Raw genomic sequence first — 72,089 nt, 5'->3', positions numbered from 1 at the left:
TTTCGGAGCCGGCCGGTCTCGACCCATACGCCGAAGCCACACGAGTCGCCGGCGCACGTCTGTCCGTCCGCATGGCACCGCGTAGAGCGCTTTACTGCCTTCCGTGCGGTTTGTGCAGTGTGGTGCGCTGCACCCTGTCATACTGGAATACAAGTGCCAGTACGATGTGTTTCGTATCACTTCACCAAGGTCGTTGACTTCACATCGTCGAATACCGTACCTGAAACCCGCAGCTGCTCCTATCAACGCACCAACGACGGGCCGCTGATTGCAATGGCGATGGCACTGACGGAAACGACGAGTTCGTATGAGTAAGCGATGCGCCCGTAAAGTTGGCTTCGCAGCGGCACGGATCATTTGACATCATTTCTCGCGCTCGGCCAATAGCGGCGCGAGCGGCGCCGGAAAAGGTATGCGCAACTCTGCTCCCTGCGGGAGCATATACTGGAACACTGCCTCAGTGCGCTGACGACGAGAGTGCCCCGAGTGACGCCAGACTTCGCCCTCACCCTCACGCCGGCCTCATCAAGCTTGACGAATTTCTAGTGCAACATTCGGTTGCTCTGCTGCTGACGGTCGCGACGAAGGGGACCATGCATCGCCGGCAGTCCGGCACATGGTGCTGTTATGCAGTAAGCGGGCGGTCGCAGCGCATCAAACCGCGACACAGAGACACCGCGACACCCGCGACAAGAAACCGCGACACCCATTCCGATTGTTTTCTTTACATTCACCTTATCTTTCCCATTAGTGCATGTTGACAGCGTGCACCACTGCTCGATTTTAGGCAACATCACGCAAGTAGCCGCAACGACGGCTGCGTTGACGCGTGCTCTTTCACGTCGGCGGTATGGGCCTCGAGCTCCACCAATCGAAAAGCTGGCGCCACAGTCGGCGTGACGCGCTATTAGGGGTCACGTGGACATAGCGGCCGCGTCGGCTGCTTCGGGAGCGCCGAAGCGAGCTGAAAACGAGAGTTTAAATTCCCTCGTTCGCTGCGGTCCTCATTTAGTGGCGAGATTTTCCCGCTTCGAGTGTCTCCTTTACAACGCTTGAAAGCACTACAATAGGTAGAAGCTGCCTTTGAAGGCGCGCAACATGGTAGGCTACTGCTCGGTGCCGCAGTGCCGTAATGCCTTATTCACACGTAGCCGCAGCACAAGGTGCTGCGTGAAGCTTGGCTCGCAAAACATAAAACCGGCAAACAGTCATCGGCCGCAACTCGGGTATGCAACAAGCACAGACGCGAGGAAGATGACTGCTACGGCGCCGGGTCTGCGATGTTCGGAAAATGCGCACCGAGACGCTCGCCGAGTCCGCTGCCCGACTAAGATCATGACGGTTTGCTCTATGAACTTGTCGATGTGTTGTTGGGCTGCTGAGCACGAGGTCGCGGGATCAAATCCCGGCCACGGCGGCCGCATTTCGATGGGGACGAAATGCGAAAACACTGGTGTGCTTAGATTTAGGTGCACGTTAAAGAACCCCAGGTGGTCAGAATTTCCGGAGTCTTCCACTACGGCGTGCCTCTTAATAAGAAAGTGGCTTTGGCTCGCAAACCCCATAATTTAATTTAATTTTTAACTTGTTGATGCTATAGATACTGCCAAGTTCACTGGAGTGGAAAGGGAGCGGAAGAAGCACATTAAAAAAGAAGCATGGCATATGGTCATGTTTGTGGTCTGAATTAATGCACTGGATTAAAAAAAAGAAGAGCGGGAAATCGCACATTGAGAACACCGATTAACATACAGTGCGACGCAACTCGAGAAATAATATTGAAACGTCCACGAATTTAGAAGAAAAAAGAAGATTGAATCGTCGCGACGGCACATCCCAGTCGGCGCATCACAGTCCCCGTAGGCGTCGAAGTCTCTACAATGAAATTATTTTTGAACAGCTCTGATAGCGCCCACGCAACAATGGTTGCTTGTATACTGTCAAATGCTCATATTTTGCGGCCTAAAGCTAATGGCGCGGTGCGAAAACGCGCACGCGGCGAAAGCGAAACAGTGCGCGGACAAGTATGCAGCCGCACAGTCGGTCACTGCGAATCTGCGATGGCTGCATTGAGGCTTCATTCTATTACGCTCCATTTAGTTATACAAACACTCTAAGGACATATTTCACATAGTTTCCTCCCAGCGTTTACCTATCTTTCACGCAAGAAGCTGGTTCGGGAGACTCCATCGCGGCGAGCGCGCGCAGTGGCGTTCACTGTACGTATTCGGTAAAGAGATAGCGTCTGTAAACGATTCTGTGCTTTCAGTTTGCCCAAGATTATTATTTAGACGTTAATAAACTTCACTCGTTTCGAAAGTACTTAAATAAATATCCGGGAGAGCTCGCGCGTGGTGTTTTCAGGGAGCGCTGACGGCAAAACCTATGAGGAGCGCGCCGCGTGATCACTCTTACTACGTCAGCGAGGCGCTTCCGATAGATGGCGACTCCGAAACTCCTCGCCGCCAATACGTTAGTGAGCGCGAAGCGCTGCGCGGACGTCCGAAGCTATAAACGTCAGACTCTGGAGTTTTGAAAGACGCGTAGCGCCACCTGCCGGTACGAAGAGGCAGTAATTGAGTAGTGCGAAGCCCGACTCCCTTGCTAAGTTGCCTATGGAGCTAGCGAGTGCGAAACAACGATTTAACTACATTTTGAGACATATTGCGAGTGTTTTGCGCATTTAGCCCACACACAGACAGCTATGAATGTCTCCGCTCGTTAGACGTGCCGCCGAACTGCCACAAAGAGCTTGTTGGCTCACTCGTCGGACCGATGTCAGAAGCGACGGCTTCGTCGATAGCTCCGCGGGCTACGAAGAAATGCCGGAATCGACGCTACTGTTGTGTTGTGAATTGCCATGAACGTGCAGGACTGAATAACAACGTTCAGTTTTACCGATTTCCATCGCGATCGTATAAAAGGGAAAGGCGAGAGCGCTGGATACGGGCCGTGCAACGTGCGGGGTAATCGAATTACTTGCATTCCCCACAACACAGCGCCTCGCATGAGAAAGTGTGATGATGTCGTTCTGCTGAAATTGTGTTGCGTAGCCCTGACGGAGGACTGTGGCAACCAAGCGAAAACTCAAAAATATGCAGCCGCCACTTCGTTGGCAACAGAAAAAAACAACATTGCGGACCATCCTGCGTATGTGCCATCGGTATTTCCACCTGTTTCCAGACGTCCGCAATTCAGCAAGTGGAGCGGAGAGATTTGGCAGGTGAGTTTAACCAAACATTTTGATTCGTTTATGAATTCAAAATCTTGTCCTAGAGCATCGTTGTATGACGAGCTCATTTGTAGTTTCGGTATTTGTACGTCCTGCGCCAATACAACAAGCACGCTTCGCAGTGTGCTGAGCCTGCTCGACTGCGTTTTTTCAAATGTGAGCAATAATGTTGCCGTAGGTGCACTCGATGAGTAATTGCGAAGTAACGCACGTGTGCAAAAAAATGTCGCGTTTATTGACATTTATTGTGCGCGTGTTGCTTGAAGCGTCTGCTGTAGCTCCTGCGAGACAGAAAGATGCGGTGCCCAGGCGCTGTAGGAAGCGCACTTTAGTTATGTTCGCACGCTGTTTGCTGCCTTAGAAAACGTTTTCTGTTTGCTGCCCTGAAAACGTCCATGGAAGGATTTACTCTTTGTAAATAATTGCGTGAAATCACATTACAATAAAATGCATAAAAAATGTAGGAGACAATTAAGTCTTGTGTTCAGAACATTTTCAATATGAACCAATTTGAAATGCTTTGGTTTTTATGTTTATTGCACATAAAGATACCTGTTGAAGAAATGAAAAAAAGGAAAGACATGTGTATTCTAATTTTCTCAACAATTTTGTGTTTCAGTGCTATATTCCTTGAAAAATCATGGTGTCCCTTGTTCACTATCTACATGCATTGCAGACATGCCTCAGCATTCTACTTTTCGGATGACAGAAAAGGCACCAGGTAGATGCTGCAGCTACAACTGGGCAAAGTACAGATATTTCAACTTCTGCCGAGTGTGCAAGAGGCACTATACCAAGCTGCACAACCCAAGAAATGCTGCAGCTGAAATGCAAAATATAAGTGTGCCAGACTTAAGGTATGCGTTGTGTGAATTCTTGGGGTTTCAAATGCGTCTAACTCCAATTCTTTTCTTTGTGGTTCCTTACTTGCAGATCCACAGCATCGAAACAGAAGTTCTCCTTGTCACTGAAGGAGGTATTCCTGATCCTGGGCGTTCCCCTCAAAGTCTTAACATGTTCCTGCGGAATGTACTAGTGGAACTGTTGTCACTCAGCAGCATATTTTACGGAGTGTTGCTGTTGGCCCTAGCACTAGAAAATGCTTTTTTGGTGGCTTCCACATCATAATTGGCAGCCCAGATGCCCTAAGAAGTCTCTGTGGTGTTGACAACAATGTGTTTGCATTATTACTCAGTTTGTTACCAACGGTGTTGGCCTGCTGAGCACGAGGTCGCGGGATCGAATCCCGGCTACGGCGGCCGCATCTCGATGGGGGCGAAATGCGAAAACACCCGTGTACTTAGATTTAGGTGCACGTTAAAGAACCCCAGGTGGTCGAAATTTCCGGAGTCCCCCACTACGGCGTGCCTCATAATCAGAAAGTGGTTTTGGCACGTAAAACCCCATAATTTAAAGTTTGTTACCAACAGTTAGGGAGAGGAGTAGTGCTGTTACAGTCGAAAATATGTTGCTCATGTTTTTTAATGAAAACGAAGCTGTGAATATCATTCTCTGCAGTTGCTATTCTTTTTGGAGTGCATGAGAAAACTGCGCCCCGTGTATTCTACACTGCGTTGCACACACTGACTGAAATAACAAAGGACTGGATTTACACGCTCCCAATAACTGACGTAATGTTGTCGTAGCCATTTTGTTTTAAAGTAAATTAGCCACAGTGCACACTCATCATTGATTGCACAGAAATGAAAACTGAAACCCTATACGAGGTAAGGCAGCAACACGTGCTCCACTCGAAGTACAAAGGAACCTACTAATTCAAATTTCTTGTTGCTATCATTCCAAATGGAATGGTGGTATTCAAGTCCAAACCATATGGTGGCAGATGTTCAGATACTTATATTTCATTAGATTCAAAGTTTTGGAACCTTATTGAAGCTCAAGACACAATTTTGTCTGACAGGCGCTTTCCAGGCATCAGAACTTCCCTTGCTGATAGAGAAGTAGTCTTCATAATGCCACCTTTTTCAGTAGGAAGCAATGTTCCTTTCACACCTGAGGAAATGGAACAGACTTACTCTGTTTCTTCTGTCCGCATACATGTGGAGAGGGCAATTAAGAGAATTAAGCATTACAATATCTTAAATCACCGCATACTAATTTCGCCGATCCCTGCAACGGATCACATATTTCACATGTGCTGCGTTTTAGCAAACCTTCAACCACACATGCTTTTGTCATAACGAATACTGCATAATTGAAAGCCCCTACAATGGCTACATACAGAGAAATATTTTCTTGTTCATACTTTTGGTTATATTGCTCTAGTCCTTGGCAAACCTTGCAAACAGATAGTGCATCTGGAGATTGTTTAAATGCTGTTCTTCCATTACCATTTTTTGTATCCTTTATTGTTTACAAACTTGTTACGAAGTGCAGTAGCAGTGCCGGGAGGACAAACAAAATCATCCCACTTCGTAGGGCCTGCACATTTCTTATTTAAGTTCACTGCTGCAATAATGTGAGCACTACCTATATTTTTGTGCTTTAAGTACACTGCTGTAATAATGCGAGTATTAAGTTGGAAACAATGCCGCACGTACGTTAAGTCATTTATTATTGTTCTTGTACTTTATAATTTTAGACCACTGTATCTTGCAGCAATGTTTATTGAGCGCATTTGTCGTAATAAATATTTTATTCTTTGTAGACAAGTGTCACTGAAAACGAGCCCAACAGTAGTGCACAGTAGGCATAAGCAGATGCCATACACAGTGTGCATTAGCACGATATGTTTGTGCACTTATCGTGCGAACTGCCTTAACGCATGCACTATGAAATTTGTTTCAGCTAGTTGATACAACTTCATTGTGACAGGCAAGGTGAACTTGGCAGACACATAGATGTTTTGTTGTTTTTGTTTTGCTGTCCTATTTCCTCTGCATGATACCACATATGACCCAGATTAAACAGGAATTCTGTGCATTAGGATGTTTATGTGAATGTAGACAACTAGGGCTGAGTTACAAATACAAAAAATTTATTTACAAATCCGTGGGTAAAATTTGACAAGCGACAGCAACAATCCAGCGTTTAATATAAAGCACCATGCTAAGAGAACAAACATAACAGAAAAACTTCATAAATTGTGAGCGTTCTCTATGGTGATATAAACAAGATGGCAGGCAAAAACACCATAGTTAAATTACAAACCATCCATGCTGTGCATTGTGTACACCCCACATAAAGAGATAACCATCCAGTCATTGCGACTTGCAGTAATTGAATGACAAACACCTTTAGGTAAACAAATCACAAGTTATATAGTTAAAGGCATAGTTAGGTCACTGTAAAAAGTCACTGCAACTTATATCCGGAAACAAGTGCTCTACACAGTCCTTCCGAGTAGTATTGCTGTCTCGTATAATGTGAGAATATTTCAGTAGGGACTTATGTAGTAGAAACAATACATATAAAGAAACAGGATCTACCAATGCCACCTGCGATTCCTGATAAAGCATTTAATAATAAAGCACACCTTAACTACCTTTCAGTTCTGTCTTGCTGCATATTTTTACAAGGCTATCTATAGCTGCACTGGCGTAGTAAACAATCTTTATTCATGAAGAAGTTCTTTAATGTAAAAGCTGTAATATAAGTGTTCAAGAACAGGTACAGACTGTGCAAGAAATGCATCATCTCGCTGTACAATAATAACAATGCTCTGCAGAGACGTGTACACAAAATGAAACATCTGCTCGTATTCGTCACATCAATTGCAATTTGCACTTGCGTGTAATACTGGTGGCGCTTCTTCAGCGTTAGTTTGCCACCTTCATAAAAGATCTAGCTGATGACGCTAATTTAATTGTCAGCATCAATCAGCACACTGTCTTTTCTTGAAAAGGGGCACTTTATTTCGAGGAGCACTCTCCTCACTATCCTTGAACAGTCCATCAGGGCTGGCACACAGCCATGGCTGACTCAATTTAACTATTAGTCCAACCAGCAGTTAGATGTCACGTGGTAACGCAACATTCCATGCATACTGGCATTTCATTCTCAGTGCAGAGGCAATAAGTACAAATCAGTTCAAATAAATTCATGCATTTGTAGCACAGCTATTGCTACTTTGTCTTTAATAAGGTGCAATGAGAAAATAAGGTTATAAAAAGTAAAGGAACACTGTAGCATATATTTTCGCAAGGCAGATACTCATTTATTCTGATATTTAACTGCATCTACACAAGCAATTCACTTACTGTTAGCACTGACCCCCGAAAAATGAGAGGTTACTTTCTGTTATAATGCCCTGATCGGAAATATGTCCTTGTTTATATCGCAATCTGATGAACACTGCTAGGAGAATCATTGCTGAGGCTTAAGGTTATCGCAATTCAGCTTATACAGTAAAAAATACACCAATGTTTTGAACACGTTTAAATGTACGTACATCATTTTTACTAGGAACGTTTTACAGAGGCACCAAAATGATTGCATAGGATTTTTCAGCATGTTGCTGAACATTTCAACAGAATTATCTGTCTGTTTGGGGAATTGATTATGTCTTTAAGACTGACTCCAACCAATTAAAATAATTTTATTAGCCTGACATTTGGGTGCGTATTCGGCTACTTCAGGGGGTATCCTTGGGGGGTGGTGTACAGCTTTTAAAGCGTCTTTCATAAACAGGAGAGGAGAGTAGGGAAGGCGAGGAGACACCTGACAATAGGGGATAAAAGGGGGATGGCTGCAGCGGCGCTGGTCGGCTAGGATGACTGATGCTGGGGGAGCTTGACCCGCGAGAGTGCCGTTTACGGGAGGCGGAGGGGACGGACACGGGAGAGCGCAGATGTTTTGGTCTTGGTGACCTCGAGCGGGGATTTAGCTGGCTGGGCGTCCTTTTCATCTTTTCACCATGTCGCCAAGGCCATGGATATACACCGAGCGTTGCACTTCACGCGGTTTGCCTTAACCTCCCCCCCCCCCCACCTCCCCGTATTCTCAATGCGCCATGACTCCAGCAGTAGTCATTTTCGCGAGTTCGTCTCTGTTTGAAGGATTTGGGTTTCTTGGAAAGCAATTTTGTGGTAGGCGTCTTCAGAATGTTCAGCGACGGCGCTGTGTATTGTGTTGTATGTTTGGACGTCATTCTCGTGTTGTCTGATTCTGTTAGATTTTCGGTTTCCCTGATGTACACGCCGGACAGTCGGCACAGCTGATTTTGTAGATGTCTTGAGCTTTTTCTTTTGGTGGACTATCTTCTGGTTTAGGGAGATGATATTGAAAGTGTTCATCGGTTTGTGCGCAGCTTTGAGGCTTTCTTTTTTCAATATTCGGCAGAGAGCTTCGCTGGTGTGTTCGACGTACGGGATGCTCACTCGTTCCCGGGCTAGGTGGGGGAGACGTCAACGGTTGAGGGTCCCGTAGCTTGTTTCTTCTTTTTTGTTGTCGGATTGTATTTCCAATGAAGTCCTCTGTGTAGCCATTCCTTTTAAGTTCATTGAGAACCATTCTCTTTTCTTTCTTTTGATCAGAGTCTGATGGGGAATGAGGTTCGGCTCTTTTGAATGAATAAGTTACAACAGCTGCCTTGGGTTTGCTGGATGGTTGGATTCGAAGTGAACGTAGCAGCCCATGTGGCTTGGTTTTCGGTAGATTGAAATTTTTAGTATGTCGTCTGCTCGTGTAGCTTGTACATGTAAGAATGAGAGCGATCCGGTCTGTTCGCGCTCATATGTGAACTGTATATCCGGGTCTATGGAGTTTCAAGTGTCTGAGCAGGTTTTTGACTTGCCCCGTCTTCACGACGCAGTAGCAATCATCCTCGCACCTGACGCTCCAAAATGTCGGCTAATAAAATTCACCTATTTGATTGGAGTCAGTCTGAAAGTTCTTATTTATTAGCATGCAGGCTACAAAAATTGACTTCAATCATTGTGTTCTACCCCACTGCACTACTGAACTGAGGAAAAAAGAACGAGATCGGAAAAAAAGGAGTATATACTGTGATGTCAGGCCTTCTCCTAAAGTACCTATGTGGAAGCACACAGTGACTGGTAAAGCCAAGTCTTGTCTGGTGAAAAATGACACAGCCACTGATGTTAACTTGTCAAGAACTCATGTCTGCTGATGTAACCCATACTGAAAAACTACCCGGCATACTAACACGACAATAAGTCATCTACTATAACCTATGTCATTTGAAATGCCAGGTCTTCACAACCATAACTACATGTAAAGCTCACTTGATCTATAAAGGAAGGGGGGGATGGCTGCAGCGGCGCTGGTCGGCTGGGATGAGTGATGCTGGGGCAGCTTGACCCCCCAGCCAAGTCTTGTCTGGTGAAAAATGACACAGCCACTGATGTTAACTTGTCAAGAACTCATGTCTGCTGATGTAACCCATACTGAATAACTACCCGGCATACTAACACGACAATAAGTCATCTACTATAACCTATGTCATTTGAAATGCCAGGTCTTCACAACCATAACTACGTGTAAAGCTCACTTGATCTATAAAGGAAGGGGGAGGGATGGCTGCAGCGGCGCTGGTCGGCTGGGATGAGTGATGCTGGGGCAGCTTGACCCCCCAGCCAAGTCTTGTCTGGTGAAAAATGACACATACACTGATGTTAACTTGTCAAGAACTCATGTCTGCTGATGTAACCCATACTGAATAACTATCCGGCATACAAACACGACAATAAGTCCACCACTATAACCTATGCCATTTGAAATGCCAGGTTTTCACAAATATAACTACATGTAAAGCTCACTTGATCGATAAAGCCCAATTCTCGTTCAGTATTCCTGTTATATAAAGCATTTGGGGATACAGGAAATATTTGGGGATACAGAAAAAAGTTATTCCTTAATTTCTGGTTGGCTAGAATATATTTGTCAAATATTTTAACATGTATTGTCAGGAGGAAGCCTCCACATGCATAACTCACCTCGACAACTGACTGATCAGCTTTATTGCTCAAGATCCTTCCTTGTCTCAGCCTTTGTGCTTGTCCCTGAAGTATGAAAAGCATTCAGGAGCAATAATATTGTTAAGAAAAACTGCGTAAACGTAAGCTTGTGCAAACAATTTTGAACATGCCGACTGTTTCTGTTGCCGTCCATTACTGCCTTTCCACTGAATGGCTTCCTGCGCAGCAGCTCTTGCCCAAGGGTCTTGAGTGGCAGCCTGCGAGCCACAACCCAATGAGCGATAGAGCTCGACAAACGCATTCTTCGCTCCTTGTGCCACCTACATAAAAGCACAGGCCTTGAAATTCTAGAATTGTTTTGTGCATGCTGATATGTGCCACAATTACCCATAGGCAAGACATACACAAAAATATTGTTTGCTAAAATTTGCCAACATAAGAACATGAGGAGGTACACCCACATCCAGCCTGTTTCACCGTGCTGAGAGCAATTTCTTCAGCATCTTTCTGGGTGCACACCACATTAGAAAAGAAGAAGTCTCTCTCAGCGACAGACATATGATGATGAATTTGTTGTTTTATGGCGCAAGGGCCAATTATGGCCAAAGAGCGCCAGGTCAGTGTTGATGAGTTTGCAGTGGATAGATGAGTTCTGTGAGTTATTGTGACGTAGCTGTAAAGGGGCCCGAAAGCGATCTCTGTAAAGTGCATAAAAGCTATATGTAATAAAATTATGGCAACGACTAATGAGTACTACTAAGAACACAAAAGATACATTGTCATGGATTGATCATATCTTAAAATACATGTAGGCAAACGTTTGCAGGACGCACAACTGCCTTAGAGAGCCCTTGAAACGGAAGGGCCTGAAGGCGCGTGCTGTACAAAAATTAATTATCGCAGCGGCATCCTCTGGAGAGGGGATGTGCTACAAATTCGTAGGGCTAAGAACATGTAATACAACATCGTTTAAGAAGCTTAGGACTGCTCTGGTGTCAAACAACGGTTCTGTACCAAGAAACATCACAGGATGAAAGGGGATGTGCTGCCGGTATGCTAGCGGAAAGTGTTCTCTCTGTTTCGGCTTCCCGACACTCCAGGAGGGCGTGGAGGACGGTGAGCCTTTCACCGCATCTACCGCAGGATGGTGGCTCATCTCAAGTTAGCAGGAAACTGTGTGTGCCATATGTGTGTCCTATTCTGAGACGACAGAATAGGACTTGTGTTTGTCGTCTTTTTGTTGCGGGGGCCAATAACCCAGTTTTGGTTTAATCAAGTGAAGCTTATTATTTGTTTCAGCATCCCATAAGCGCTGCCAGAGGCTTCTGAGTTTCTTTCGGATGAAAGGCTTTAGGTCTAAGGCAGGTAGTGCAGTGGTAGAATGTATATCTTGTGAAGCTATTCATGTGGGAATTTGGTCAGCCAGCATATTACCTTCAATGCCCCTGTGTCCAGGTACCCAACATATTATGACTTGCTGCTGAGACATGTACGGTCTGCAAATAACGGAATAAAGCTCAGTAAGTACAGGGTTTCGATGATTGCGGAGGAACACTAGGGCTTTTACGACGCTTAGAGAGTCGGTGTATATGATGGCTTTGTGCAACTTTCTTTTCTTGATTTGTTTACCAGCAGATAGCATTGCATGAGCTTCCGCGGTGAATATGCTTCTTTCCGGATGAGTCCATCGGACTCGGAGAAGGATGGTCCGATTGCAGCATAAAACACTCCGGCATATGACTTAGAAGCGTTAGTGTAAAACTCTATGCACGAGTACTTCGATTGAAGTTCCAAGAAGTGCATTCGAATACGTGCCTGTGGGGCGTGTTCCGTCACCTATACGAATGATGTATCGCATTCTATGGGTTTCCACTGCCATGGCGGCAATGGCTTAGCTGGGACCATCAGGTTTTGCTGAAGAATCGGAACTTGCGTTTCATCGGCAAGCTTTCGAATCCGCAAAGAGAATGGTTCTCTTGCTGCAGGTCGATTATTAAAGAGGAGTGCAGATGCCACGTCGTTTATGCTTACATAAGAGGGATGGTCGTGGTTTGCGTTCACTTTTAGAAAGTACATGAAACTGGAGTATGACCTCTCAAGATGAAGCGACTACTCATTAGCTTCAACGTAGATACTTTCTACAGGACTTGTCCTGAAGGCACCGGTCGCCAAGCGGATACCTAAATGGTGAACAGGATCAAGCATCTTCAAGGCGCTTGGACAGGCAGATTGATATACTATGGCGCCATAGTCTAAGCGTGTGCGTATAAGACTTGTAAACGTTCATCAGACACTTCCTGTCGCTGCCCCACGTTTTATGTGATAAGAGTTTAAAAAGGTTCATTGTTTTTAGACATTTCTGTTTTAGGTGCTTTAAGTGTGGAATGAAGGTCAGTTTTGAATCTAATATGGTTCCTAAAAATTTGTCTTGTGTGACAACTGGTATGTGCTGTCCATGTAGTTCTAGGCTGGGCTCTGCAAATGAGCCTCTTTTTCGCGTGAAAAGGACACATGAGCTTTTAAGAGTATTCATTTCAAAGCCATTTTCCTCTGCCCATTTACACACTTTGTTCAAGCAAAGCTGGACATGTCGCTCACATATAGAAAGGTTACATGACTTGAAACCCAATTGTACGTCATCTACGTACACCGAATAAAACATGCTCTGCGGTATATATAAGCACAAGGGATTCATTTCGATTCTAAAAAGGGTACAGCTTAATACTCCACCTTGCGGCACCAAGGTTTCTTGTGTAAATGGCCTGGATAGAGCATTGCCCAACCTAAGTCGAAATGCACGGTTTGATAGGTAACTTTCAATTACATTAAGCATATTCCCTCGAATACCCATTTCTGAGAGGTCTCGCAATATCCCATATCTCCAAGTCGTGTCATATGCCTTTTCCATGTCTAGAAAAACAGAAAGAAAGAACTGCTTATGGATAAAGGCGTCGCGAATGCCTGCCTCGATGCGCCCGAGCTGGTCAGTAGTCGACCTACCCTCTCTGAAGCCGCACTGATAAGGGTCGAGCATTTTATTCGATTCAAACAAATGTAAAAGACGACGATTCATCATTTTCTCGAACAGTTTGCATAAGCAACTTGTCAGTGCTATTGGTCGGTAACATGAAACGTCGGATGGGTCCTTGCCCTGTTTCAAGACCGGCACTACTAAAGCTTCTTTCCATGAGGATGGGAGGTATCCAGCAGCCCAAACAGAGTTAAAAAGTGCCAGAAGTGTCATCTGTGTATCAGTGTGTAGGTTTTTAATCATGGCATGCATGATTTTGTCAACTCCAGGTGCAGAGCTCATGCACGAGCTCCACGCAGCTCTAAGCTCGGCAATATTAAAAGGACAGTTGTACGGTAGATTTGGTCTGCATTTACGGTTTACTGACGGAAGTTCTGCTATTTGCTTATATTGAACGAATGCTTGTGAATAGCTTATGGAACTTGATACACAAGCAAAATGTAATCCAAGGGCATCGGCCTGCTTTTCCAAGGTATTCCCTCGCTCATCAATCAAAGGTAATGGGTTGATCTGCTGCCATTTTAGCCTTCTCAGACCATCCCATACTTTAGCCTCCTGGGTATAGGAATTGATACCAGAGAGAAACCTCTCCCAGCTTGCTCTTCTAGCCTGCCGTATTGTGCGCCGTCCTTGTGACTTGATGTGTTTAAATGCGATGTAATTTTCCGCCGTAGGATATTGGCGCAATCTGCCCCACGCCTTATTTTGTCTTTTTCGTGCATCCCTACAGTCTACATTGCACCAAGGAACACGTTTCTTAGATGAGTGACCATTTGTTTGTGGAATGAACTTTTCAGCTGCATCAATAATAAAAGCGGTAAAATATGCTACAGCGTAATCCATGCTAAAATCGCGCATAAAATCTTCTGATAAGTAAGTAGATTCCTTAAAACGCTTCCAATCATCAGAGTCAAGTTTCCAGCGACGTACCTGTGAACGAGTGTCGTGAGCGACTGACATATAGTCCACTTGTCGGCGACGTGCAAGGCTGATTATGGTTGGTGCCTTAAGCTTGGATGCCATTACACTGTAAATGGGCATACTTTTGTCCCAGGTGCACACTTCTTGTAGGCGTGACAGTTCTGCTGCCTTGGACGCATCGTCAAGTAAACTCTCAAGCACACACCTCACCTTTTTATCAACACTATTGAGAGCATGCGAGCTCTTGCATCTTGGTGTGTGGTGATTCCATTGCGGAAAAGTGCTCCCATGCATGTGAAGGTGCCACACTGGCTGGCCTTACTCCACCTACGAACACCTCTTTGTCACCTGGATCAAACAGGTTAAACATAAATCCACTAGAAAAGTAGGTACGGACTGCTTAATGAACGAAGAAAAAAAGTGTCTTCTCAAGCATAACAAGAGACAGATTGAACTTACTGCCAAATAGTTCCTCAGTGGACTCCTTGGCACCAATGTTTGGCCTTGTTGCATGGCCCCATGTCTGTGGCTGCTCTGTGCATGAAGGCAGCTGTTGTTCATTTATGCACAGAGCTACAGCTGCAGCGTGCTTACATGCACCCTGACACCCAGCCTTGTAGGTGCACTTTGCAGTAGCAATGCAACGGTCAGAGTTAAGCTGAAATGCAGCGTTCGCAGACTAGTAAAAGAATGTAACCTGCAAGGCGCAATTAAGTGCATGCACGCACACAATAGTATAGTTAGTGTACAAGCACTCAGACTGTTTGTGCATGCGTTTCATAACGCCAGATGAGCTACATGCGCTAGCTTTAAAGGGGCCCTGCAACACTATCGCAACTAATTATCGAGTGACATTACTAGAACTCATTGACATTACTAAAGGAACTCACGAATCGCTTCCCTGTCGATTGATATTCAATTTCTCGTCGTAGTCGTGCATTCCCCCTGCGCTTGTATGAGCGAACAGACAGACCCGGCGGCGGCATGAGATAGGCGACACCCTTCGCGTTTGCCGCAAGAAAGTTTCAAACCCTTTAGGTAAGAGTCTACACGCACACTGCACTAAGAATCATGCTGTGGCGAGCAGCTACAGGTTCATTCATCGTACTTTGAGCGATATTCGCGAGCCGCTTTCTCCGGATCCTGTATATGTAGCTGATCTGAGGAGCTAGGACTGTCCGGTGTAAATGCGGTTTAATTATCGCACGATGCGCACTCGGCGGGTTCGGAGATACGACGCTCTCAAACCGTGCCCTGAAGTCTCAAAACCCCCGCTTCACGAGCTCTCCTTTAGTTAATTTACAGCTGTCTTGAGCTCGAGAACTCAAGACGCGCGATAAACATCGCACACACCGGGACCTCCCACAATCCACACAGCATCGCGCACGCACGTTTTGAAGGTTAACCGTTCCGGTTTTACCTAGCAAATACTAGCATAAGTTCAAACAAATAAATCACAAAATATTGTTCGTGATCACCTTTAGGTTTGTTTTGCCCTCGGTTGTACCCTGAGAAAGCGGACAACGACGTATCACATTTGCAGAAAAAGGAAACGGAAGACAACTCAAAGGTGCGCGATAACACGATCGAACGCACAGGAAGCGAGAGCTGAAGCGAGAACGCAGCCGAAAAGGCGAGTGTCACCAATGCGAGCTTTGTGCCACTGACCGTCAGCTACGCAGCTTACTGAATTATTCGTGTATGTATTTCATAGCTTTGACATTATGTACGTATCCAAAGTTAAAACATTTAGACGCTGGAGAAGGGACGTCGGAGTGCTTACCTCGAACTCGATGACGTACGATGCTTTCTGTACTTGCGAGTTGCAGCAGGCCGAAATAACACACGAGACTTCTTTTATATTATACACGTACTTCCCCCTGCTGAGCTTCCTCCCTTTCCGAAGGGGGGATGGGCGGAAGAAGCTTTCCAAGTCCTTGATTTTTAGAAAACCCTGCCTCAACACAACCGAAAGCGGTGGGACAATTGTGACCTATGAGCTTTCGCTTGCGGACAGCTCTTTTTGCACTACTCAATTAGCGCCAAGGCTGCGATGGGGACGCTGGTGGCGGCCTTTTCCGCAGCGCCGCCTGGGCAGAGTCTGACGTCTATAGCGGCGGCGCTCTACTACTCGATGTCAGGGCAAGTAAGCCCAGTCATCGCGGTCGACGGCAACTTTTCATCGCACTGAGGACCCCTTCAAGCCATGGAATGCTTCTGTGAATAAACTTTCACTGCTAAATAGTCATTACGATTCATCTTCCCAAATATGTCTCCGTGGCCGTACTTTTGTAAAGTTTTATAACGGCCTATGCTTTGCAGTAGCTAATTAAAACAGTTTTCAGAAGCTTCATTGATGTAAATAATAAACCCACTGCTGGTGACCATGCCGGAAAAGCTTTCTCGACCCAAAAGCCGTTCCGTTAGTAATGCTTGGCGCCTGTGACTTATCGTGCCGGCGTGAAAGAGCGCGCGTCACCGTAGCTGGTGTTGCGGCTACCTGCGTTATGTTGCCTAAAATCGAGCAACGGTGAATGCCGGCGACATGCACTAATATGAAAGATAAGGCGAATATAAGCAAAACAACCATCAGAACGTGTCTTCGTTCCTTCTCAGCGGCGCGGTTTGATGCCCCGCTGCCGTCCGTTATTGTGCGACAGCGCCATGTGCTATACTACCGGCGATGCACGGTCCCCTTGGTCGCGACCGACAGCAGCAAATAACCGAACGGTGCACAAGAAATTTATCAAGCACGATGAGGCCCCGCGTTCATTTGCAGCACACCGGTGTGGCCCCGCAACAGCTACGGCCACCTAAGCCGTGGTCCAATTACTTTCTTGGCCGACAGTACATTTCTTGCTGAGAGAAATACATCCTTGAATGACTTACGACCTACTCCAAATATGGCGCTTTCAGCGTTCTTTCAAATACGAAGTTCTAACCGACCCTTAGCAAGCAAAAGACCAGCATGCAACATGGGGCTATGGAGGTAACAGTGACGTGCTCACGATATGATCAGATGCGGCTCGAAGCAGTGTTGCAGTCCTCTCCAAAGACGCAATATATACTTTGTGATCAACCGGAAAAGTTCACAACCACCCGCAAAGTCGCAACACATTGGCAACCACGAAAACACGGATAGCGTTTTCAGAATAGTCCTTCGAACGAGCGCCGACACTTTCACAAAATACTGAGCGCCTGAACAGTTGAAATAAATGCGTCGCCAAGGATCACAGCCAATCGCAGTCACTATCACGATTAACGCGTACAAGGTTCATGTACACTGTCGTCCTTTATGAAAGGGAACACGCGAGCGCGTGGCCTGCGCTCTGCGCCGGCTGCCCACAGCGCCATCAGCCGACAGCTAAAGAAAGCATGTCCGCTTTTGGCGTCATCTATTGGCAAACAAAATAACCAGTCATGGCCGGTGGGCAAGCGCTGCTAAGATTATGCTCCCTCACCGCTCGCGCAACGGGCGATGCCTGCAGCGCGTCGTCTGCTGGTAACAAATCGAGCGTGGTGCACGAGCACGATCGAAACGTAGAAGCTCTGTCTCTCGCCTTGACGCCTGTTGCGCTTCGCCTAAACTAGAGCTATATAGCATAGGTGAGGGCGATGCACTCAGCGGAAGGTTTGGTTGTTCTTTATCTATAACTGAATGATACTCTGTATCATTCAGTGATACACTATCATGCGAGCTCTATGGATTCGTCGTAGAACTCGCATTTGCTTAAGCCACAACTGAATACATTTCCAAGAACACAGTATGCAGCATTATAGTTCTCCAGCGAATAAAGGTGTGAATTTTCATGGAAATATGCTTAGCTTCAGCTGTATTGTCCCTGCGTCGGGAATGAAAGTATAAATACCAGTTTAGACTCGCTCGAGGATAAATTTGAAACCAACCTTGCATGGCACTAACCACCGAATCCGAGCGTTTCCGTGCGCGCGAATCCGTGCGTGCAGTTAAAAAAGACGACGGTAGTGATTTCCCTCGGCTAAATGGTCACTATGTGTGCGATAATCGGCAGCAGTCCTTCAAAACCCCTGCATGGTTTTCAGCCGAGTGGCAGCGCTATGATCAGTTCGGTCGGTGGACCAAGTTCGAGTCTATGACCATTTAAGAATGCCGGGGTAAAGATAGCAGTGATAATGTACTAGTTCATACGTGTAAATATGGGCTCCAAAATACTACGAGAGGGAAAGGTAGGATGCTGAACGCCTTGCGCACTAGCGTGATAAAAAGGGATAGGGGCATGTGTAGTTTAATTCCTTATTTTTGTGGGCCACGAGGCAGGTCATTGCATCAACTACAAGGAGGCCACTAAAAGCAGCAAACAGGATCGTTCAGGCCTTCAAGACGGAACGCCGTGTGAAGGACGCTCAGCACAGGCGCTGACCTCGGGCAACAACTGAATACGAAGACCGTGTGATTGTGGCTGCAGTAGCACTGAAGCCGCAGACAACAGTCACTGAAGTACTGAAGGAACTTGGCATTAGGGCATGCGAGACGACTGCGACGCGCCGCCTCGACGAAGCTGGTCTCAAAAAGAGGATTGCTTGCAGGAATCCTCTGCTTCGAGGCACCAACAAAGCCAAACGCCTGCAGTTTGGGAAGGACCACGCAGATTGGATTACCTCCGACTGGGAATGTGTTGTATTCACCGACGAAGGTTCATTCACGACCCGGTGGGACCAGAGACAGAGTGTGGCGCCCAGAAAACCGCCGGTAGGTGACGTTTTATCCTTAACGGTAATTATATCACTGTAAGAAATGCTGAAAAAACTCTACCGGGCGGTTACCCTTCTTTATGCATTGTGTGATATTGTAGCCTATCAAGTTCTCTCTGGCGTAGACGCCAGAGAGAACTTGATATTCAAGGCAGGGTGTTAGATTACGTTCACCAGCATTAAAGTGTAGTTGCGTTCTCTAATATTACTAATATTATTACGCTCATCAGTATTAGTTCGCATTGAAAGACACTTTAGCACATGCTGAAAGTGTAGACACGGAAGAGGAGGCAGTAGGCTGGCAACTGCCACAAACAGAGGCACACCACCAGCCCAATTGCTGTTTCGATATGAGAGAGTAGAAAATAGCAAAATATCTTGAAAGAAATAGGAAAGTGAATAAAAACCTAAAACAGTACGAAACGTATACATGAGCAGCCGGCGATAAATGCGCGCGCCATGTAGCACAGCGGAATACCGCATGTTTGGCGTAAAGGAAGGGTATTCGAGATAAGTTGAGTGACTGTTGGTTTGGTGTCAATGCATGATCTAATAATACTTTTCTGCAGTTACAGACCAGGATACCTCCAGCGAGTGGCTGCAAGTGGGCGTTCAGCAGTGTGCGTGTGGGGCCTCGTGTCCAAAAAAGGGCTTGGTCCACTAGTCCGCATAGAGGACAGATGCACGTTTGCCGCCTACTGCTCAATCGTGGACGACGTGATGGTGCCCTGCTTGCTGAATGGGCCCTTCCCGGAAGGTGCTTACATCTTCCAGCAAGGCAAGTCGCCCATACACACATCCGGAAGGGTGACAAGCTTTTTCGAGAATCGTGGAATCGACTCTCTATGGTGGCTGCCCCAGTCTCCATACCTTAACATTATTGAGAACGTGCGAGGCCTTTTGAAAACTGCGCTGGCGGCTCGGTCTGCACGGACTATCGGCCAACGAGCTTTGGGTTGTCACAAAGGAGTGGAAGCGGCTGAGAAGCAACAGATCACTAACGGCCGCCTTGTATAACTCGCTACCCTGAAGAATGGCAGCTGTCGTCGCAGCAAATGGGACGGCACGAGGTACGGAAAAGTGCGTCGACACAACATATTTCAGACTTTTGTTTTGTTTTGGTGCTCAATACAAAAGAAAAATATACGTATATCTTTTATGTCAATAAATGTATTCATATCTGTTTTTGCATTTTGTGCTCGCGTCTTTTACATTACAGATACAAGATTCATTAAAATATTTACAAACATTTCTAACATTTTTTTTTGCTTCTAGTTTCTTACGTAGCAATATACCTTCGCTATCATCACGGTCAGGGTGCTTTGCTTGTGCATGGCGTTATAGCATCAAGTGCAGATATACTAAACGACAGAAAACTTTCTCTGCCGACAGGCAAGTACTTTCCGGGTAAGTGGGAATCTGCCTCGAAGGAAAATTTTCGCGACGTTCAGTGATACACATTCGAAAAAGCAAACCACAACCAAACCTTCCGCTGAGTGCATCGCCCTCACCTATATAGCTCTAGTTTAGGCGAAGCGCAACAGGCGTTAGGCGAGAGACAGAGCTTCTACGTTTCGATCGTGCTCGTGCACCACGCTCTATTTGTTACCAGCAGACGACGCGCTGCAGGCATCGCCCGTTGCGCGAGCGGTGAGGGAGCATAATCTTAGCAGCGCTTGCCCACCGGCCATGACTGGTTATTTTGTTTGCCAATAGATGACGCCAAAAGCGGACGTGCTTTCTTTAGCTGTCGGCTGATGGCGCTGTGGGCAGCCGCCGCAGAGTGCAGGCCACGCGCTCGCGTGTTCCCTTTCATAAAGGACGACAGTGTACATCGAATAGCAAGAACAGTACGAGGGAGCGAGAGATCCAGCACGGCGCAGTGCGCGCGCATACGAGCCCACGATAGACTGCCGCAACCGCTGAGCTTGCAGAAAATGACACAAGCCGCAAACGCACAATGCGAAGCTCACTAGCGCCGACTGTGTGGGAAAAGACGCAACTATCGCCCACTCCGTCTAATCTTTCCTGCGCAGTGCAGCAGATGCTATAAACATAAGAAGCAATGGAGCGCTGAGCAGGTGCAAAGTAGTTGCGTCCTTACTTCACTTACGCTTAAAATGCACCATTTCACTGCGCTTGCGTTGCATATAGACATGTTTTGAGATTGCAGTGAACTTCACGACACATGATTTCATTGCTGCGCATTAAATAAGGAGAAAACCCTTCCCAGCAACCGGCTAAGCAACGGTGAGCCGCGATGGCAGGCTGCTCTGGTTACTTGGTAAGCTACATGAGCACTGTTAGGCAAGCGTTGGCTATTTATGCATGGTCAGAGCGCTTGTGCTGCAGTAGCTTCAGCCACGGTGGAAGAATAGCCAGGTTACAGCTACATAAATATGGAAAAAACTGGCTGACGCTTAACTATCGTAAACTTAGTTGTCACAAGCGAAAGGTCTGTTTGGCTTGATTCTGTAAAGACTATGCACGCAGTGCTTCAGTAAAGTTAGACGTTGCACATGCTGCCGAACGGGTGGTCGTGAAGTCGCGGTGAAACCTGGCTGTCGCAGTCGAGCTTGCCGCCATCCGAAGGGTGCGATTCCTTGTCCCCACGGCTCTGTCTCCTGCTCCTTGTTGTTCGTGTTGCTATACGAAGGCGGCGGTTGCTGTAGCTTCTGCGCTTGCTAAGCTTTTCAATTACGTGCCAATATGGCCTTCCTTTGCTCCAGAGTTTCATCAGGCAACTTTGCTTGAGATTTCGCAGACAGCCGTCTAGCATATCTACTTGATGATTAGAGCCAGCCTGTCGCGCTGAAGCGCACGCACAGACAGCCCAGCCAACGCTCCATACATGGTAAGACTGAGCGCCGGCGAAGCAGCTGTTCAAGGCGCATTTAATAGTCCGACGTTATCGGCGCACGGACGAGCGCCGCTCGACGCCGGGCACGTCGGATCGCGTTGGCCGCTTGCGGTTACGTTGGCTGCCCCAGTGCATCGAACAATCTGTGGAACTGTAGCACTATTTGCACTTTCCAGTGCGTATAGGTGGCGCGGAAAAAGTTTCAATATGGCGGGGATAGAGGTGATAGAGGCGAAGCGAAGGCATGCACGTGTCCAGGTGCCGGTGGCTTACGGACCTCTTGTATCTCTAAGCGCGATCCTTGACGTTGCTAAGGAAACGCAGAGGTGTGTTGTAGAAGGAGTGGCTGCGTTTAACGCTGGTCATATAATATGGTGTGGAATACGAGCGACGACTAGCGCGGCTGTCGGGGTCGAGTCACTCTCCCTGCCGACAAGAGTCGTAAGAGGCCCCCCGTATAATATAAAAATTCAAGTCTGCAATGGAACTGCCGCCGTAAAGGTCAGTATTTCTCCTTACGTTTTTTAAGCTATACGTGATGTACGAGAATTGACACCAAGCAGTTAATTGGTAGTCCTCGGATGTAAACAAAGCGCACTACCCGCTATGCCGCTGCATAAAATAAACGTGTGCATTCATGACGTTATGTGCGTTCGTGGCTCCCAGCAATGGCTTAGTTGTGGAATGCGTGTTAAAAATGCGAAGTAACACGGAAACATTTCAGTAGTGCCGATTTAGAAGATATGAGCGAGACGATGAGGTGTGCTAACGCGCCCGTTTCCAACACGATTAGCGTTTTCGCGTGCTCTACAGCAATTTTGCCAAAGTGCAACGCGGTAAATGCAAATTTTTTTACTAACTTTTCGGGCTTAAACTGCGCCACTTCGTCGTCCTAGTGTAATAAAAGCACCAATGTATTGTTTTCGGCTTCAAGAATTCAATATGCATGTGGAAGCCTACGCATTTACCCTTTACATAATTAGCGCGGTTTTAAGGTGGTTTGCGCGTTAACATTGGGTTGATTGTTTTCAGGGAGAATTCACGTGCAAGGCCGGTCTCTCTGGTCAATAAAAACATGTGTTTGCCACTTTGATATATTTGAACAGGTGAAACTTTTTACATCATGTGTTTATTCATTTTCTTTAGTTGGCTTGCCTGTAATGCACACCAAGTGTCAGTGAATGTGTTTACTTTATGTCGAACTAAGAGCCACATTGTAAAAGGCAAGCATAGAAGGCAATGGCAATGATGCCTTTTTAAGGCCATCTGCAGCTTATTGTTGCACTCAGAACTGAGTTTCAAGCGCATGTTTATAGATAGCAATCAAGTATGTGTTCCTTCAGTCACTTCATATGGACACAGGCTGTATTAATAACCACAGAAGGCCCAGAAATGTTTTAAACATTCTGGGGTTTATTTATTTCTTTACTGTAGGATATTGATTCTGAATGTGCTTTGAAATATTGTTGATGTAACTTACTAGCATGGAAACATAGGATGAGACAAAATGGAACCAACGTTCACAAGCGCAAACGCAAAACTGAAATGGTTCCCGTCTGTCGCATCTTTTGCCCCACTACCAAGTTACATCATAGAATTCCAACTAGCCCCATCTCGACACTGTTAGGAAACATTTTCTTGAATCATATGAAAGATGCACAAAAAAGCCAAAACAGAGTATCTCACCAAGGTCCTGTTTATTTTGCCGTACAGGACAAGTGCCACTTCCCTGGATTCATTGTTATGCATGGATGTGCAACAACAGTGGGGAGATACCAGTGCTGCCAGCATCTACAAACCAAGGCCAATTAGTTTGTTTCGCCACGTCAAGCAGCTTCAAGCAAGTGTCCCTGAAGATGTTCAAGGCCTGATTAAGAAATAACTTATTGATGCCGCACCACATTCTGCTCTGGCAAAACACAAACCTCGTGCGAGAAAGTCACCCCGTTTCACCAGCAATTTGAACGTAGTCCGCGCTATCGACACAATTTTCCCACAAGGTTGCTACTTGAGAGAGTACACAAAATTTTCATTTTTTGAATCGGTGCTAGATGGCGAAAAAAGAAGTCCTGAAAAGGTTTACTCTTGAATATTTAAATGAAAATGAAACGAGTTTCTATCTTCAAAATGTGTGCCTCTGCTATGCAAGAGCTAGGGAAATACGCCGCGAGACAACTGATCCGTCATCCACTCTGTGGCACAGTGAAACAAAAAAAATTGGAAGCATCTGCAGAGCTTTACACGTTTGAAGAAAGGGGTATACTCATTTGGGTAGCAAAGCAGGACATGCTGTGCCGCAAGAAACCTTTCAAGCGAAATGAAGCCACAATGTACGGAAAAGATAACGAGCCTCTTGCACTTGAAGAGTACAAGAAGGCACATAAGGAATGCGTGAGCAACCTAGGACTCGTCGTCATTCCAGATTTTCCTTGGCTTGGCTACAGCCAGGATTGAATAAGTCAGCAGAGGGGAACAAATGTCCTGCTCGAAGTGAAGTGTCCTGTTCAAGACAAGCACCCTAGCATACAAGACCTCGTAATTGCTCAGAAGCTGGCATTTATTCTGTGTGAGGGAGAAAACTATGCACTGTGACGTGCTCACAAGTTTTATTCTCAGGTTCAACTGTGCATGCTCTTCTTTACCTTGAAGGTGTGCCATTTTATAGTACATTCAAGAGTCGAGATCCTAGTCATTCATGTGCCGAGAGACACGGAGCATATGTAGGAGCTTGTAGACAGACTGAGGTATGTCTACTTCAAAAGGGTACTACTTAGGCTTGTGCATATTGGCAAGGCTTGAACGTACGTTGATGTTCATAGGTTTTTCTTTGTTGATCACTTCCATTCAGTGGGAGGGGAAACTTAGAAGAAAAGCTATTCATTACTTTGTAATATTTAAGAATCGCAATATATGTAGCAGGAAATTAAGCGATTCTTAATTTATGTTTACTGTTCACTGTCTGCTAAAGAAAGTATACCAAACTGGGAGAACTGAAATGGCAGCAGTTTTTAAAACATCACAGAAGAAAAATGAGTTCAAGTTTGGTTCTAAGTTTTGCAGCATAAACATACTTGGCCACCTGCTAATTTGGCTTGTATTCTTTCATTTAGTGTTTTTGGATGTCTAGTCATGGAGTTTCATTTTTTACGCTACAACTTATGTCTTCCCTGCAAATGACACATTTACAAACGTCCACAGTGCACATGTTGCAGAAAAGAGAAAAGAAAGCTGTTGATTTTTCTTTGTTTTTCGAGCAACTATTTATTTTACATTCTTCGGAAAGCTAGTCACACAGCAGCTCATAATTCCTAAAGAATGTTAGCGAGGGTTGGCAAGTGATGCTTTCCTTTTTAAAAAAATGAAGAATTTAAAGCGAAGAGGCAAAAGCCATTGGTTCGCAATCTGTAGTAAAACTGTAATGAAAAGTGGAAGGTTATGTGAAGACCGAATTTCTAATGACGACAGCCGAGTGCAGCTTTACGGAAAGATTCTGAAAAAAAAAGCAAACGGCTGCAACTTTGTCATCTCGATTAGTTGGCTTCATTCATAGTGGTCGCAGTTTTCTCAGAATATCCTTGCGCAACAAAACACCGTCCCACACGTAAGCCGTGACACAGCGGGACCATGGCGCTAAAAGGGGAAGTGTCCCGCCATAATCGGGACGTCTGTCCAATTTAAATGCGCAGTTTTACCTCTTAAAAGTACTTGAAAGGCGGGCATTTCGTTCCAACATTCCACAATTTGCGAGAAATGACTCCGTTGTTTGTGCCCTCAAAGAAGGGCTTGAGGTTGAGGCTGTGGTATCTCATAGTTAGAAAAAGGAGTGACAGACGTGAGGTAACCATAAGGGGATGGTCGAAAAGTTCACTGACTAAGTGCAGTATTCTTACATAATGGTTGTATTTAAGTTCATAGAATGGCGGTAATGAATGAAAAAGACTCTGATGCTAATATACGGTATACTGTAGCAACAAATTTCTTTCTATGTTCTGAAAACCGAGTTTCGCAGATTTTTATAGAGCTTCAATACAGCGCTCGTCAATTTGATATCATAATAACAGGAGACAATCTTTTCGTCCCTATGTTGCGTAGTAACACTGCATATCTCTTTGATTTCCGGCTGAGAACATGTTCCATTTCTTCAGCGAGTCAAAGAAGAAGAGGAAGCTGTGCGCAATGGAGGCGGTGTTCGAGTTCGTGGCTCTCAGAAACCAGCCCGGTATTCAAACGATGGCCACCATCTTTTTCGTGAGTATACAGGCGCGTTCTTTCTATACAGCGCGGCACGAATGTGACGAGTTTTTGCAAGAAACCCGGAGTACGCTTATTTTTCAGATGCCGCAGACAATCGGTCACATGAATTGAAACAAGTTTACTGAATGGGTCACGTGCCCATCTACGTATTAACACATTTAGAAAACTTACCTCGTCTTTTCGGCTTGATGAGCTAGTATCGTGTGTTCTCACGTATTATGAAATAAATGACGCGTGCCATGTGGCTCATTACCATGAAGAAGCATGTTAAATCTCCTCAGTGGGCCCAGAATGGCTCGAATGTGTTTGTTCACAAACAGAACTATGCATGTTCAAGGCACCTCTTGACATCTCCGTGAAGCGGTTAATCAGATTATATAAATCTGGCCATTTGATTCTGTGTCTTTGCCGTAAAGGAAGCTGGCGCCCGCGCGCGTGTCCTCGCACACCCGTGCTACGCAGTGTGACACATACGATCATCTATAATTGCTAGTTGGTGTTGTCATGGCAGAAGTATATGTGCGATCGTGGCCTTATGCTAGAACACCAGGCTGCTGTGTTGGGACACCAGTGTTCGATCGGGCGCTTAATTGCATTTTATTTATGTATGAGCTACTCGGGAAGACAGCTGCAGCACCCCGCAGTGACGATCGGAAAAGTTCGAGGTTTCGCAAAGAATGCTTCACTGTGAAAAAAAAAAGGGAACTCAAAGCAAACAGGCAAAATCTAGTGCTTCCAAATGTCTACGAAGCTGCACTGAAAAGTGGGAGGTCTGAATCAAGAACATATTTCTTATAAAGAAAACCGATTGCCGTTTTAAGGAACGATTCTGAAACAAGAATGGCAGCAACTTATGCCATCACGATTCGTTGGCGATCGTTCATACTGGGCGCAGTTTGTTTAAGCATGCATTTGTAAATCTGCAATCTACGCGTCCTCTAAATACAGAGTGATTTGAGCAGGTAGTACTGCATTCACATAAGGGGCCAAAAAAAGAGCTCTGCTCAAATGATAAAAGCAGGAGATTGGCCACCATATATGGGGACTATACTTCAAGGCTGTAAATACTGTCCAGTTTAATCTCCAAATCTCGAAGTTTATTTTTGTGCGCACAACCTTTAGAGAGAATGTTGTATAGTGGTGGTTTGTGGCCAGGCGAGTCGCTCCTGAAGTAATGCTTGCGCCACGCTTAAGTGCAAGTGTACGTGCCAACATGATGAACAATTAAGTGTTGGCTCCGCGACCACGCCCTGCAGCGCAACTTCCGCAGCTATTCCTACGACTGTAAAATTTGCACTTCTCGCGATGAGTCAAGCAGTCATACAGATGACTCTGTACGACGAATCAATGAACTTATTCTTCGGCGCAGCAAGAATGGAATGATTTGCGCTAAAGTACGCGTTCGACGTTTATATCAAACCTTCACAGCACACACTGCACACCCAGATTGTCTTCCGTTATTGTTCCTTGGTAGGCTCTTTGAAACCATTGTTGACTAAATGAATATTGAGTGTTCGTGTATACCTATATGTACAGTATGTATCTAACGTTGCAATTGGTTCTGTTTGCTTTTTAGACTTTCCATAGCCTGTTCCTTATGGGACAGATGTTTGCCATCATGGGCAGTACAGACATCATGATGCACTTGAAGTTGGCCTCCATCGACACGTCAATTCTAGGTACGAACTACTCCAAAGGCAACAAATGGCCAGGGATGTAGGTTCTTGCAACGAACTAATGTACCTGAATAATTTGCAAGCGGTTTACTCAGTGATTACACTAGCGTTTGGAGTGATGGAACCTATGCTCTCGACTCGCCTATTGCCATAATTTAGCTTTGCGAGCAAGGCAAGCAAATATAGCCTACAGAGGCAAAGCTGGTCGTATCAGAGCACGTGGCGGTTCCCACTGAAAGAGAATGACTTTCTCGAATACAAACTTGCTACCAGTGATAACATTTTCGTTATAGTGCAATGGCGTATGCTTTCGCTTATCATCTCCGCCGCAGTATATAAGGAGCAAAATGCCTCCTTTATTGCTACTGCGTTATGTACTAGCATTGGAGAATTACTGCATGCGCCAGTCGAGTCGAAACGCGTCACTGTGGAAGTGCGACGTCACATCAATTGCGCTGTTCAAACGAAGGAGGTGCTAGGCTGGAAGATTCCGCAATTTCTTACACGAAGAGGTGGAGCTAGCGCTCGGCCCTTCTTCCCTTCCGATATATGCAGGCTTTTAGGATGGCGTCCGTTAATTAACAAATCAAAAAGTGATTTTGTCATGTTATGGTAAACTAGTTAGAAAATAAAATGAGGCAACCGAAGAGAGCATTTCTTTTCGGCCGAGTATCGATGACGCTCGCTCTAATGAAATGTGCCAGGAGGTTCAGTAAAACCAGTAACACAACGATGCTTGTCGACTAATATCTGTATGGCAAAATAAGCCACGATAAACTCCTCGGGACGGTGATGCAAGGGCTTCTGTTGCGCCACTATAGGCTATTATTTTCTTGTGTTCCTCCTACCATGGCGGTGGTCCAGCTTCACTTACGGAACATCATTTCCACTCTAGAAATGTTTTGTTTTTAAAGAACGTTGATTAGGATCAGTCAATTCAGATTATGTGGCACGAAACAGCTTGGCGCAGATGTAGTGTCGGAGGTTACTTGCCGAGCTTTCGAGAGAATGCTGACATAAACGGTGGCTCGAGAAAGGCGGAAAATTTCTTATGCACATTACTTTGCTTTCCATCTAAACTGTCGTTAAATGAAACAAATACGAAGCCAGACACGCTGTATTATACAACCGAAATTAAGCTCGAATAAGTAGGCGGATGCAGTGCACGCTTACCGAGCCTTAGATACAAATTCAGCTACAAGACGGGACTGAATCAGCTTCAGATGCTATGTTATTGGTGTCCTATTATAAAATTGCGTTTTGCGTCGCAGTTGCTTTTCGAATACGACAAGGTTACGTAACTCATCTAGTGGCAGCAAGGCAATAGTAATGCGTTTCATATTGCACCCGACGATACCATTGTCGTTTGTCTCAATTTCACCGAGGTTTTTAACGTGAAGCTCTCAACTTTAGTCGGATCAATCACAACCGCATTGAGAAGTGCGCTCTCAAAAATTATGCGCATAGCAAACGTGCGCGTCCTGTGCAAGAAAACTACCAATTGGGACAAAATCTTTGTAGCGATGCGGCAGACGCTTTGCGTAAAGAGGATGGATTCGGAGAACACGCCCGGTTGACCATGGTATGCCGCAACTCTCTGTTCTCTCACCTATGCTTCTGAAAACCATGGTAGCGGCGGTGCAGGATGCTGTGCAAATGTTTAGCCGGTACCTCTTGTACATGTGGACATATGCAGATTCTACGATTCTGCGTTGCGTCGAGCCTCTCGAAGATAATGTTCGCGTGCGGGATCGCTTGGAGCCGGCTGTTGACGCTATCGCCGCGCAGTTTTGTAGCCTTAGACGGCGACCCGCAGCGGTAGCTGAGTTGGTAGGGCGTTGCGCTACTGAGAGGTTGCGGGTTCAACGCCGGCAACGCCAGCTGCCTTCTGACGGGGTCGGAATGCGAGAAACGATGGTGTACAGAGGATGGGCGTGCACGTCAAGGAATCCCAGAATCTCACACTACGGCGTGCGTCATAATGAGATCGTGGGTTTGGCGTTTGAAATTCCATAATTTATTTTTCTCTAGGCCTCGGACGGGAGGACAAGTCATCTGGTAGGACTAGTCTGTGGAACGTTTCAGCAGTTCGGTACCTTTGGCCCTGCAAACATCAATTGAACAGGAGCTTGACAGGCCGCAGCAATAAGGTATCGCCGCATAGACACAACGTTAGGAATGGGGTGCACCGTTTATTGTCGTACGAAAGAACGAAGAGGCACTGAGTTTCTACGGGGACTTCCGGAGCACCGACCATATAGCGACACAACTATCCTCCACCGCTGCCGACACCCGAATTCTTGAGCGCGCTTACCGGTTCAAAAATTATGTAGATCGCACGAACTGGGGAAATCTGCTCAGGCGATGGTTTCTTGAGACAGCAAGGTAAAATAGCGAATTGCGGCAAGAAACGCAGTGCACGTTTCTGTGACAGGCGCAACCCGCAGACACTCTGGTGGGCCTTGCAGGGCAACCGGAAGTCTTTACTGCATCAGCATTACAGGTGGATTTCCCCCACTTCGGAGCTATATCGTGTGGCCTAAAAATGTAAGCCGATTTCGAAGGAAGTGCAGTCGGAAAAATGCGGGCTGTTACCAAAGGCAGTACAGTGTAACAGAGCGCCAATAAAAGGGAAGAAAGAAATAAACCTAGCTGAAACGAGGGATCTTGCCAGATATACTAAGGTTCGTTTCTTCTTGTTGATTTCTGTTTTTCTTTGACGTTTAGATTATTTTTATTGTATCTGATGTTTTCCTATATTATTTACCTTCTACCCTATGTACTTCTGCTAGATTTTTTTCTATCCACCCCCCTCCCCCATGTAGGAATAAATAATTTAATAAATAATTAATTATTTAAATAAATAAATAAATAAATAAATAAATACCCTACTGGCTACCATGCCTCAATTAGAATAAACTTTCGCACTCATTTGGTTGGACAAACGCTTTAATTTTCTTAAATTTCTTTTGCGAGTGAAAATAGAGTGTTGACGCATAATACTGTATCTACAATCTCAAATATATGTGGCAAATGGAAAACTTGATTTCGGGACCAGCGCTCCCCTTAAAACGTGTTCATCGACAAGACGCGACGTGCTGGAAGTTGTACAATTGCGCCACAGTGCCAAGGTGCGACAAGATTTGCGCTGCGAACGTCCTATACGAACGCGTCTTGTTGCTTCTATCCTCATCGTCGGCTGCAAGTTGCACCCGCTTGTATTTATAAGCGAAATTCTCGCTAGACGACAAGGCCAACGCATCAAGTGATTTTATGCTTTGGCTTGCTTTAGGGAAATTATTGTTATATTCCGGATTTTTATGGATCCATCCGGACCCCATACGCCTTCTTAATTTTCACCAGAATTATGTAGAGCATCGGGCTTCTGTGCTGGGAAAATCGGGTTTGAAAGGAACTATCAGATATTTTTATTTTGCGACAGCTTCCACTGGGGGGGTCAATGTGCACACGAGGATAGGGCTCGCGGCGAGTCGACAATGGTTACAAACAAATTCGAAAGTGAGGGAAAGAGGCTAAGAATGCTTAGCTTTAGAAATCTTAAGCATTCTCGGCTTGGCGCTTGCCTACCAGTTGTTGAAGGTGAGCGAGCAATTTTCCTAATTGCCGCCCTGAGCACCATAATTGGCCTCTGCAACGTCAACAGACTGCCATTTGGCATGCCTGCAGTGCCACCAATGTTCCAGAAACTCATGGAGTCAACACTTATTCTCGACGTTTGCGTCTGCCTTGACGATGCTAGAACAATCTGCCCACCATCCTTCGACAAATCTGCTGTTACCTGATCCTCCCCAGCTGACTTCCCCCTTTGCATATCTCCCAAAGTTTTCTTTACATCTTCCGGCGTTACCTGTGGGATTTCGAATTCCTCTAGACTATTTCCTCTTCCATTATCGTCGTGGGTGCCACTGGTACTGTATAAATCTCTATAGAACTCCTCAGCCACTTGAGCTATCTCATCCATATTACTAATCATATTGCCGGCTTTGTCTCTTAACGCATACATCTGATTCCTGCCAATTCCTAGTTCATTCTTCAGTGTTTATAGGCTTCCTCCGTTCCTGAGAGCATGTTCACTTCTATCCATCCAGAGAATTCTAGAGAAACTGGCCACCCTGTATACGCAATGCCTTATAACGTCGAGCGTACCGGAATCTTGGAAAAACGCTGACATAATCCTAATCCATAAGAAAGGGGACGCCAAAGACTTGAAAAATTATAGACCGATCAGCTTACTGTCCGTTGCCCACAAACTATTTACTAAGGTAATCACAAATAGAATCAGGAACACCTTAGACTTCTGTCAAGCAAAAGACCAGGCAGGATTCCGTAAAGGCTACTCAACAATAGATCATATTCACACTATCAATCAGGTGATAGAGAAACGTGCGGAATATAACCAACCCTTATATATAGATTTCATTGATTACGAGAAAGCATTTGATTCTGTCGAACCTCAGCAGTCATGGAGGCATTACGGAATCAGGGTGTAGACGAGCCGTATGTAAAAATACTGGAAGATATCTATAGCGACTCCACAGCCACCGTAGTCCTCCATAAAGAAAGCAACAAAATCCCCATAAAGAAAGGCGTCAGGCAGGGAGATACGATCTCTCCAATGCTATTCACAGCGTGTTTACAGGAGGTATTCAGACACCTGGATTGGGAAGAAATGGGGATAAAAGTTAATGGAGAATACCTTAGTAACTTGCGATTCGCTGAAGATATTGCCTTGCTTAGTAACTCAGGGGACAAACTGCAATGCATGAGCACTGACCTAGAGAGGCAAAGCAGAAGAGTGGGTCTGAAAATTAATCTGCAGAAAACTAAAGTAATGCATAACAGTCTCGGAAGAGAACAGCAATTTACAATAGGCAGTGAGGCACTGGAAGTAGTAAGGGAATACGTCTACTTAGGGCAGGTAGTGACTGCGGATCCGGATCATGAGACGGAAATAATCAGAAGAATAAGAATGGGCTGGGGTGCGTTTGGCAGGCATTCTCAGATCATGAACAGCAGGTTACCATTATCCCTCAAGAGAAAAGTGTATAATAGCTGTGTCTTACCAGTGCTCACCTACGGGGCAGAAACGTGGAGGCTTACAAAAAGGGTTCTACTCAAATTGAAGACGACGCAACGAGCTATGGAAAGAAGAATGATAGGTGTAGCGTTGAGGGATAAGAAAAGAGCAGATTGGGTGAGGGAACAAACGCGAGTTAATGACATCTTAGTTAAAATCAAGAAAAAGAAATGGGCATGGGCAGGACATGTAATGAGGGAAGATAACCGATGGTCATTAAGGGTTATGGACTGGATTCCAAGGGAAGGGAAGCGTAGCAGGGGGCGGCAGAAAGTTAGGTGGGCGGATGAGATTAAGAAGTTTGCAGGGACGGCATTGCCACAATTAGTACATGTCCGGGGTTGTTGGAGAAATATGGGAGAGGCCTTTGCCCTGCAGTGGGCGTAACCAGGCTGATGATGATGATCATGACGCTGCTATCGTTTGCAATGTCTCCAGGGGAGAAAACTCAGCGCACTCAGAGTTCGTTCTTGAGAAGATAGCGAGCTCTTACTTGCACGCGCACAAAAGAAAAAGAACAATGAACCACAGGTCAAGCTTCTCCGACACAGAATTGATACTAATGTTGTCGGTCCTACAAAAATCAAGGTGCGAGCATTGACCGTAGCCCGAGCGCCAAATAAGACGCAGGAAATTCAGTCATTTTCAGCGCTATCTTAGCGTTCCACGACCAGCTCCTAAAAACATCGGGCTGCTGTGGCCAACAACCTGCAGCAAATCCTTCAAAAGGATTCGACAACAGACCTCAATTCGCGTCTGCTGAAATTCGCAAGTTTTCCAGTGACATCAGAACCCTGTCCACTACAGCAGCTCCTTACCACCCGGCGATGAACAGAGATTCCATGCGCTACGTGCCTTAGCTAAAAAGGCCGCTTTTAAAGGATTAGATGGATTTTCCCTGTTTTCCGCGGGGAACAAAGAATTCGCTTTTCATTCGTGCAGGACTTGGGCTTCCGCCTCTGGCTGTTCTCGAAGTAATAGGCGAAGTTGAACGGAATATTCTTGCGGGCCTATTCGGTTAATTATACAGGACTAACATTAATTGCGCCAACCGGTCAACAGCGAAAGAAGGAACAGGCGGCAGCTATTTTCGCGGTACTTCTCTGTGTGTTCTTTGTTCTCTGTCTCGCGCAGTTGGTAGTATCAGACCCGTAACAAACTATCACGCGTTCCAGGCTGTCTGTGACTTTCGGACTACCACGAACACGCATACGTCTCTGCGCTAACGACGCTGGCGAACGTAACATTCCTTTAAAGCTTCAAAGCGAACTGCCAACACAGGAAAACTCTGGCAATAACGTTTAAACATCTGACAATATAAATTAAGCTCTAGGACTTTACGTGCCACGAATACAGGTTCATTACGAGGCACGGCACAGTGGAGCCTTCTGGATTAATTTTGACCAGCTGGGGTTCTTTGACGTTAAATGAACGGCACAATGGTGGAGGCATTCAGGTCTCATCGGAATGCATGCGGCGGGCATCGAATCGTCGACATCCAGCTCAGTACCGCAACGCCATTGCTAACGGCGGGCGTTAACAGCGCTAGCTATCTGCATAGTTTTTGTCTATGCAGGATAATACTGAAGAAGCGACATACTGTTAGCGACAAGTCGTGAATAAAATCCTTTATCAAAGAAATAGGGTGAATATGTGAACTTAAGCAATCACTGGCTCCTTTCCAGTTTAGTCTTTGAAATTTATTTTCCTTGTTTTTTTCTCGTTATAGTGTACACACGCGCCTCTAGCGATAAACCTTTACTTAGTAGTCAGCACCACGTGCCGCATATTCAAGATCATCCTGTTCAAGGGGACACTAAAGCGAAACAATAAATCGGTCTAGACTAATGAAGCATTGTTTGAGAACCTTGCAGGTAATCATTAAAAAGATAGTTTGATTATTACATGAGAAAACGAAGGTCCAAGTATCAGTATTTCAATTTCGCGCCGGAAGCGTGACGTTAGGGATTCCAAAGAATGTTTTCGCATTTGGGCCGCGTTGGCTGAATAAAGGTTCCCGAAACTTGCATGTTTAATATTTGGTTCCTTTAGGATACAATGTATTCAATCTGTACCGCTACATATAATTAGTAGGCCCTAGAAGAGGCCACCAAAATCCAAGACGTCACAGGCCCCAGGTGAGGAAACTTGAGTCGGTGTCGCCACCCGTAGTTCGTTCTTGCGATTTTTCTCGCTTACCAAACGTCTAATCGTTGTAAGAGTGGTGTTTTTGGTGTTGTATAACGGTAATTTACTGATGCAGAAGAAATCATTTCTCAACTTAGTGTCACTTTAAGCGGTGACAGTGCACATATAACTTCAATTGCAGAGATTTGCTTGGTGCTCGTGCCGCGAATGCTGATGCTGTTCGCCACCATCGTCGTGGACCTGCTGCTCGTTATCGGCATTGAAGACGTACGTGTGCATAGCATCTCTCACTTGTCAATATCTGTTGCTGAAGCTGAAATGCACAGAATAACTCGCCTATTCTTCTCGGTGTGTGTCCGCTCGGCGCTACGTAGCTATATTTTCACCTCAGTTAAGAAACCGCACCACCCCGAAAATAGCAGTTATCAGTTAGGGGTTGCCAAATGTTACTAGAAATGAAAACAAATCGTCGTTCGCTCTTCATAATTGCCATTAGGTGTTGAAAGGGTAGCATTAACCCTGGCACCTTAGTGCTGGGCCACGAACTTCGTCTTCCCGACGCAAGTAAGGAGCGTCCGCTTCTCTTGATGCCCACTTCTTCAAGCGGGTCACGTTCACTCTGACAATCCCGATGGTTGTAGGTGGGCGACAGCTTCCATATATGCGTGGATCGCGCGAGAGCCGTACAAATGCCACATTAGATGTTCAGTGTCAAACGGCGTCAAACGCTCGGGATGGTGGGCGTGTAGGTGAATTAGAGAAGTAATCTATCAAAGATGAAATCCAGGAGTCCTTGCGCTGCTCCAAAGCCATGTCGACACAAGCGAATGGAAGTGGGTCGTCTAGGACGGGCACACTTACGATGTCGGCGTGGACAGGCGAGCGTGAAAGAGCATCGGCATCGGCGTGCTTCTTGCCTGAGCGGTAGACAACCCGGATATCGTACTCTTGGAGCCTCAGTGCCCACCGGGTTAGGCGGCCGCAGGGATCCTTGAGAGACGACAACCATCAAAGTGCGTGGTGATCGGTAACTTCATCGAAGGACCGGCCGTACGGGTATGGGCGAAATGTTGCGATGGCCCAGATGATCGCGAGACATTCTTTTTCCGTGATGGAATAGTTCGCTTCAGCTTTCGTTAGAGTGCGGCTCGTGTAAGCAACAACATATTCCTGGCAGCCGGGCTTTCGCTGGGCGAGCACAGTGCCAAGACCCACACCGCTAGCATCCGTATGGATTTCCGTGGGAGCAGTTGGATCGAAATGGCGCAGTATCGGTGGTGTTGTGAGCAGGCGACGTAGCGTCGCGAAGGCATCATCGCAAGTCGGGGACTACGCGGATAGATTGGGGTCTCCCCGAAGAAGCTCTGTCAGAGGTGCCATAATCGAAGCGAAATTTCGAATAAAGCGGCGAAAGTACGAGCAGAGGCCAATGAAACTGCGCAAGTCTTTTAGAGACGTTGGCCTCGGGAATCCTTTAAAAGCACGGAGCTTAGCGGCATCAAGGAGAACGCCGTCCTTCGACACGACATGTCCGAGAATTATCAACTTGTGTGCCCCTAAGTGACATTTTTTCAAATTTAGTTGGGGGCCAGCGTCACTGAGACAGCGTAAAACCTGCTCCAAGCGATGATGGTGAGTAGGAAAATCTGGTGCGAACACTACTGCATCATCCAAATAACACAAGCACGTCTTCCAATTGAGGCCTCGAAGAATAGTGTCCATCATCCGCTCAAAAGTCGCGGGCGCGTTGAAAAGTCCCAATGGCATCATACGAAATTCGTATAAGCCATCTGGTGTGATGAAAGCAGTTTTAGGTTTATCTTCTGCAGCCATTGACACCTGCCAATAGCCAGAGCGTAGATCGAGGGAGGAAAAGAACTCTGCACCTTGTAAGCTGTCGAGGGCGTCGTCGATCCGCGGCAATGGATAAACATCCTTTCGGGTTATTTTGTTAAGGCGGCGGTAATCCCCGCAAAAGCGGATCGAGCCATCCTTCTTTTTAACTAAAACAACCGGCGATGCCCATGGGCTGTCGGACGGTTCAATGACACCACGCTTTAGCATGTCACCTACTTGCTCATCAATGACGCGTCGTTCTGTCGACGAGACGCGGTAGGGTCGCTGCCGTAGCGGTGAGTGAGAACCGGTGTCAATACGGTGACATACAATCGTCGTTCGGCCCAGAGAAGTGCTGTGACTGTCAAAAGGAGGGCGAAATTTCTCGAGTCGACGGATAAGGTCATGGCGTTGCGTGGGGCTTAAGGCGTTGTCGATGACGTGGCTGAAAACGTATTCAGGCGATGCGGCAGGTGCGGGTCTACAGTAGAGGGTGTTGACTTCTGACGATCCAACAGGAAGTTGCGACGTGGTAATGGGGTCGTAAGGCTGCACAGTGCCGAGAGATTCACCGCGAAGCAACGCAATCGAGAAAGGGAAGTGGTTGCGTATAGGAAGGTGAGTAGAACCAGCTTGAAGGCTAAGCAGCGCAGTTGGGAGTGGTGAGAGGTGGCGGTGAACGAAAGCAGTCGAAGGCGTGAACAGTACGGTAGAGTCGGCGGCAACGAAACAGGATACAGGTGCCAGAACGGATGCGTGCGGAGGTATATGGATGTCGTCAGTGAGGGACAACTTGGGGCAGGAAAGCGAAACGTCATCAGATATGGCATTGCCAAGCGAAGAGAAAGCGACTTCTCCACAGGAGCAGTCAATAACAGCTTGGTGACGGGAGAGAAAGTCCCAACCTAAAATAATATCGTGGGAACAGTGGGGAAGAACAACTAACTCGACTGTGTAGACCACTCCTTGAATTTCAAGTCTGGCGGTGCACGCAGCCACCGGCTGGACGTGCTGTGCTGTGGCTGTGCGGAGTAAAGGACCGAAGAAAGGCATCGTGACCTTTCGTATTGAGCGCCATAGTTTTTCGGCAACTACAGATATGGCGGCACCTGTGTCAATGAGGGCAAGCACAGAGACACCTTCAACAGCGACATGAATAACGTTGGGCGGCGAAAGAAGAGGGCTTGAGCGTTGTGACGATGACGCAGTTCTTGCCTCGGGAATTGCGTCACTTAGTTTTCCGTGTCAGCGGTAGAGGGACGTCAACGCATCGGGGAGAGCGAGCGACGACGAGAAGGAGAACGGCGGTCGGAAACTGGGCGAAGGCTTGGGCGGGGAAGGGTTAAATCGCGGTCTCGAGCGTAAGACAAAGGATGGTCGTACGCGGCTGTGCGTGGGTCGTCACGGGGATGAAGTGGACGGCGGCGACACAGGCGTGCAACTAGTCCGGGAATACCGCACGAATAGCAGATGGGCCGATTGTCCGGTGTGCGCCAGGGATTAATTACTCGATGGGCTGGAGGTCGTGACGACGTGGGGGTAAAAACAGGGCTAGGCATCAAAGGCGGAGCCCGGAAGGTCGGCGGTCATGGTCGTGCGACGGCGTCGGCGGAAGTCAATGGGGTGGTGAGTTGAGGCACTCGTTCCAGAGGAAGGACCTCGGACACTTGCTCTTCTATAACGTGTCGTAGGGTGGGACTAAGGGACGAACCTGACTCCGGCGGGTTGGAGAGGAGGGAGAGCTGGCGAGCTACTTCTTCACGGACGAAAGCCTTGATATGCGAGAGGAGGGTGGAATCTTGAATAGGGTATGTCAAGCCGGACAATGATTCGTGATCGGGAACAGGACGGCGAGTGAGGATGCGTTGACGGCGGAGTTCGTCATAGCTTTGGCACAGTTCAATAACTTGTGCAACAGTAGAGGGGCTCTTTGATATGAGCATCTAAAATGCGTCCTCGTCGATACCCTTCATGATATGCTTGATTTTATTGCCCTCAGTCATGGATGCATCGACGCGTTTACAGAGATCGATGACATCTTCGATGTAGCTGGTAAAGTTCTCGCCAGGCTGTTGAGAGCGCGACTACAGACGCTGTTCGGCACAAAGCTTTTGAACAGCAGGGCGGCCGAATACCTCGCTGAAACCACAAGTGGGCAATTCCGGTGAGGTAAAAAGGTACGGTGGTCAGTTTCGTAATGTCATCCCATTTGGTGTTCAGACTGACGCGTTCGTATGATGATAGCCAGTCATTAACGTCGTGGTCATCAGTGCCGCTGGAGATGGGAGGGTCCCGCTGACGGAGTGTGGCGGGGCATACGGAGGACTGGGCAGCAGGTAGCGGTAAGCTCGCGGCGCTTGCGGTGGTCATGATGGCAGGGAGAGTCCGGCTGCGCAATTCCAGGATGACAGGAGACCCACCAAACCCCCACCAATTATGGCAAAGAAGTCCGACATGGCTGTGGACGGCACGATGGACGCGGACAAGAAGACGCAACAGCGTAGGCTTTGCCAGTCACACGGGGAACAGCGGCTAGCCCGAGCCCCACTTCAGTAGCATTGGCAATCCGGCTGCGGAGCTCTAGACGGCACACTTCTTCTTCCTTGCAATATATATATATATATATATATATATATATATATATATATATATATATATATATATATATATATATATATATATATATATATTGAAGGCCCCTCGCCCTCGCTCAGGGGGTCCGCGAGCCGCGACCAGCACGACAAAGGACCAAAGGCGCAAGCAACAAAAACCGCTTTAATTTACGATAGAATGTAGCACTCAAACAATTACCGCAGCCTCGCGGCCAATAGCTGAAAAGAACAAGGCAAAGAAGCAAGCAGCAAAACAGCAGCAAAAGTAAAGAAGCAAGCAGCAAAACAGTGAGGCAACAAAATATACAAGCCAAAGAGAGCGACGAAAGAACGGCCGCTACAAACCATCAGCCAACACAATCTTTCGGCCGATAACAGAATGCACAAAGCGCAAAAAGCAAGCAAGCACCGAACCAGGCGCGCAGATAGTCCCAAAAGCGAACAAGAGCATTCTTTCATGCAGACACAATACAAAGACGCTTTTCGCCCTGCTCTGCAGTACGCTCGGAAAGAAACCTAGACGGGCCACGCCCCACCAGCGCCTCCCCAAGCCCGCGCCCCGCAAAAAAGCGCCGAGTGCCGTCTCCGCTGCCTTCTTATCGGGCAGCCGCCTTCCCGGCAGTCCCCGCGCGAGTTCTTACGATACCGCGATCGATGCGCATGCTCCATGCGACGAGTGCCGTTGTGGCGCGCGTTTCAAACGCTTCCCCCGTGCGCGCTGCAGAGAGGGCCCAAGGGCCCGACAATATATATATATATATATATATATATATATATATATATATATATATATATATATATATATATATATATATATATATATATATATATATATATATATGTGTGTGTGTGTGTGTGTGTGTGTGTGTGTGTGTGTGTGTGTGTGTGTGTGTGTGTGTGTGTGTGTGTGTGTGTGTTTGCATGTAGAGCAAGTAGTTCTCAAAACGTATCAGCAAACGGGGCAAAATTAAGAATAGAACAAATGCACGAAACATGTTTTCACGCGCCAAGATATCCGAAGCTATCTCTCATGAAGCCCTGTCTCCCAGAAAAGTCGTTCTACGAATTGTTACGTAGCTTTACTTTTAGTTGCGGCCTGTCTACTTTTTGGAGAGATTCAGCTTAATAACGTGCATGATATTTGCAAGCGTACGGAAAACTGACTGCCCGCATAATCTCCTATAGGCAACGTCTCATGAAGCGTGCTTTTCTTTTTGCGAAACCTCAATAACTTCCCTCCTCCCAATATTAGCGGATGCGTAGCAATAACAGTACTGATGCGTGCGGAAATTCTTGTGCAGGACATCAGTTACAGCATTCCGTGAAAGGAGAGTTTCTCTGAGCTTATTACATAGTTGTACATATACTAATATTTCTGGACAACCATCTTCAAATCCCTAAATGAGCTGTTCACCCTGGCGCGCGGTACTGGGTCGGCTAATTACACTTCTTACTACATGGCAGATAACAGAGCTGTTTCCGCCGCGTGCAGGATTCGCAATGGGCGATGAAGCTCTTCGTCAGATGGACAGCGTTAGATGTCCTCGTGGACTCCCTCATCTGCATAAGCGTCGTTGTGCTCAAGAGCAATCGACTCAATGTAAGCCGCTTTATGATGCATTTAAACATGTAAATGGTAGGTACTGTGGGAGCGGTGCTTTGAATATGAGAAAAACAGTGAGCAACCACGTAAAAAGCACCTGCATTCCGAGCTGTCGAGTCAATTATCTCATTTGCAATGCCGTCATGGAGAAATGCAGGCATGAATGCCCCTAGTTCTATTTCTTGTTTTGCATTGTTTGTATGGGAAAAATTCTAGATGAATTGTGGGCATTTCTTCCATAAAAAGTGGATGAAAATGTGCTGTGTACTTGTAATTAGTTGCACGTTAAGGGACTCCTGGTGATCAAAACTATTCCGTAGTGCTCCACTACGGCGTACCTCATAATCAGATCTGGGCTGCTGAGCACGAGGTCGCGGGATCGAATCCCGGCCACGGCGGCCACATTTCGATGGGGGCGAAATTCGAAAACACCCGTGTGCTTAGATTTAGGTGCACGTTAAAGAACCCCAGGTGGTCAAAATTTCCGGAGTCCTCCACTACGGCGTGCCTCATAATCAGAAAGTGGTTTTGGCATGTAAAACCCCATAATTTAATTAATAATCAGATCGTGATTTTGCCACGTAAAACGCCATGTTTTTTGGACAAAAATGTAGAAAAGATAAATTCTGTGGTTTTACGCAACCGAAATATAATTATGAGGCACGCAATAGTAATTGGACTCCGTACTAATTTGGACCACCTGGTTTTTTTAGCGTGCGTGCACCCATGCACGGTACATGAGCGTTTTGGCATTTCACCCCCCATCGAAATGCGGCCTCCGTAACCAGGATGCAATCCCGCGACCTCAGGCTTCCCAGCGCAACGCCAAGGCCACTGCGCCACCACGGCCCGTCAACAAATCTATACCAAATTTGTAGAATAAGTTCTTTGTAGACACAGAGATCGAATGGAAATCTGAATTTTTTGCCACATCCTGCGGATTAAGTGCTCCGTGCTGTCATCTTACATTATCGGATATGTCTAGTCAAGTAAAGTGGAGTGGGTAAACGAAATTCGCCGACTATTACGACACTCGCTAGTGCGTGATTTGAGCGCAGCTCAAAACGTTTTCTTTTTTTGTTTCATTTCACAATATATTGGCTGGTGCGGCCAATTTGTCTCATGTGCCACGTTGCAAAGGGAGCAAGGTATGGGGTGACTGGCACGCTAATCGGGATATCGCGAAACCTGGCACGTGGGTGATGCGTGAGCGCGATTCACAAGTAAAACTCTTGCTTGGGCTAGTTGGTTCATGCTTGAAGTAGGTAAAGGCAAGGCGCAGAAGACCAGGACTTAGGAAGAAGAACACAAACGACAAGACGGGCGATTCACAGCAGCCGCCTCAGACAGATCTCTGCTCATGCAGTGCTTATTTTCCATATATGCTGTCCGTGGCGTCATCGGTCAACAAAGGACGTGCGCTACCCTGGCGCCATCACGTAGTCATCGTCGCCGCAAAGCCCGCCTTGCGTGTCACTAGGCGTTTCTTCCCGCGCTTTCATCATAACCTTTTCTGTTTTCTGCCTCATGCTTCCGCTGCACCCTCCTTGCGCTCTCTTCGCTATCGCTGTCTCATTCCCCACTGCGCCCCACGCTCGCTCTTTCATTCTACGCTGTGCTCGTTCGCACGGATACGAGGAATGCGGACGCCGATGCTCGCCGCATGCAGGAACGGGCGCCTAAAGCCTGCTTCACGCGCAAACGACTTTGGCCCAGAGGTGGCGCGCCGTCCGTCGTCTTAGGAATTGCTCGTTCACATTGGGAAATCCGGCGTCTACAGCGAACGGAATTATTCTGCCGCCAAAAGTCGCGTCGCTGACACTACTTGCCCTGCGCTCCGCCAAGACGCGATAGAGCGCCATTTACACTTTAAAGCGCTAGCCTCTAAGCAAGCGCGGGATATCCCGGATGTTCCCGCGGCTCGAAACGGCGCAGTTATTTACGCTTGCGTAGAGTTCGCGTGTTTTCTCTTGCGCCCCTTCATCACTGTTTGCAACTACGACGATAAACCATGAGCAAGAGCCAGTACTGCTAGGCCTGCTGGCAAGCACCTTTCTGGCGATGCATGACGCGTACAAGAAGCATAGGACGCCAGCGACAGTGTCTGGTTGGTACTGCTCTGCAGTAGCACGGGAAGCTCGGTCACGCCACGAAACTGCCACCTCTTCTGGCGCTTGCCGTGGTGCTTGAGGAGGCGCTTGTCGAGAAGGACGGAGTGGTTACGCCCAGTGGCGTAGCAACGGGGGGAGAGGGGGCATGGGACTGTGGGCCCCGGGTGCAAGGCACCATTGGGGGGGGGGGGGTGTCATATACGTCTGAAGACACCTGGAAATTGTCGATATCATCGCCTTCCACGACTACACCCGGGGGGGGGGACAGAATACCTATGTCACAGAAGACCTATGGGCCCTGGGTGCCAGACGACCTAGCTACGCCACTGGTTACACCCCAATTCGATCAGCGTTTCCGATGTCAAGACGCGCTTTGAAAACTGTGGCATGACGAGTGCGTCGGATTTGGCCGCCATCTTTTGAATTTCTTACTTGTGCTTTGGTTGGCCCCCGCTGAGGGAATCCGGCGACAGCTGCCGCAAAAATCTGTCCGGGACGCATTTCTTCAATCGCTAGTACGTACAGCGGGGCGTGGCGCCTTTCACGGCGCTTGACGTTTCTGCGAATGCGCGAGTAAGAGCGGGTGCGAGAGAGAAAATCTGGGGGCCTTTGCACCTTGAAAATGAGTCTACCTAGGCACAACGGAGGTTTCTTAACGCGTGCTGTATGCGTTTGTCCCCTAGGCATGCCGACATTGCGGAGTGCGGTCCAGTTTACGCTCCGCCGCTGGCTGCCCGCTCGGTGAGGCAGTAGGCACGGACGCCCCATTTGGTGATCGCTGGGTGTGAAGGGGCAAGGTTCTGACTGGTGTTGTACAAGTCGCGGGTCGCTTTTTTAGTCGCGACAATAGAGTGCATTTTTTACAACTGCTTCAGGAGGACACATATAACCGGCAAACGGAGGCCTCAGGAGAGCACCTGAGGTTATATAAAGCAGGCGGCGCAGGATCTCCGGGGCCGCCAAGCGGTAGCGGAGAGATCAAAGCTGGAAGCAGGGCGGCCCGTGGGTTGAGGCCGCGGAGACCGAAGCGTGCCAGGGGGTGCTTGCATAAACAATTGGCTGTCCGCGAGAGCGGACAGCTGATCTTGCACTCCTGGCACGCGCAGGCCTCGGCGAGCCCCAACCCACGGACCAGTCTGGGTTGTAGCTTTGATGCCCCCGTTGCCACGTTGGTGTCCTGGAGGCACCGCCAATAATGCGAAATAATCACACGTTGTTTTAATTCGTAAAAACACGAGTGAATAAATTTAATTGAGTCCAGCCGTCAACTTGCGATGCTTAGTTCAGCACTACCGCGCCTCGCGACTTCAGCTGGCACGCCTAGGAACAAATGTATACAACACGCGCTAGGAAACTCCTCCGTAGTGCCTAGGCAGAGTCGTATATTCAAGGACCAAAATCCCCACATTTCCTATATCGCACCCGCTCTTACTCCCGCATACGTTCATCGCCTCTGCATGTGGCACGCCTAGCTGTACCTATTAGCAATCGGAAATACGCGTCAGGGACTGATCGGCGCGGAAGGGGCTATTCCGGCGGATCTCGCCACTGGACTCCTCACACTGAGGAATTCGGCGTCTACAGCGAATGAAACCTGCCGCCGAAAATCACACGTTCACACCGAAGGCGGAGCGGACAAGCGGATCCGGCCAAGCGGACGCGGATTTTCCGCTTTGCGGAAAATACGTGGCCGCTTGGCCGGATCGCGCCCGGGCCAATTTTTTCCGCGCGGATAAGTTGGCCGCTTTGGCCGCAGCCAATCAGAACCCGACACTGCGGAAGCGCTGGTGAACGAATGTAAACGAATGTCTTTCTCTGGGCTTTTCGCTTCTCTTGTTCAAAAGCGTCAAAACGGCAAGTTGGGCCAGTTGGTTGGGATTCATTTGTTACAGCGCAACACAAGACAACGACAAAAGAAGGTATAAAACGACGACACGTCGCCGTGTCGTTGCTTTATACCTTCTTTTGTGTTGCGCTGTAACAAATCTTGAAAATCGACTAGATAAGTGGCGAGTAATATGCGAACGATCTCGTCTTCTTCGTCTGAGCTCATCATTTTGCAGAAGTAGATAGCGGACGGGAGCGCGCCGACCCACGACGAAAAATATATCGAAAGTGCGCGTACAAACCCAAAGTGCCGCGAGATGGCGGCACGTCCCTGAAATTGCTACAGAAATTGCGAGATGCCCCGCCTTCCCAGCGGCGCGAATAACCAGACAACGTGGCTGGTTTGAACAGGCGCGGGCGCTCGCCGCCTCGCCGCTTTGAAAATCTGCTTGTCCGCTTAGACGCTCCGCTTTCGGTGTGAATCTGCCTTTACACTGCTTGCGCACTGCGTTGCCGGAACGAGATACAGCGCCATCTGCCCTATAAAGTGCTAACCTCCATAGAAGCGCGGGATATCCTGGATGTTCGCGCGATATCCCTGAGAATGGAACAGGGAAACTCAGAAGAGGCCCTGACGTCACTCTTTGTGATGCTAAAGCGAAGCCGGAAGTTGGCGTTGCTCATGGCGTTGCTCTGGCTCTCGGGCGAGCTACCCTCTCTTGTTTACCTCTCTCGCAAAACCATGCCGCGCTGTGAGCAATCGGGCTGCTCGGGCATGCGCTTCGCAGCAATAGTAAACAAAATCATGTAATCGCTATTGTCTCAATACATTACCATTGCCGAAGTCATGTTGAAAGAAGTTCATAATGAACTTCGGAAATCGGACCGTGGGTAGTATCGGCTGCTTTTACCAGCTTTTATGAAAATAACCATGCTTTATCAGGCCAGCCAAATAATCTATTCTCATCAACCGCGGGTGCCAGCCGCTGCCCAGTTCTTGCGCGATTCAAAAAAAGGTCACCTTTATCGCCAACTTCTACTTGGTTTTCTCTGCTTGGACTTCCTGGGGCTATCAGACGGTCTTGCAAGCTAGACGTCTGGTGATACGAAAAAAATGTACGCATTCTAACTGCACTGCAAGAACGCACTGGAGACACATACGACACACGAACCCATTCGTGATCCATTTGGAGTTTATGAGCCTAAACGCATTCTCGCTTGAGGAATCGCCATGCTTTATTGAACAAAGTACGGGTGGCCGCGCATCACTACGGCAGCGCGCCGGCGAGGAGGCAGAATGTCATTTCTGACTCAGCGTTTAGATTCCTTGACTGCGGCCTGATATGCCTTCTTACCACGGTAAGTGAAGCATCACGTAACTAAAGTGTTGCGATAGCTGGCCCACGGTGCAGAACAGTACGCACGTACAACCGGCCTACGTGCGACCCTCGAATAGCCGTTTGATGTGTTCGCAGGAGTACGTTGTGTGGAGCCTTGCTCACTCTTGCAGCGCAACCGCAAATTTTCACTTCCCTGCGCTTCTCGCGCACAGATAAAATACTCCTGCCGTAGGGAGGATTCGTTTCTTAAGTCAAAGCAGCCGCTTCTTTCCCATCTTCCAGGGGATGAAGCGTCGGCTGGCAGGCGCACAGTGCTGAGGGCAGCAAAATGCACATATTCTGCGTAACGCTCTACACTCTAAAAAGAAAGAGAGTTCCGGGCACTCTCTTTGAGGGAGTAAATGCTTATCCCGTATTTCACTCTCTTTTCGAGAGCAGATCGACCCCCTTTGAGAGAGAGTAGGGCAACTCCTCCTCACAGAGTTGTGTTACTCCACCGCAACGGAGTGCTAGTACTCTACCGCAGAGTGCTAATACTCTCCCCAGAGGGAGTGCTAGTACTCTTCCACAAAGTGCCAATGCTCTCCACACAGGGGTAATAATACTTCCGCGTATCGAGTGCGTCTGCTCCTCCAAGGCGAGTGTTTCTACTCCCCCAAACAGAGTGCTTGTACTCTTTCAAAACAGAGTGCTAGCACTCTTCCCAATAGTGTCAAAACGCGATGTAGATCCATGGTCACGTTTATAGGGATTCGCAATACTTACATTCGGGGAACATTTTATTCTTTCATAAGCAGCTTCTGCACTTATGCTTGGTGAATGGGATGTAATCTGTAGTCGCTGAGCTTTCACATGAAACAATTTCTCTCTTAAAAGGTCAAAATCTTTATTGATCAGTCAAAACACAAACTGAATAATAATTTGAGAAACATACTGACAAATATAAAATCACATTACAATGATGCCCATGAAATTTAGAACACATCTTGTAATAAAACATAGGTATATTCTGTAAAGTTTCTTCACTATTACAGTGTACAAATATATTTTAATTTCAATTGGTTCCTTCGTTTCGAAAATAAAGTATACAATTGAAAGTTAAACATAGAACAAACATGTGCAAACTCGCAAAGTATTGAAACTGTGATCGAGGATAATTTTCTCCACATTACTGGCCAGCAAACGCATTTCTGGCACAAAACGCGTACACTTACATGGCAGAGGTTACCAGATGAGCTGCTATGCACGGGGCTGGTAATGTAGATAAATTGTGCAAGAAACTTTTTCTGTGTGCCGTGTTCTAAGACCGCAGCTCATTTGATAACACCCTGTACAGCATATGGATGTTCCTGACTGAGACTACACAGCATTTAGCAATGTATTGTATATTCTCATGTAAGGCTGCTGGTCTAGCTCGCTTTGCTTATATTTTACATATATTTATTAATGTACGGGCTGCACCCCATTGTTTCTAAGTGTGTCTTGTCGTGGTTGTGCAGCAATATCCTGCCCGGTCTCAAACCAGTAGAGAGGCGTATTATATTACCTATTCGGTTGGCCTCCTCACGAAAGTGGTTTCCTGGTGCTGCTCGAATTAATCCGTTACACTTCCTCACAAATAAATCAAATTAAATTTACAATATTATATATTGTGTAGCAAATTAGTATAAAACTGCAAGGAGCATTGGCATTAAAATCTTGTGCATAAAATTTTTTTCATATATGGTAGTTTTTTCTTCCCATTAAGGTAAGAATGCTATACTTCTGAGGAGCACCTTGCATAATTATATGATCAATTATTATGACTTGCTGAATATGCAATCTAACTGGAGTATAGCATGGCTTCAGAAGTGAACCCAAAATCAGATGGGATGAATATGACGCTTCAAAGGTGACATAAGCATAAGTCAGGCAGGGAAGGGCACAAAAACACAAACAAAGAAGCAAAACAAACTGAGAATGGCACCATCCTGTTTCATATATCGCTTCCATGCATGTGGATTTTGCATGCCACTTCGCATATGCACAATGAATCAACTACCTGAAACCAAAGCCTTTTTCCTACTGAAGTCGTTAAGATGCGCTAAAGTAGGAAAAATTATCGCACTTACAGAATATTCGTCTCAAAACAAGTACATATGTGTCTAGGAAGATTAATACATCACCTCACTGTGCAGTCTATCTTAAGTCCAGCAGAATTATTTCTACAGAAGCCATGAAACTAAGCTTCTTTTGCTTAAAACTGTATGTTCACATTCGCCAATTGATGAACAAGTGTTCTAATCAGATGCTCTCAGTTCTTTGCATTCAACGCATATCTACCTCCACTAGCATACTTCGTTGGCAAGTAGATTGAAGAAACCACAATTTTACATGCCTAAAATAATTTTCCATTCCACGTGACTCTCTGGCTTCGAATACGTAAGGTGTACACCACAGTGTACAGAGGTAAAGGTGTTATTGCTCCTTACTTACGCTTTGGGAGGCACTAGCGGTTCTAATAAACTGGTTTCGTGAGCATGCACGTAAACGATAATGTCTTCTTAAACATGGGATTATCTTCCCCCATGCTTCCCCTTTCTGGAACCTAAAAGGAAGCCATAATTCTAAAATTAGGTGTAAAAATAGATAAAAAGGAAGACGGGAAAATCAGCCTGCTTCATGTCAGCATTTACAATACAGAATCACACTGGTTTCTATTTGTACCCTTGCATTCACAAGCTGTTAAATGTAAGCTATTAAAGCTGTTCAATGTATGCAAGCACCTAAACAAGCGTGAGCTGTTGCATTTTACAGTGAACACAGGCACCGTGCTCATTGCGAGTATGTATCATGTCACTAAGCAAATATGCAATTTCATAGTACTACTATTTTTGTGTCACGTGGATATATATGTTGAGAGGCAAAGCAAAAAGCAGTCACTTCTCACAACTAATGAGCTTTTTTTAAACACACTTCTAGCTTTTCAATGACACTTACTCCTATGCGTTTGTGTCCAGAGAGCATACTTGATTTTGACTTTCCCATCAGAGACATTACATAAATTTACCATGTTGAGATGACTGCCTAGAGCACGTGAGAATTTTCATCTTGGTGTGACATACTGTATTTCGATTTTCTTCAGATTTAATCAAATGGTACACCCAATATAACCATATTCTAGTTTTCTTGTCCAAATTGCATGGCAATGTATTTTGATTCTTTGGCGTGCGCTCCTCTGCACTGCGTGAAGTCGCGCTGGGCTGGCCCTTTGACATCCTTGTGTCCTTGCAGCTGCCTTCTTGCGTTATATAATGCGGGTGCCTGAAAAACATCGTGTGCAAAAGTCAGCACGAGCACATGGTGTAAACAACATCAAGAGAGGCAAAGTCATGGCACCAAAAGAAAGTCATTTCCTACTGAAATGAGTTCGAAACATCTAACTGACTGCAACTGTCAACTGCTAAACTAACTTCAATTTTTAGATTTAAACAAAAAAGAAGTAACGGACAGTTCATCAGTTCATAAACAGATCTCACTTTATGACCGCGGACACTCGCTGGCAAAACATTGCCCAGAGGAGAGCGGCAGTAGCAGTGCGCGAATTCCCGTACTGGTGCCTTTCGCTTCAACGCAACCAAAGCGGCGAGAACACACTGTACACGAAGCTATCAGTGCCATGCGCGCAGTCTCTTTACCCATCGCAGCCCGATGGCTACTGATTCTTATGGCCGACTGCGCGTGCATCTACTTAGAATAACGCGACCCTCAAGGCGAGCAAAACAGTACAACTAAAATAATAAAAGTAATGCAAACAATAAATTTAACTCTGTTCAACTCAATGTTGGTTCTCTCGAAGTTCTAAAAGAAGAAAATATGTTGCAGTGACGTTTCCCTTCGTGAACGCGGGTGACGCGCAAGCGTATGGGCGCTATAGCGCGCACTACGCTATCGGCCTTCGGTGCGCCTTGTCACCTACAATGTCCGCATCACATATCGTATTAAAGACGGCGGCTGCTGCGTGCGGCCACGCCACGCGCTGCAGCCGCCGGAGTAGAATGCTACGTTGTAAACATTGTAGCGGACATTCGCTGTCAAATCGCTGGCGTAAGGGTTCGCGGCAGCTGCAGCTAGCGAAGTGACCTTCGTGCTTCTATCGCCTCAACGCACTCGGCGGTGAGAACACATCGAGCGCAAAGTTACGAGCCATCGGCCCACCTAGACCGCGCCCCCAAAGCAGATCGCTTTCAAGGAAAATCGTCCGCAAACCGTGCGCGCCCGAAGTACAAGGCCCCCGCCCCATCCCCTTACCCTGTGGCATATTTACAATTGCTTGTAGATACAGCGAGGCGTAGCACTTGCGGAGGCACCGGACGTTTGCGCGCATGCGCGAGTAAGAGCGGGTCATCATCATCATCAGCCTGGTTATGCCCACTGCAGGGCAAATGCCTCTCCCATACTACTCCAACTACCCCGGTCATTAACTAATTGTGGCCATGTCGTCCCTGCTCGAAAGATCGGGTACGAGAGAGAAAATGTGGGGGCTTTTGCTCCTTGAATTTATGACTGTTCCTAGGCACTACGCAGGAGTTCCTTAGCGCGTGTTGTATGCATTTGTTCCCAGGCGTGCCGGCATTGCAAAGTGGGCTCGAGTTTGTCTACGCTCGGACGCCGGCTCGCGGCGCGGTGAAGCAGGTGATAACAACGCAGATGTTTCCGTGGGAGCAGCAGGGACCGTGGAAGAGGTGGATCCGCATATATTGAAAGTGCAGAAGGCGCGGTAGCAACCGCGGTAGAACGCGAGTGACTGAAAGGGCGTCGGCGACACTCGATGGCCCCGCAACCGCTATAAGAATACGCGGCGCCCCCTAACGCGTTATAACGCTAACCTAATGTTAGCCTAAGCTAACGTTAACCTAGCCTAACGTTAACTCAACCTAACGAGGCCGAGACAGAAAGACAATGCTCACGACGTAACTGTTGTGAGAACACGCCGCGCCACGACGGCTTTTACGCTAGCCTAGCGTAACGCAACGTTAAGTTACCCCAACCTAAGGTAACGTTAACCTAAAATAACATGGACGAGACGCAAAGACAATAATCTGCACGGTACAATCGCTGTGACGCCGCGGCACCCTAGCGCTTTTTACGCTAACCTAACGTTACCTAAGCTAACGCAAACACAACCTAAACATAACCTAACCTAACGTGGGCGGGACGCAAATCCAGTAATCCTCAGGGCGTGGCATCAAGCAACTTCATTCAACCGTGGTTGCTAAGACGCAGTGCGTTTATTTCACTCAAAAGGGGCTACTCAATAATGCTCCTGAAAAGTGCAGCAGAGCAGGGCCGGCCTACACTACTGCCTCTATCCCTCTCTCGGAGACATCATTCTTTGTTTCCACTTGCAAGACATAAGTTGATAGACCTGCAGAAAAAAAAAACCTGTCGCTATGAACTTGAGAATACCTGGGACCGTACACACAGTTGGGCCATCCACGCCGTATCAGTCAGCGTTTTTTCGACCATTACAGCTATGACTGCACACAACTACACAAGTTGGTTGAAGTTCAAGACTTGTTTTCCCCGTTTATTATTGCTGCCAAAAAATTTATCACTTTTTGACAAAAACGTATTATCCTTGTCGAACTGGGCTAGAGAGCACCAATGAAACTTTTTTCTTGCAAAGGTAAATTTAAGCCATCGAGTCGCTGAAATTGTGCGTACGGACAGACAATTATGCGATATGACTGCCAAAATTTTCATTTTTTTACAAATATTTGAATATTCTATAATTCCTTCCGCCTCCAGTAGAAACGTGTAAACTTGCAAAGTTTGATTCCTTTTCTCGAAAGCTCGAAAAGTCAAGAATGCTCAAATAAGGTACATAATGGTAGCCCATTCAACATAGTACGGCTGAAAAATATTTAAAGTATGGAAGGTTAGCAGATCACATGGGAAAAAATAATAAAATTCTATATTTTTAGAAGACTCCGTATTCAAGGTCCTCAAATTTACTTTTGTGGTCGGCCTAAGAATACAAGCGCCAGATGATTAAATAGCGATCTGTGTCCGCTATGCATGCGGGAAGTTAAAAAAAGGAATTTTTAAGCGCGAATAAAAATGTTTTGCATGTTTGCGTCCGCACCGGCTTTTCTCCGACGCGAGCCAAACTGCGTTGACTAGTCAAGTTGGCGCACCTCTGCCCATGCTTTCTGGCCTGGGATGGCGACGAAAAGCTAGCGCCGTCTTTATTGTTGACGAAAGAGAAACGGCGTGATCGTCTGCGCTTCATTGCACACAGACTCAGGCTGTAATGCAATGTGGTTTGGGTTGGGAGCGTGCCAGCCGAATCATTCAACAGTGGCGCCTGGAAACGTGGCTGACATATACTTTGCTTAGCCCGGGCGTTAAGCAAAAAAAAAAAAATATGGGACAAGGATCCGGCACTGGAAATCGCTTGTCTTTGTTTTCATACAATACAAAACCAGTCAGTTTGCTCAATAGTTTCACGGGCTCATTTTGTTCTCAATCTGTCTTGGCTGATCAGCGAGGCTTCATGCGTATAATTTGTATTACCACGTGACCTAATTGCTAAATATTCAAAAAAATTTTCACGTTTAAAAATATGAATACATTTTTGTACGTTCCCGCATTAGATTGACCTACGTCAATCTAATGACGTCGTGCACTAGTTTTATGCCAACCACCAAAGCGACATTTTCGACGTCGAATGAGGACCTTATTGCATAACGGAAAGGAAATTTATATTTTTTTCCACGCAATGTGCTCAACCTGTCAAACTTTATTAGCCTGCAATATGTTGAATGGGCTACTATTACATTTGTGCCTCCTTGGTTTTTGTAGGTGTCGACAAATAGGACAACACCTTGCAATTTCGCTCGCTTTTGCTGAGGCCAGAATCAATGGAATATATAGAAATATTTAAAATATTGATAATTTTGGCAGCCAGATCGCATCATTGACTTTCCGTACACCCAATCGGAACGACTGCCTCACACAAGATACCTTCGCAAAATAATTTTCATTGGTGCGCTGTAGCTCAGCTGGACAAGAACAATAAATTCTCACGAAAACGCGAGAAAATTGTTGCCACTAGAAATGAACGGGGAGAACAAGTTTCGAACTTCAGCAGACATGAGGAAATTTTTTCAGCCATACCTAAGATGGTCGAAAATCCTCAGCTGATTTGACATGGAATTACCCATCAGTAATGGTGGCACGTTCATTGAACATTTAAAATAATTAAAGAAAAAAACTTCACACCAATAAATATTTTGCAACGATGCAGACATTACATAAAGCTGAATACGAATACAATGTAGTCGTATTCAACACACAACAATTATTCAACGCACACAAAGTTCTTAAATTAAATGTGCAATATACAGTTGAGCATGCAATCGGCTGACATTGATAATCAGACGGTCACATAAATTTCGCATAATATGTGAGAAGAAACTGTGGGTGTCAAAATGCGTTGTATAATAATCACTGGAGGACTGTGCGATTCAGTCACATTCGCTAGCGAAATTGGCTTCATTCCTAAGGATATTCATATTAGCCTTGCGTCTTCTGTGCTTTTCAGGTTAAAATACTTCTCGGCCTGCTCGGAGCCTATACCACTTTCCTGGTTGCAAAGGTGAGAACATGCTGAAATGACATAATGCCTACGATAAATGAAAAATCAGAGTTTAAGAAATCTTCTTTGACATATATGATTATTTATTTCTGGCCATTTCCTTGGACAATTAGCTGGAGAAAAAAAAATGAATGCCTGGACCTGGCACTGGGTTTTTCCCTATTGCCTAATTTCTTCCGTGCCGGAAGTGTGCCTGCGTTTCGGGGTGAAACGTTTGTGCAAAATGCATAAAAGAAGCCGATGTTCGGCATTGCTGCATTTGGGCATACGTGCATCAACAAGTTATGCAAGGCTGAGAATAAATATACGCGTTTTTTGGTATAATAATAATAAACAGCCTCGTAGAAAAACTATATCTTCTTGTCCAAGTTAATCTGCACTTCTCACACTGTGCGAATAGTCGGTCAACGAGTTCAAAAGCAGTGATATTACAACGGAAGAAGTTAGGAGCTCGACAAAGGGTTTCATTTGCTCATTCGCCTTTGCTCTAATGTCGCCGTGTTTGCCATGATAACGTGATCCAGGCATTATTGGTTTGTTTTAGGTACGAGTAACAACGTTCGACAATTTACTGTGACAGGCCACCTATGTCTCTTCTACGAACGCTGCCTTCGTCCGAGTTATATCACTTCATAGACGCCCCATGCTGTACATCGACACGAACTGTTGTTTGTATGTCAGCGTAGCTTGTGAAAGGTGCAGCGTGCAAATGTAAACATTGCTGACGTTAAGGTTGTGACTTGCATAATGCACCCAGATCACTGCATGAAATTACACTTGAAGTAGTATGAAAATAATGACAATAGCGCGCATCCCATTCAGCTGAATAATACCTTACCAACCGTTTTACGTAGAATACAACATGTTCATTTGATCTGCATCATCTTCTTTGTTGCCAGCACCTTATATAGCTCACCCGCGATTTAAGTTAACTGGGTTGATTCAACGGAGCTTAGATGCCAAAGAGCGGTCTACATAGCATTCCTCAATTTGAAGAAATTATCAAGATCAATACTGCAGCATAATTCGTTAAAGAGCCAGCTGGTTTGAAGAAAGGTGCTAGTTCTAAAAGGAAAAGAAAGAAGTCCTAACAAGATTGGCGTGGTTCAACCAGTAAAACAGTTAGGCCTGAGAGGCGTTTTCAAAGCTTCGACTGCGCGACGAAGGAAGGCAGCAGGACCGTTGTCAGCAGTTCGCATGTAGACATTATAATTACGATTGTAACCCGAGGTCCGCCACCGTGGTTAGGTCAAACTAGGTGTGTGGGAAAGCCAGCTTACCAAATTTTGTCTGTGCTCTATTGATATGTACAGTATTGCCACAGTATGTCAACACTGTATAATTGATTTCGAGTTGGTTGCTTTTGTGCGATGCATGCCCTGGTACACATGACCTGTAGAATCAACTGCGTTCACCTGCTCCTTGATAGCGGCAAGGAAATTGTTAAATTATGGTGTTTTACGTGCCAAAACCCACATTCTGATTATGAGGCACGCCGTAGTGGGGGACTCCGGAAATTTCGACCACCTGGAGTTCTTTAACGTGCACCTAAATCTAAGTACACAGGTGTTTTCGCATTTCGCCCCCATCGAAATGCGGCCGTCGTGGCCGGGATTCGATCCCGCGACCTCGTGCTCAGCAGCAGAACACCATAGCCACTGAACAACCACGGGGGTCAAGGAGATTGTTAGCACGGTGCTCAAACATACTTCACGTGTCGTGTATATCAGGAGAAAATGCAGCGATGACTAAAAGGGGTAGAAACGCAATCTATCCGCGCTTTCGAATCAGAGTATCATATGTAAATGCTGTCAATAGAACATAGCTGCCAGAACTTTTTCAATATGACGTACTGAAGTAAGTAATCTGTGCTTTTCAGCGTCAGACTTACGGAACTGAAAGCGAGGTCAGTCGGAGGAACGGAAAAGTATAGTTGCAATGGTAGTTCTTGATATTTGTCACACTACGTACCAAATAGAATAAAAGTTGACAGTCACATTATCATACGATAAAGAGCATGAAGGCTAAAGCCTGCCCGCTCACGAGGCATTCACAATATTACTTGATATTTTCATTGTCATGCGTTGTTACCTCTTGTTAGTTGTTTTGTCGCGCCAAAGTTCCTGGGCTCGAATGCCTTGTAAGTTTACTTTATAATTAACCGTACCTTTAATAACTTTGCCTTAATTATTACCAAAGGTAGTGGCGCTCCAGTCTCGTTCTTTCTCGAAGTCGATTGGAAGCCAACTTGGAGATATGTCCGATTCTCCCATATCTACATGCTGAGTCGTGGGTTGGGATGGTTTAATCAAATTGGCCTTAGTGAACACCAACAGCCGTGAGTTCGAACCCCGCCAGAGGTCGAGGGTTCGACTCTCGACCTTGACCATATCAATTGGAATCCAACTTGGAGATATTGCCGGTTCGCCCATATCTCCAAGTGGGTTCGATTCCTACCAAAGTTCGATGGTTGGGCTCCCACCAAGTGTAATTGGGTTGAGTGCCTTAATTTACTCGATCTTAATTAGGCGTGCCTTAATTCATTTCGCTTTATCTAACACCGAATGTAGTGGGTTCAACTCTTCACCTTCGCTTTGTGGATTCGAATCCAACTTGGAGGTATGGTTCGAGTTCGAGCATAACTCCAAGAGGGTTCGAATCCCATAACAGGTCGTGGGTACCAGTGCCTTAATTAGGCCTATCGTAGTTAACCTCGCTTTAGCCCCAAGACGCCGTAGTTTTCCTTTTGTCGAGTGCGACCTTTGGTTCGCACTCGACAAAGGGGTACGAGTGCTTTAATTAAATTCGCTTTAATTAACACCAATAGACATGACTTTGACTCCCACAAGACGTCGTGAGTTCGAGTGGCTTAATTCCTAGTTACACCTTAAAAAACTCTGCCTTAATTAACACAACAGGTCGTGCTGACAGCTTTCTTCGACCCGGCTTCGAACTTTCGTACAAAGAAATTGATGGCCTAATTCGCTCCAATAACACCAATGGTCATGTGTTCTACTCCCACCAAAAGTCGATGGTCCTAATAAACTCGCCTTAATTACCACATGTACTCCGTTCGACTTTCTATGAATTCTGGCGCCGTAACGCTGGACATCAATTTTTTTTCATTCCATGAGCCGTTGAAGGCTTTCCCCTTAAGAAAAAGCTTTAGCTCGGGACCAACTCCGATGTCGCCCATTCAAATACATGTAAAATGCAGAAAAGCTTCTGCGAGATAACCACTCGGCCAATTTTAATGAAAGTTGTTGCATTTGATAAAAAAACCTTCAATTCTAGTGACTGTTCAATCCGGACAAAATTAGGGCCCCTAGATGAAAAACTGCCTGCTTGATATTCACGGGTATGCGAGGCACTTACTGACAAAGAAGTTTCTAGTTTATTTTTGTGTAGTATCAGTTTATAACGCACCAGAAGGCCAAGAAGCATACGCAAATGCACGCATTATTTCTGTGCTCTTGCTCGTGATGCCAATGTATTCAGGTGGCGCTGTCCTTGCGTGCAGTGTGCGTCGGTGCATCTCATTTCATACATGTTTACTCACTTTGACGCAGATGCATTCACGTATTCGTATGCCGTATTAGCGGAAGACATACGTGCTACAACATATTTACACGTGCAACTCTTGTGAAGGTGTGCTGAACTATGATGGCTTAAATTGTTTTTGTGTTGCAGAACTTTCGCCTGCTAGAATAAATACCGGCAGTACGTTTGTAACAAATAAGTCCCTGTTCACAATGTGGTGCCGCCGAGGTGGCTGTCAACAGTTTGGCGCTGTTTTACATTTTGCGCTATTATGGTGGGCAAAATGGCTCAAGATGTCTTCGGCAGCGCTCTTGGTTCTACAGTCGTTTCTCGATATTGCGTGACATGATGCTACACTGTTGTGCTCGGTCAACACCGTGCAGTATAAAGAACCTACGCTAAAGTTTGCCCTTTCATGAGTATTCATACGCCTACCTACACCTTGCTTTAAGGTGGAGTGAGCCTTTCAAAACACATAAGCTTCCTGCTAAATTTAGCGATGTCAGAATCAAAATGGTTGCCCGCCAAGGGGCAAGCCAAACCGGGACTCAGACAGGTGACACTGCCCACAGTTGATAGTGCAGCGCAAGATTAACATTTCTTTCATAAAATCTGCCACCAGCAACAAATACTACTACTACTACTACTACTACTACTACTACTACTACTACTAATAATAATAATAATAATACTATTAATAATATTAATAATAACAGTAATAATATAGACGACATGATTGTGAAAAGTACGGGCAATTCCTTATTGAAGGGAAACTTCTTTAAAGGGCGGGTTGGCCACAGTGCAACTGAGACAAGCAGGGTTCATTACGTCTTCATCCTGCAAGTGACAGAAGTTATCCAGCGATATACCCAGCGACCCAAGTTGGCATGAAAGAAAACGGTTACATCGGGACATAAATACGACACATACCGGAGAGTGGGTGACGTATTCTAAGAACGCTAATGGCATTGAAATATGGGTGGCCTTTCCGGCTGTGCGCTCCAGACAGCTGCGTTTATCTTCGTTATTAAATAGCATAACATATGATGCACTCTGGAAACAATATGGCAGTGATTAATACCCAAATGTTCAGAAGAAGTCTTGAAAACGAATGTGTAGTCTCCAGCTAAAAATGGCAGTAGGTGAAAAAGTGCGCGGATGTCGGAGGGAAGTTTCGCAGTGTGGTGCAGTCAGTCTCTATCAATTATAACAACGTTTTCAAAAACTCATCTAGGGGCACTCACTACTTCTTTTATGTCTCAGTAATTGCTCATGCGTTGTTTCCAGACTTAAAGCTTCGTGATACAATCTCCTTTGAAGTTTCTGGCAAGCGCAGGTCCCAGATAAATTATTTTGGTGCAGTGTTGCTGTCGTGGCACTCCACTCTGCTTCAGATCTAACACAGGGAACTTTATTGTTTTTCAACGCAGGGAGTCTGCGCCTACCGGGTCCGCAAGTACGCTCGAACAAGATTAGCGGGATCGTCGCCGAAGGTAGAAGAAGAGCATGAGGAACACCATGGCGAGGAGATGGAAGCGACGACCAGCTTCATCAAAAGCGTCCCTGCATCCGACTCCACGGCCACGTCGCCGTCAGAGCCACTGCACCGTCGGTCTGTCAAGGGACGCGAACCCGAGCCTGAAGGCTCCGTAGATTTTGACGACGTGCACTGAGCGCTACTGGCTCGCTCACTGCTCTAGGCACAGTAAATACGGTTCGAAGTTGATGTGAATGCAATTAAATAAAATATGAATGCAATGAAAAATCAGCTTGAGGTCAAAGTAATGTCTACTGCCGTGGTTCAGGAAGTTCCGAACCACATTTGTGAGCAATAAACGGTGACTTTGAAGGCAACGTTGGCCGTATTTGTTCCTTCGAAAAACTTTTTGAATTTTTGGCGGCTTGTGTGAGTTTACGTTGCTCATGAGTGCTATCACGGGAAGCTACGCGCCAATGTACGCGCCAAGAGGAAGAAACAAAGTAAGGTAGGAAGGACAGCCTCAGGCGCATGATGGTACTCCTGCGTTTGTTTTAAGGGTGATGTTGTGGTCGTCTTTCGTAGGTTTGGTTTTTCCTAAGCTATGCAGCGTAAATTCACTCCCACAATAAATGCTCAAATAGCCTCACGCCAACTTCATTCATTGGCTGTTATCGAAAATCAGTTCATGGGTACTAGTGCGCGGCTATGTTTACTTCGGATAAAGTAGGAACAAATACAGTGGGTCTACCAAGTTGACATTTCCAAATTCCCTGAGTTTTCCAGGTTTTCCCTGAGTGCCTTTGCAAAATTCCCTGAGTGACGCAAGCTATGTTTTATGTCAAGACGGGCTGAAACCACGTCGGCCGACGCTGTCACTCTCTAGTAAGCATATGAAAAAAAAAAATTAAAAAAGACTTAATCCAGTTTGAATACTAAGGAGTAGTGTTTATGTTATTCAAAAAGAGAATAGAACGGAGGGGTTAGTTACACGCACAGCAAATAAAATGTCTTCAAAAACATTGCAAATCGAGTCGGACATCCTCAAATACGAATAAAAAAGAGATGCATACAGAAGCAAATATTTTGGGAGAGAGCCTTGTCCAGCTCCGACCTCGAGGATCAGCAACGGCTGATTGCGAGGGCTCAGGATGCGGCCCGAGCTCAACGCATTCTGGAATGAGGACGCCTCTCCAAAGCTGCATTCACCCAATAAAAATGTTTATTCTCTCTCTCTCTCTCTCTCTCTCTCTCTCTCTCTCGAATATCAGCTATTTCTATCAACTGATAACAAGCTGAGTGGTATAATGCCCGAACTTTGTCACAATTAAGATTCTCTCTCAAGAGCTCGTAAGTCAACCTCAGCTGTCCTGACATACTCTCAGCCCGCACACGACACCTCAGTGTGGTGTTTCACTGCTTTAAAGAGTTTATTTTGGTATAGTTGATGGACACATGCATCCCAGCATCAGCCAACACATTCTTTTTTGAGCTCAAGCTCCTTCAATACGGCGGCTGCACGCTTCCTTTCCCGTTCATTCCTCAACACATAGGTTCTTTCTGTCCTTGTCCTTCCGCCACTCGTTCGCTCCACAGACCATTTGAAGCATCTTCTTGGTCAGTTGCAAAGTCCACGTCCGATTTTTCGTACTCCCTAGGGGTCGCGAAAACGTCCGAAAAATCGGCCGGTTGGAAAAAAATTAATGAATGTCATTTACTTACCTTAAGGGCTGCAACCACCACATGTACATTCGAAAACGCTCTGAAGGCCTGTCGGTACACATATTAGGCATACCGGTGCTCATACTGTAACAGGAGATCCCGGATGCACGCGCGTATAATTAAGGTATACATATTGTGACCCGTGACAATTGCCCCTTCCGACGTTTGTAATGCTTCACCGCAATACGTTTGCGTATGCTTCACTATCTAACACTTGTGTACTGAGGCGAAGCTAACTTGCAGGAACCGGTGTTATCCAACGCACCATGCTTTCCGAGCTTCGAAGCCAATTGCGAGGACCACGAAGGCGCTGTCGGTGCCATTGCTGACCGCAGCGAATTCTTTCAATGAAATACAAGGCACCTAACGCCAAGAAGCGTAAGAGCTAACGTCGAAGCAGCTAGGTTTAGCGTTGCCGCAGTGGTGGCTACGGCTGCCAGAGGAACTGCGTGCGAGAGCGCCGGTTAGAGGAGGCGAGGTAATCAAAACGGCAGCGGTGGTGGCTTCAATTAATGCCGTTTCGGACCTGCGGTCACGGCAAAAAGTCCGGAAAATCGAACGGGGAAGGGTTCTTGCGTCCGAAATTGCAGAGGTTCCGATACTATATGGGGTACGTGGTGGTGCCGCGAAGCCGTCCAAGTTATCGGGAATCCGGAAAGTCGGTCGTCGACTGTACACTGGAAACTCCTCCAGCCGACGACAGGGCGTCAACGACGATTCATTAGGATTAGCATTAACCTGGTGAGCGGTTTTTTTCCGCACCTCACACCAGATTATCATTCAGAGCTAGCACTATTCAAAATTAACCGACCGATTATTTCACGTTTAGTTAACACTGCTCAATGACCACGTGGAGTGCAACAGCTGGCAGGAACGCAAGGTTTTGACACGATGTTGTTAAAAGCCCTGTGTCGCCAAAAATCTGAATGTCGGTGTCAGACGTGGCTTGACGTAAAATAATTCTGAACCACAAGCACGCAGGCCATTGACGTGGCGCAGACTCGTTACAGAACTAATTGAATTCATCCAAGTAAAATACGTCAGAAAAATCCTAAATTAAGACTTAAGCAGAACCTGCGGACGTGATAGCGTCAGAGTTTAATTTGAATGTACGAGAAAACATACCTGCGCTAAGTGGAACCTCAGACAAAAGCCCAGTTCACAAACCTACATACACAAAAGCTAGGTTCCCCTCAACAACACCGCGCTCTGCTTCGCACATCCGCAAGAAAACTGCGTGTGCCTGGAAGCGTGAGAAGCACTCAGGGATCTTTGAAACATATCGCGTTTTTCTCTTAAGGAAGGTTAAGCGTCCTCCAAATTTTTGTTCAATTATGTATGAAGATAAAGCGAGTTTCCAAAGGACAAGTTCGGGTGGCAGTGGAAACCAATTTTATGTGCACCCTGCAAAAGACGTGTTCATGCTTGGGTGCGAAAAAGTTTAGAGCTGGGAAGAACTGGCGAAACCATTCAGTGTTCGACTCTATGCGACTACAACTAAACCCATTCCATTAAGTACGGAGTGCGCGAACACTCAAACGACGAAATGTATATAAATGCAGGCACAAAATAAAACGGGTGCGCACGTGCACGTTGCAGCTTTTATTAGTCCACTGTTATTGAAAAAATGCAAAGTGGTTACTACATGGTTGTAGCGTGAGCATGTGTTCAATATCCGGCCTACCAAATATCAGACCGTTTCCGTATTCCGCAAACGGTACCATGCTACAATAATTGACATTGCGGGTTCATACTCTGCACGAGCATCGAGCTAAGGCAACTTAACGCGTCGCTTACCTCCGTTAATTTCACAATATAGCGTGAGAGGGTAAGGCTCGAAAAGGCGGCTTCGCGCGAAAAGCCTGCGGCGCCTCCCAGGCGACAGCTTCCCCCTTTGGACCTGTCTTTTTCTGCTGCTTTGCAGAACCCGTAATTGTGCACTAAAGGGTGGTACTGGCATTGGATTCGCTTTAACTTGCTTTCTCAGTGGACAACGGACAATAACGCAGATAATACCTGCCACACATTGGTAGGTATTGAAAAACTAGAAAGAATTCAAAGGTTAGCCGCGCACTTCATTTATAAGCGCTTCAAACGACTTGATTCCCCAACGAGTATGCTGGAAGGCGCAAACTTGGAACCATTAACTGATCGAAGAAAACCTGCCAGATTAAATTTCTTTCGCCAGCTTTATTACGGGAAAATAGGAATACAACCGCGTGACTATATTATTAAGGACATATCTCTAATTTTCCGCTACAAACACAGCCAGTATTTAAAACTGATCTTTGCACGAACAAACCATTCTAAAACTCATTTTTTCCGAAAAGAATCAATGATCGGAATGCGCTACCTGGAAATTCCCACTGGTTACAACCACCCACTTGATGAATCTTGTGGACTGTATCCTTTGTATATATTTGTATCTTTGCTTTTTTTTTATTTGCTCACGTAGCCCCCTTCTTCTTGGACAGATGTCCGCAGTATTGTGAAAATAAAAAAAATAAAATAAATAACTCAAGGTTTCTGATATTTAATCTTGGTTCATCACACTCATGCGACTACCAAAAGCGTCCACACTGGGATGGTACGGCATTCATTCAGGATCACTCCAGAAAGAGATAAAGGCAGCACACAGAACCACAAACACACGTCAGACTTGTATTAGACGCACACTTAACACGTAGAAACAGCGCACATACCCGATGGTTCCTAAAGTACGTTCCAGAGGAGCCGGTATATGTGAATCAGTAAAATGTCAGCGTACATCGACCAGTTCTTGTAGAAGCAGATGTCGCCGCGTCGCGGAACTGGTGTCGGACAGCAGGGTCGTACGGAAGGAGTTGTCGTCTGCCCGTGCATAGCTCAGGTGGCCCTGCTCCACGGTCGATGAATGGGAGTCTCTGCGTGCCAAGATTTACGATGGCGTGGTTGCGCTTGGGAGCACACAACAGCCGTGCATTTCGCCTCACGTCTAACAGCCCACGAGGTAGCCCTTGTTGCGCTCTTCCGAGCGGTCATTAAGCTAGGCTCACGAGCGCCAGCCCTTCTGAACCACTTGTCCAGCGAGAGAACCGGCCGACGTGGTCTCTCAGCTGGTGAGAGCATCGGTTCGGGTGCAGGCGTAGTGGTATATGCGGCGATTCCTACTATAGGCCAGACGCCCAGCGAGGAAACTCTGCCTTCGATTACGCGCAATTGTAGCTGTCCAGCTCTTTACATCTACGATGTCTGTCTAAAGCCGTGAAGCAAAAGAACGAGAAAGACGGATACAGGTGAGTGAGTGAGTGACGAAACTTTGTTGTGAACGCCTGCAGAACGGTTAGCCTTGCCCTGTTAGGGAGGCGAAAAAAATTGCACGCCGTATAAAGTACGAAGGAGCACGAGGATGTATGGTGGATCGATGCTATAAGCGTCCCTTTTGGAACGGGGCGGTGGGTTGAAGCACCAACATTTTGTTATTATATAGCCTAATATCTTACCTATGTTAAAAAAGAAAAGAAATAAAAACGCGAATACTTCGCATAACCAAACTTTCTGAATCCCCATTGGGAACTTTGTTTTTGCACGCCTCCATTGTTTGTCATTTCCCTACTTCTCTTCTACTAGTCATCCAGTCACCCCTTAGTAATCTATATTGCGGATATGTTTGCTTTCACTCTGCTCTCGCTGAACCCAAGGGCTCGAATGAGGCCAGAGTTGCCTAAATAGACTGCTGGGCAAATATCCTCACATTCTAATAAAACGTCGCCCATTGATTATATTTGATTACATATTCCTCAGTCGTTCTTCACAAGCAATTTTACCCTGAGCTCTCTCACTTCAAAACTTGTCCAGCCCGTATCACCCTAGACAGTTTTGCTTGTAGTCTTCTCTGAGCGCCCAATCGCACTGACCTTTAGTTCCCATCGAGTTCTGATTATACGGCTGACTTCGAGCAAACAACCGCGTTTTCAAATACAAGTCCTGGAACCGTTACACCTTTCCACATACCCCGAAGCACCTCGCACCTATTGTACCTCCTTGCGCTCTACGTTTTATTATGGCCGCATTTCTCTTTCCCATAAGTGTTATTGTTCTTTTCTGTGTTTCGATATATCTATAACCTTCGTTTATCCACATACCAATGTATTTATATTCTTCTACGCGAGAAATTGCCTGACCCTGTATTAACACTGTCTGCTAACTGTTTTCCTTGAATACCATAACACTTCGTTTTTTTACGCTAGATTTCAAACCTTAATTATCACCTTCCTGACCAGAGATTTTAGCCAGACGTTACATATCACTTTGTTTGGACATTGCAACACAATGTCGTCCGCATGAAACAAACCTGGAAGATGCTGCTCTACAGCTGTACCCACCTGCATGAGAGGTTAAATCCGATATTTCTTCTCTCTAGCAGCTTTTCCGTCCTCACCACAGTACATCATAAACAGCAGTGGAGATAAACGGCACCCCAGTCTGAGTCCCTTATTGACAGCAACTTTCTGCTCGCTCCTCATTCCTTCTCACTGAATGCAAACTGCATTTTCCAGGTAAATATCTCTCAAAAGCTGTATACAATCGTCGCCTAAACCTTCCCCTTCCAGAATATCCCCCAAAATGTTGCGGTCTACACTGTCATACGCTCCTATAATCCTTAACTCTGGATATTTCACTACACTGATTAAGGACAAATCAGTTATCATCTAGACGCTTACCTATTCTCAAGCCATTCTAAGGTTGTTTCAAAATGCCAATATTCTCTGCCTATGTTTGCAGCTTCAAACCTACATGGCTAACCGATGTAAATGTTAACGATATATAAGTGAATTCTATCTTTTAACCCTTACCTTTATAAATTAATATAATTCTATGTTGTCGCCAACTGTCTGGTATTCGTCTATATTTTAAAGTGTTTCCTACTGCTTTCAACAGAGCCTCCTTACTTTTTTTGTTCTACTTCATTATTCAGCCGAATGGCAACCTACTTTAGGCCTGTGCCTGTGCGCTTAGGAATTTTCAACACTCTTCCAGTTGAATTGTCCCAGCACCAGCTCGTTTTCCATCTGGCTCTATTTCGTGCTTCTTTTTTCCTCAAATACAACCTCGTCATTGCCTTGGAACGATTCCGCTGTTACTTTTCGGAGGTAATTTACTCTCGTCTTCCCTTCCAGTTTGTTTCCGTCTTCGTCTAGGATATGTTGTATTGTTCCAGACTTCCTGCCTAAAAGGGTGATGTGGTTCGAAAATATTCTAGGTAGGGCCTTCTTCTTCTCACATATTTCTGGCAACCAACGTTCGCTTTCACCTTTATCTCGGCTTCAACCACTGGCTGAACCATAGATTTTTTTCTCCCTGTATACTTTAAATTTTCTGGGTACTTCGTACTGCCGCAACTGTCATTCTTTTTTTGCCTGCCTGTGCTCTCAGGTTGCATTCTGTCGCTCGGCGACCGCTTCGCGTACGTCCCCGTTTCGCCAGCTTTTCGGTTTCTTTTTCGTTTCCAACGAGCATGTTGCTTCTCTTTCCGCATTTCTGTCGTTATTACACTCACAAGCTGACTATATTTCCACTGTCTGCTTGGCGATTTGTCAAGTTCTTCCGCGACTCTTGTGTCTATATTTCTCCTTTGTTCAGCGTTCAAATATAGATTGTCGATTTTGTGCTCCTTGCTCTCTTTCTCAACTATATATACCATTTTCAAAGTGATGGGTGTATTGTCACCTCCTTTGTTGCTATACCCTTCATTGTCAATTAACATTTCTCTCAACTTATGAATTCCTTCAGTCATCAGACAGTAATAAATGGTCCATAGTCGGTTTCCCACTTTCCACGTGGTCTGGCCGTTACACTGAAACCCTTATTTACGATAATGAGGCTATATTGCTAGCTGACCTCCCGTTTTTGTCGGTATTGCCATCTAGAACCTTTAGCTAGGCATTGGTTTACCTAATTAAATAATTTTGGCGTGATTCCAGGAACTGTTAATATCAGCACTTGAGTATTCCACAAAGTCTTGATTCCTCTCCCGACAATTATTTGCGGTCCACAAATACATTACGCCCATCCAATATTTATTTTCACTCATTGCACATTATAACCAAAGATGCCCTTCATATATTGAATTTAATCATTTCCGTTTGGCTCCCTAATGGATGAGTGTTCCGACTCGCCCTCCCTTTTCTTTCCGACTTAGCTCTTTTGCACCCATCCAAAACATAATTCTCAATCACTGGCGGCTCTTCAGAGTCTCTGAAGCGTCTTTTTGTAACGGCATACACTTCTATCTGTTCTCTATTTAACTACTCCTCAATCACTACACACTTTTCCTTTCTTCTACCGCCCTGCGTGTTTATGTAGCGAATTGCGAGCATGCGGCGAAGTAACGCCCCCTCGAGGAAAGTGCAGGTTACGTTCACCGAAAGCAGGAAGGACAAACGAGGCGAAACGTCGCGCAGGACGAGGCTAGGCAGAGGTGTGCCAGGTTACCCTCCTCTGCCAATTGCTACAGGTATTATTTGAGATACAGACGTACTTGATCGGCCTGGAGCGCCGTACGCTGTGTGTGCGAGTGAAAAGGGCGCGACGGCGAGCCAACGATGACAGCTCAATCTCTCGTACGCCAAGGGGGAAGCCCCCTGATACAAGGGGAGCGGAAGGAGCGGGGCGTTGTACTTTGGCCGCGTGCGGTCGCTCGGGCTTACGATGACAGCGATCTGATTTGCGTGTACATTGTACAGGGCGACGACTGGTAGCTTGGCGTGTGCAGTGTACTGACCAGTTTGCGTTAAAGCGTCACTTCGCTCGCTGCAGCTGCCGCGCTTCTCTACGCCAGCGTTTTGATAGAGAATGTCCGCGGTCATCGAGTGCGAATCTCGCGTGTTTGCCTGTGCGCGCTGACACCATACTAGTTCATTTTGTTAGTAACCTAATATTTACAACGGGGCGTTTTACTCCGGCGGTTGTTGCGTATGGCGCCGCCACGCAAGACCTGCCTTTAATACCATGTGCGATGCCGACTGTGTAGGCGTTAGGCGCACCGAGGACCGATATCGTCGTGTGCGCTATTGGCCTCGTGATCGAGCAAAGACAGCACGTAGTGGCGAACTGACCAAGCTCGAAAGGGTGGATGCCGGTGGCCCATCGCCGCTCCAGCAGCAGTGTGTGCGGTGTTCGTAGTTCGACGGTGAGTAACGTTTGAGCCTGTTATTCTGTATTTCTTGGGATGGGAATTAGTAATGTAAATAGCTGTGCGTTTTTGGTGTAGTGATGCGAAAAGCATCTCTTAATGCGAGCGCATCGTATGCGCGCTTGGCGTGTTTCAACGTATTGTGATGTTAACCCGCGTTGTTTTTAGCTTTCACAGTATCGTTGCCTGTAAGCACAATTCTCGACCATGTTGGGGACGGCGTGAGGTGTCTCGTCGAAGGCGACGAATTTGTTGCGGCGGGCCGCATTATCGAATGCAGTGCCGTCTCTTGCACCTGCTGCTCTGACGGTCCTGTGCAGGAAACTGCATTATACGTGCAGTTTTGACCGCCAGGTTAGGCTTGCGGCAAGTTTAATGGTGGCAATACATCAGGCTTTAATCTTTTCCGCATGAACCCTTCAAAAGAGAGACAGAAAACTATATCAATATGAGCAGTGGCGAAAAACTCGCTCGCGCATGTTCATTCATCGCTTAATGGACAATCAGGTATTGGATCGTGAAACGACACTGTTTAATGTGTAGTAGATCATGTGTGCACATTTGCCGTGTTTACGTGCTCGTATTTACATTTCGGAACACTGAGAATGGTTCTTGTAACTGCGAAAAGACAACGGAAAACGCGCCAACTACAGTCACGCTCGATGAGACTTGACGGGCTGCCACCTGAGCGCGAACAGACTTTGCATTCACTACGCTGGCGGCGCATGAAGAATATGAAATGAAATGTATGCTTGGAGACGCGACTAATTTACTTGCGTATGCATATGAAAGCACAGGCAGCACATTACTGACATCCCAGGCCACACCGCCACGAACTTTCGCTGACTGCAATGGTCTTCACGCACATAGTGCGCAGTAACTACGCATGCAACAAACATTAATGCACATGTTGCCGATTAAGATAGCGAAACGTTTTATCGAATTAGCCAAGTGAGAATCCTTTCTCGCCGGCGAACGCTTTAACGCACCGTCGTGAAAACGCCTGGTGCACACCATAGGCGGAGTTTTGATATTTCGCGAAAACACCCTTGTGCTTAAATTTAGGTGCACGTTAAAGAACCCCAGGTGGTCAAAATTTCCGGAGTCCTCTCAAGCCATGCACATAAAGTTTGAGCCATTGTTGGCCCTCTTTATAGAAGGCTGGGTTAGACCGGACCCCGTCGAGTTCATGCACCCGCTACCGATGTACCTGAACATAAAACATAAGCAGGTAGGGCGAAAGAAACCGCTCTTAACGTTCAGATGTGGTCCTATAGCGATTTGATTAAACTACACTTCGCACGGCACGTACACAATAAGCGGCAAGCGGCAACACAGCGCTCGGCCAACATCTTTTACTTTAGTCACCCTTCCAGAACGGTGCTGGTAGCATTCGCTACGTAGAAGGTGGGTCTGTACGTGTTGTTATGTTGACACATTTACGAACTCCAGAGAAGCACTGTTTACCTTTGCGTCAAACAGTAAAAGAGATACAGTGAAAGTGAGAGGGAACCCTTTAATAAAAGGCAGTTGTTTTAGCCAGCGTATAGACATCGCTGACGTGCTACTCTACGCGGGGAAATGAATTGCAGAGAGAAAGAGGCAGTGCATTTGGTACAGCAGTATAAACTGTCTCAGTTATCAACGGTGTCAGCCATGGCATCCGCGTTTTCGCGACCGAACTACACGGCCTATAAGTGAGGGCCTATGCCGAGCACTGTTTTCTCTAATAATAGCTTATAGCGGGCGCCAACTGCAAGTATGATAGGGTTAAAGAAAAGCGAGAGCCAGTAATATACATTATGGGGTTTTACGTGCCAAAACCACTTCGTGATTATGAGGCACGCTGTAGGGGGAGACTCCGGAAGTTTGGACCACCAGGGGCCCTTTACCGTGCACCTAAATCTAAGTACACGGGTGCTTTCGCATTTCGCCCCCGTCGACAGGCGGCCGCCGTGGCCAGGATTTGATCAAGCGACCTCATGCTCAGCAGCCCAACACCATAGCCACTAAGCAACCACGGCGGGTGAGAATCATTCACCATTGCAATCGCCATTGCAATTGTTAATTTGGCGCGGCCTCTAATGTTGACTCGTCTGACGGTGGAATAACGAGGCTCATATGCGCATATATGTATGTTTTGCTGCGTTTCGAGATTATTTAATATCGGCGATGCGCCCTTTATGCATTATACCCGAAGCTAACAGTGATCTGAAGCTGTAAATGAAGATGTAAACAAGTGCACCACATTGGCAAATCCGACGTGGAAGGCTGCGCCCGAAGGCTTTTTGAATATGCTAAATGTTTAGAGAATCTATAGAAGGGACAGAAAAAGCGATGTACAGGTCATATCAGCGACAACAAACTCTAACGCAGTCGCGTCGGCTGACGGAACTCAGCATGCCTTTATCGGCCGCACTATCAGCACAACAGCGCACTCCTGCAGCTGACCCAGCAGTGCATGAGTGAACGATATGATGCTGCGGAAAAACCATGAATAATTAATCGCGATCCACGAAAAGCACAAGCGACGCACATTCAACATAGGCGCAGGTACACAGATAACGGGCGAAATCCCCGGCACCCTTCCAAAATATTTCCAGTTGCGTATGGCAGAGGGCAGCACATGAATGTGAAATTTCAGGCGCTTTCGGCGCCTGAAATTAGCAAAAGCATGGCCTTAGAGATTGGCTTCTGCTGCCGAGGGATCGCCACCATTGGCACGGGCATATAAGCAGCAGACACATGGGGCGCATTGGAGCGTTTGTGTGGATGTGATCAGTCGTGCGACGTGGTCGGGAATCCCACCTGCCGCCAAACGTCAAGTTAGCTGACAGACGCCAGCGCAACTCCTTCCACTGGTGGAGATCGACGTTAGCACGTATGAGGTCGCCGGCACCGTGAGCTGCTCGCGATCCAGCGATTTTTGCAAAATGGATCCTCCCGTCGCCGTTCTTTTACGATGGGTCAGGGGTGGGTTAGACATGGTGCTGTTGCGCGGTGAAATGCCACAACAGTGACAAAAACACGCGGGACCTGCAGGCACTTCCACAGTTTTCACGGTAAATGGTATAAAATGGAGCGCAGGCAAGCCATTTACAACTTTCCCGGATATTGCGTTTGGTTCGACTGGGTACCACCACGTGCCGCACGAAATTTATCTTTTCAAGTTTGGCGCGATGTCCTACGTTACGAAACCGAAAAAATGAAAAAAAAAGAAACGATAAATCCCTTCTCTTGAACACTGCTTAGCAACAAAGCGCAGTTCGCTGACAATCGTCGTCATCTGCGATGAATGTTACGGAATTTGACTCGTAATCTCGAGTCCTTCGCAACGATGGGAATAACGCACTGAAAAACGACGCTACGCATGAAATGATGATTCCGGAGAACAGCTGAACATGTTAATTAGTACGCCAAGCACTAAGAGCCTACCTGCCTGGATTTCCCCTCCATCCGCGTGTTGAAACCTGTTTCGAACAGCCCCGCGGCGTACCCGCGAGACGGCCGGCTCCGCCCCCGTTCTCCTCGGACGACGCTCACGCGCTGCTGCCTCCCGTGTAGTCACGGTGACCTACGGAAAAAAACCTTGCTTGCGTCTTGCACGCCTCCTCGCTTTGTGCGCGAGGACGTCCGCGTGCGTTTGTGCGAATATAGAAAGCGTAAAGGGATCCTAGTCGTAAACTTCTACGGAAGAGATTCGTCGCGCCAAGCACCCAGAACAACGAGCTCGGCGAGTAAGGCAGCGGCAGTCGACGGACGAAGATGTGGCCAAGCGACTGCGACTGCAGCAAAGGACTAGCAGTGTCTACCGCGGTGCAAGAAACTGACTAACTTTGTCCAAGAAAAGTGCGCTTTCGCACAATATTCCGTGGTTGGCAACGCCAAATCGTGTGCTTTCTTTTTTTTTTTTTAGCGTCGCGGCATTGAAAGGTTGCGTCTCACATTTGGCAGCCTTATTGCAGCATTTACCAGAGCGGCAGGCTAAGCTTCCGCAGCTGGAGGGAAACAATTGTTTTCAATGCAACTTTGAATTCATGTTGAATTCGTTCGTGTTGTCCATTTCTCTACTCTTGTGTCCTGTCTGCACGCCTCACTTCTATTTTGCATTTTGAATTGTTTATGTGCCCGAAAACAGCATGCAGTAAGCCTTTTAATTTGGTGCATAGAAAAAAAAAGAATCGTGAACGCAAATGGCTTGGGTGAGCAGTTTAATATCAGATTTAAAGTAACAGAGCGTATTATTTATGAATAGCAGCATTGTAAGTTTTACTCACGCTGTTAAACAAACATTCAAACAATTTACGGGACCAACATTCATGATTTTGTAAACTCTCAACACATGATTTCGCCGA

The 72,089-nt window shown here is 46.4% G+C and overlaps 2 protein-coding genes across 2 annotated transcripts in view; one reads left to right on the top strand and one right to left on the bottom strand.

Annotated features, from left to right (window-relative positions):
• Positions 1-141, bottom strand: part of LOC139054389 (peroxynitrite isomerase THAP4-like) — a 3,418-nt gene extending 3,277 nt beyond the window's left edge. The window contains exon 1 of the mRNA XM_070531318.1: positions 1-141. This exon is cut by the window's left edge and continues 18 nt beyond it. Coding sequence (XP_070387419.1) covers positions 1-141 — 141 coding nt within the window.
• Positions 142-21,389: 21,248 nt separating this feature from the next.
• Positions 21,390-59,126, top strand: LOC139059343 (uncharacterized). The gene is made up of 7 exons (XM_070537629.1): positions 21,390-21,407; positions 25,820-25,922; positions 27,505-27,607; positions 35,032-35,117; positions 40,791-40,898; positions 53,768-53,821; positions 58,792-59,126. Exons 2-7 carry the CDS (start codon positions 25,851-25,853, stop codon positions 59,032-59,034), a joined length of 666 nt encoding a protein of 221 aa, XP_070393730.1. The 5' UTR covers positions 21,390-21,407; positions 25,820-25,850; the 3' UTR covers positions 59,035-59,126.
• Positions 59,127-72,089: the final 12,963 nt, after the last annotated feature.

Source organism: Dermacentor albipictus, chromosome 1, assembly GCF_038994185.2.
Source record: "Dermacentor albipictus isolate Rhodes 1998 colony chromosome 1, USDA_Dalb.pri_finalv2, whole genome shotgun sequence".
NCBI lineage: Eukaryota > Metazoa > Arthropoda > Arachnida > Ixodida > Ixodidae > Dermacentor > Dermacentor albipictus.
Note: the sequence above shows the minus strand (reverse complement) of the source record. Positions and strands in the feature narration are given on the sequence as shown.

What these genes read in the sequence shown, in the direction of transcription:
- LOC139059343 (XM_070537629.1), top strand. Translation starts at nt 25,851, where the DNA reads ATGGAGGCGGTGTTCGAGTTCGTGGCTCTCAGAAACCAGCCCGGTATT. An exon ending in CATCGACACGTCAATTCTAG is followed by an intron (nt 27,608 to 35,031) that starts GTACGAACTACT and finishes CTTCAATTGCAG; the next exon opens with AGATTTGCTTGGTGCTCGTG. An exon ending in TCGTTATCGGCATTGAAGAC is followed by an intron (nt 35,118 to 40,790) that starts GTACGTGTGCAT and finishes CGCCGCGTGCAG; the next exon opens with GATTCGCAATGGGCGATGAA.